This window comes from Crinia signifera, chromosome 1 (genome assembly GCF_055691185.1).
Source record: "Crinia signifera chromosome 1, ASM5569118v1, whole genome shotgun sequence".
NCBI classification, from domain to species: Eukaryota; Metazoa; Chordata; class Amphibia; order Anura; family Myobatrachidae; genus Crinia; species Crinia signifera.
The window spans coordinates 375,674,719-375,736,645 of record NC_139217.1 but is presented as its reverse complement, the minus strand read 5'-3'; the positions used below and the strand labels follow the sequence as shown (position 1 = coordinate 375,736,645).

Genomic DNA, 61,927 nt, shown 5'->3' with positions numbered 1-61,927 from the left:
TAAACTAGGCATAGATAAATTAGTAACAATTTTTTCTTTTGTTAATTATTTATTTACCCCTTGAATAAGAGGCTGGCCAGCAATTAGGTTAATGGTAAGTGTTGGGGATGGAATTCCTCATATTCTTAATTATGTGGGGGGATTGTTCAATAATTAAGTCATCCACATATCCACCAGGAGAACTTCTCTTTAGTACAAACAAAAATAGAAAGTCCCAAGGCGCAATAAAGAAGTCCATGCTGCCTCAAAGTTGATGGAGGGTCACTGGAAACACCTCCTTTGAAGAATACTGTGCTTTTGGAAAACAACAATGATGGCGCTTGACTCCAGTTGTAAGGTGATGATCATTCAATTTTTGATGTGATATGTATAAAATAAAGATGCAAAGAAAATAGGTGTCAGGTGGTTATCAAATTATACCATATCAGTGAGATAGATAGAGGCGGTGACTAGAGTCGTAACGATCTCACAAGGTTAATTGTGAGACCCCGTGTATCAAGGTTTCTTTTATATGGATCACCTTCCGTGCAGAGGTAATCTAGATGGGGAGTATGCCGCGTACCGTACTCACTAGTAAGTGGATCTTTATACTCTCGTAGCGGTTTCTTTTCCCCTCAGACCATAGATTTAGGCTCCATACATGACCATAGACGTGTTCTAGTGATGTAAAAAAGGAAAAATAATATATGTAATTCAAGACCTTATTGAGTAAATGATTACATAGAGGTATTTTAGGGGTCTTTGTGCGTACCAAACTCACACAAAAATTAGTGGTTACGTGCTTGTAAAGGTATCTTTTAAAAGGGCGTCACCATTTGTGTAAGGAACTCCTAAAGAAGTGATGCATACCGTACTTACGGTCACATAATATTCAACAAGTACATCAAGGTTTCTTTTATCCTAGTCCCAGGTCATCAGACTATTGGACGAATTCCGGATCTCAAGTGCAGTGTAAAAAAATATATAGGAACCGTCTCAGGATCACATATATCAATTTATTCACATACAATATAAAGGATATTTAAAACATTAAAATACCTGGGTAAGTGGCTGGGAGTGGGAAATGCCACAACCCAGGTGAAGGTAGGATCAGTCAGTCCAGATTCAAACGCGTTTCGACAGCTACCTGCTGTCTTTGTCAAGGCTTTTGAATATTATGTGACCGTAAGTACGGTACGCATCACTTCTTTAGGAGTTCCTTACACAAATGGTGACGCCCTTTTAAAAGATACCTTTACAAGCACGTAACCACTAATTTTTGTGTGAGTTTGGTACGCACAAAGACCCCTAAAATACCTCTATGTAATCATTTACTCAATAAGGTCTTGAATTACATATTTTTTACATCACTATAACACATCTATGGTCATGTGTGGAGCCTAAATCTATGGTCTGAGGGGAAAAGAAACCGCTACGAGAGTATAAAGATCCACTTACTAGTGAGTACGGTAAGCGGCATACTCCCCATCTATATTACCTCTGCACGGAAGGTGATCCATATAAAAGAAACCTTGATACACGGGGTCTCGCAATTAACCTTGAATGATCATCACCTTACAACTGGAGTCAAGCGCCATCATTGTTGTTTTCCAAAAGCACAGTAAACTTCTCTTTAGTGTTTGGAGCTCACTCGATTAGACTGATTTATTCCTCTTGGAGGCACCTGTTAGAGCTGTCAGTAATTGTTTGTATAGTTTAAATTGTATGTTTAGTGACATATAACTGAAAGTCTTTGTTGCATCCAGCTCTTCCTCCCACCGATTTGTATACCAAGATTATGCTGCTCTCAGAATATTGATGATGTTTTCATGTTCTGTGTTGTATCCTGAATGCATACTGACAAATGGAATATGACACTGATGACTTCCACTTAGCATAACATTCTTTACATTTTTTTAAATAACATATTATAATAAATGTTTTTTTTATAAATGTTATGTATCATGGAATGTTGCCATTAGTTTATAGGTTGTTCTCAGTACACAGGAACAATTTAAAGGCCCTTATTCTGATTCGAGCGGTACGGCCCGCGTGCGGCCGTACCGCCGATGTTTTCCGTCTGCACATGCGCAGAGGTCAATCTGCGCATGTGCAGGCGAATTCGCCGCACATAACGTTACTACGCCGCAAAGGGGGCGTATAGGGGAGTGAGGGGCTTCATGCCCTCATTTCCCTATGTATACGCCCCGCGTTTCATGGGCGTTCCCATGCAAACGCGGGGCGTACGCATGCAAATGAGGGTATGACGCCAGTGATGGGGGCGGAAAGCTGACGTCGCCGGATGTCAGCTCTCAGCCCCCATACAAGCTAGCACACGGACGATTGTCCGTGTGGTCTCAGCTTGCGGGAGCTGCTGGGGCGTGCGGACCTGCCTTCGATGGTCGACGACCATCGAATGCAGGGGGCAGCTCCCACCATGGTGGAGGCGTACGCCTCCACCATTTTTATGCGGATCGCCAGCCGTCCGTGTACGGACGGCCGTGGCGATCCGTCTCGTGGGCGGGGATTGGTTTGTGCGGCCAGAGCACCGTGTGCGGCTCTGGCCGCACCAACCAGAATAAGGGCCAAAGTCTGGCACACAAAAATATATTTCATTTGTTTTTATTTCATTTTAAGTCTTGGAAACAATATAAAATCTATCATATATTAAATCATTTTTTCCCCCAAATAATAATTCCTTCACATAAATATTTGCCAGACGTATCAGTAACTACATACAGTATACTTCATTGTTATGTCATCATACTTTACCCAAATACTGTGTATCGAGTTCATTACAACATCTCATACAGAAACGATTGTTTCCCATTTTTCTACAGAACCTATGGTTTGTTTAATAAAAATCTCCTACTTGAGGTACTTTTACTACTGTATATTTGACAAAATAAGGTTTCACACCAGATACAGGTGACACATGAAAAAAACTCCACAACCTACATTCAAGGAGGAGAAACTGGACAGAAACTTTTTTGACAGGGGTTGCAAAAGTTCTAGTTACGCCTCTTACACCATCATAACATTTATGAATTTGGGCTCTACCAAATAAAGAGTTTTTGGCTGCATTGTACTTTAAACTTAGAAATGAAGTTGTTTTAAAAAGTAAAAGGGCCCCAGTAATAGATTTAATAATACATGCTGAATTGTTTTTGTGCAGTCATTTTTAACATCTCAGTTAGTATGATTTTTAAAGCACATGCATTGGTAGGTGTTCCAAATTAGTGTAGGTTGTATGTATACTCTATTGCAAGTGTTTATTATTGTAATTGTCTTTCCTTTGCAGGTCCTCGTGCTTTCAGAACCGCCTCTCCCCCATCACCAATGCCTCTGGCCTGCCTCTTCTAAGGCTGATGGGAAGAGGAGGATGACACCACCATCATACTCCTACGCCCCATGTGCCACCACCAGAGCAGCCTCAAACACCACTGCCCACCACACTGTTCCCAGTGTAGAGGAACTGGCCTTGTTCTTCCACTATATTTGGAAGCATGTATTTACATACCGAATTATGGGGTTATTCTAGTTCAGTCGCAAAGGCACAATTACTCTCTAATGGACAAAACCATCTGCACTGCAGGTGGAGCTAATGTAACATGGGCAGATAGAGTTAGATTTGGGTGGGGTTTGTACTTCAAACTGATATCTATATTGCAGTGTAAAAATAAAGCAGCCAGTATTTACCCTGCACAGAAACATTAAAACACCCAAATCTAACTCTCTCTGCACATGTTACCTGCAGTGCACATGGTTCTGTCCATTAGAGAGTGATTGTGTCTTTGCGAGTGAACTAGAATAACCCCCTATGTTACAGTGTTTGGCAAGAAAGCACTAGCATAAATTTTCCAATGCACATAGAGTCGAAAGTACACAGAAAATATAGTCATGCTGCATATCATTTTAATAAGCAGAAGCATATGATTAATTTTATGGGGCCAAAATGTTTAACAATGACATGTACAGTAGAGGTCATGAGAGAGGTTATGAAAGATCAAATATTGTGAGTGACATTTAATGAGATGCGAAAATGTGAATTTGCTATTTTTTTCACCAAAACATCCGAAATCGTCAGAATTTGCATATTTAATGAGATGCGAAAAAAACACGCAGATTTTGCTGCAAAATTGCACATTCTGTAGACCAGGTTCTGTCAGGGTTCTGATTGGCCAGAACCCTGCACAGATCATTCAGATGTGATGAGTGGGGACCCCCCCCAATAAAGGGGTTCCCTCCCCCAGGCTTCACCCGTCCAGGGCTGAAGCCCAGGGCTGTCACCGGCATCCATGGCCAGTGGACACTGGCCTGATAGGGTTAATTCACACATTCCTAACATTGCTTTAAGGAGAACTACGTGCCAGCAGACCTCCCCCGCATGCTGGGACTTGGAGAACCACAAGTCACAGCATGCAGGCATCGATGGGCCCGATGGGACTTGTAGTCCACCTGTAAAAAGAATGTTAAAAGAAAAGACACACACACAGAAAAGTATAACTTTTATTTCACACACAAACACACACCTCACTTTTACACCAATATACTTACCAATCCAGGGTCCAGCGCTGGTCTGTCTCCTGCATAGCCAGCTCACCCCGCACTGACAGCAGCGTGAGCCGGCTTTCTCCTGCACAGCTAACACCTTCTGTAGCGCTGTTCCAGCGCTACAGAAGCTGATAGTGTCTCAGGCTTATGCGTCTCCATGGAGACACATAGCTCAGCCAATCATGGCTATCAGCCTCTGTAGCGCTGGAAGTATATTGGTGTAAAAGTGAGGTGTTTGAAGCGTGTGTGTGTAAAATATAAAGTTATACTTCTCTGTGTGTGTCTTTTCTTTTAACGTTCTTTTTACAGGTGGACTACAAGTCCCAGCGGGCCCATTTATGCCCTGCATGCTTGGACTTGTGGTTCTCCAAGTCCCAGCATGCGGGGGAAGTCTGCTGCCACTTGTAGTTCTCCTGCATAAAGCAATGTTAGAAAGTGTGAATTAACCCTATCAGGCCGGTGTCCACTGGCCACGGATGCCGGTGACAGCCCCGGGCTTCAGCCCTGGATGGGTGAAGCCTGGGGAGGGGGTGCTTTATTGGGGGGTCCCCACTCCTCCAGGTACCTCGTCCAAGGCTGACCAGCCACGGTGCTCATGTTTCGGCTGGGGGACCTTATATAAAAAGTGTCCCCCGGCTGTGGCATGACACCGCGGGCTGTTGGAGCCCGGTGCTGGTTTGAAAATACGGGGGGGGACCCCTACGCTTTTTGTCCCCTGTATTTTTGGAACTAGGACAGGTTCAAGAGTCCAGGGCTGGTTATGCTCAGTAGGGGGGACCTCACGCCATTAAAAAAAAAAAAAAAAACACACACACTTTTACACATTTTTTTACACAGGACCATGCACAGATCTCAATGATCTGTGCAGAGTTCTGGCCAATTCGCCTGTCAGAACCTGGTCTACAATAGGGCAACTATTCTCTCCTTATTCTTCTTGACCTCTCTGCTTCTTTTGACACTGTGGACTACCATTCCTCTCCAAATTCTTCACTCCCTTGGTATTTGTGATGTTACTCTCTCCTGGCTATCCATGACCGCACCTTCTCTATCTCCTCTCATGGCTCCACCTCCCCTGCACTTCCGCTGACCGTAGGTTTTCCCCACGGCTCTGTTCTTGGTCCTCTTCTTTTTCTCTTTCTATAGGTCCTCTTTAGGGGGCCATTTAAGAAGAATTGCAAATACAATGCGTTCTGGGCAGAATATGTAATTGTGGGTGTGGTATGTGACTCAGAGAGTCGGGATCCTGACAGTCATTATCCCGACGTCAGGATCCCAACTGTCTGGAGTCAGACAGCATGGCGAGCGCAAAAAAGCCCCTTGCGAGCCACCTATTCTATTCTCCCTCTATGGGGGTCGTGGACCCCCACGAGGGAAAATAGCGGGTGGTCGTCGGGCACCCGGCTTTCGGTGTTTTGACAGTCGGGATCCCGGCGTCGGGTAAATGACTGTCGGGATCCTGACTGTCGGGGACCCGTCCGGCACCCGTAATTGTAATATGTAATCATAACATATGGTTTTACCTTCCTGCAACACAGGGACATGCCTTCAGAAGGAGCCCGACCCTGTGATGCACTCAGCCGGGTGCAAAGGGGTCTGTGCATGCCCATCCCACAGTCCTGTCTGTAGCACATAGGCTACAATGGCCTACTGTCATCTCAGAATGGCGGGATCCCCGGGACCTGATGCGATGCTGCCTGATATTGATGCATTGGGCAGCATCACATCCCCCATAGAAACATATGGGAGGTGCAGGTGCATCAGAATGTACCACAGCAGGTATCGGAGATTTCTGCTGTGGTCTCTCCATGATACATTTGAGGGATACTTAATATTTGCAGCTAACCTGTTTTGTGGGAATTAGCTGCAAATAATAAATGATAAATGTGCCCCTAGGTGAGCTCATTCTAATACCCTATGCTGGTGATACTCATCTCGCCTCTCCTATACTTCCAACTGTTTCTCTGATATTTCCTCTAGGATGTCCCAGCACTTTCTTAAACATGTCTGAGACTGAGCAGCTCGCATAATTTCACTATCTTTAATCAAACAATATATTCCAACCATCAAGTACGCTGCCTTGGCATTATTCTTGATTTCCCCCCTCTCCTTTAAACCACACATTCAACAACTCTCTCCGTCCTACCTCAAAACAATTTCTAGGATCTTACCCACCATGCTACGAAGACCCCCATCCACTGGTCATCTCCAGATTGGCCTACTGTTAACTCCTCCTTTCGGGCCTCCATGACAATGCCTCAATCCACTCCAACCTATCCTCTGTAAAACCCTGAGGGAGCACCGCCAGCCTGCCCCTAACTCTGTTGCCCCAAACTGTGGTCCATGGACACGTGCTATAGCTAGGCTTCACCTATAACAGCCGCGTTCAAAGGAGCTAGTTAAGCCGGCTCCAACCCCGATGTTGCCAGGTCTTTACGGGAGACAATGCGTCCACGGAGGCGAACTGATCGCAAAAGGGGAACTAACTAAAGGGAATGGGGCTGGCTGGGATACCCCCTAGGGGTGCCAAACAGCAGAATGGCAGGCTAAGAATGCAACAATGCACAGTGATGTCATATACTAAAATATGAGCGCAACAATGCGCAGGAATGGAGTAATAAACAATACTAGCGCAACAATGCACAGGGATGTAATAAACAGAGAATACCAAGGCAGATAGAAGGTACTGCAGGGTAACCCCTGACTTATCTGGGAGATGATAGAACCACAGATGACGTCTTCTTAACTGCAGTGGAAGTACAGGAACCAACAGACACAGGTGTTCTGCAGGAAAGACGGTTACACAGATCAGAGCAAACCAGACAGGATACCGGAATGCTGACAGGCAGGCTCTGAGAACCACCCCACCAACTTGCTAGCGCAGGGTCAGGATGCTATAACTGGCGTCTGTTCCCAGAAGACGGTGGCTATTTATTTGAATCTGCCGCCCTCCTGGCTGATGACGTCAGCCGGACGGAGGGAGCCCCGATGCCCGACCACTGGAGATGACGAGTTCGAGGCCTGGGGCGTCGCTTGGCAACGTCCCCGAGGCTTCCTGAGTGCATCACTTCCGCCACCCGTCCCTGGGTTCCTGGTGCGGCGGCTAACACTTACTGACACCAGCCGCCCGTCCCTGGCTTGCCGGCGTGGCGGCTAACATCCTCATTGCTGCTGCCCAACTTATCTTCCTCTCTAAATGTACTACGGGCCTGATTCAGACCTATTTGCACGGACCAAATTCGGCTGCCGTGCAAACAGGTCTATATCTGCTCACTGCCCCGCAACATCCCACCTTGCGAATCGGTTTGCAGAAGCTGTAAATGGATGTGTACAGGTTCCCATCTGGCCGCCTAGAGTGCATATCATCTGATTTTAACTCAACATCAAATTACTTTTCCTCCTTGCTGCTTTGTAGCTGCTGTGAACAAAACAGCCAGTTCCAGCTGGCAGCTGGCATAATTTATCGCCCTAGCAGTCTTCAAAATGTCTGCGTTTTCCTAAACACTCCCAGCATTTCATTGGACACCACCCCCTGTCACTCACCCTTAGATTGGTGAGTGAATAGAAATATTTGCCAAAGCGGATTGTAGCCAGGCTTCGCACATGGCCATTGCGACCAATGCGCATGCCAGTGTCCAAATTCGGACTTGGTTAATCAGGTCTGAGTCTGGCCCTAAGTCCACCTCCCCTCTCTTACAAGCCCTACACTGGCCTCCCTTTCCCTACAGAATCCAATTTAAGCACCTTCCATTCACTTACAAAGTCCTCACCCATTCCTCTCCCACCTATATAGCTGACCTTATCTCTCTTTACAGTCGTACCGCTCTCTCCGCTCCACAAATGCATTCCACCTCTCTAACAATTACTTCAGTGTCCTCTCCCCTGATGCAACTGTCTTTATGTACCATGTATTTGTCCTAAATTGTCTTGTTTTCTTGTTGTTTCTCATTTATGTATTGTTAGGCGTTGCGGAACCCTTGTGGTGCCATATAAATAAATGGTAGTAATAATAATACTTAAATGCATTAATAAATTAACAATGAAGTGATTGGTTTTATACATAACTTGTGTCAATACATAGAATTTTTTTTTATTATTATTCTAGGGGTTGTTTATGAACCATACAGATGAAATATAGATTTTTTCCTGATTATTTGGCTGTCTGTTAATTGAAGCATAATGCAAAAACTACTGGATGTTTTTGATCACGTTTCCACTATTGTATAACTTAGTGACCTACAAATTAACTAAAGTATGTTTATTGGCCCTTAATCTGGTTGACTCGCAAGCCTTGCGAGTCCACCAAATGCCGCTCGCTGCCCACACGGCCGCGATCCCCCGCAGGCATGCGAATAGATGTTTTGCATAAACATCAATTTGTAGCCTTGCAAGTGTGGAAAAAATCATTCGATGATCGCCGACCATCAAATGATTTTGCAAGCGCTCGCAGATCTGAGACACCTCTGTGGTGGCACCCTGTGCAGGATGCGGCGGGCACCGCCTGCCCCCCGCATCATTGGGAAATTACCGTGAGTACACCCAGCATTTTCATGGGAACACCCACTTTTGTGTGCGAGTGCCCAGCAAATAATCTATTCGCCGTGGCCACTCCAACACATCGGCTGCACATGCGCGTAAATGAATATGCACATGCGTAGTCTTGAAAATTAGCTCCCTTGTGCGTACACGCAGGGGAGCGTGTAAATCAGAATAGGGGCAATTACTGTATCTCCATGTGACATCACAGACCAGAGCAATAAAGGAAAAAACAGATGTTTGCAGTGTGCAGGCTCTTTAAGTACCACATATAAGGCCAGATGCACTAAGCTTCAAAAGTGATAAAATGGAGAGTGGTAAACAGCCAACAGCCAGCTGCTACCTGCCATATCACAGACTGTGTGCAAGATGCACTTACATTTGTGCCAAATTATGTTTTTATCACAATGTTTCCGCCTCAGTTACGCGCCGATATTGTCTCCGTTTTCTCTGTAATGTTTTTTATCACCGCCTTCTCTTTGCGTTAAAGCCCCCTTGTGCATTGTTTTTTTGTTTTTACTGCTCATGTACTCCCGACTCTCACTCCGTCCCCCATAATGGCAACAGCACTAGGAAGCGGGTTCATGACTGCAGCCAGCCCGCTGCTGCTCTCTCCTCCCCGGTGATGAGTGCCTGTTCCCCGCAGCAGCACAGCTCCTACTGCTCTGTCCCCACCTCCCCACTGCTAGATGAATCAAATTGACCTAATATTGCGACCATCGGGTGGTGATTAATTAACATGAATAAACACTGCGCCGGGTCTTTGAGCATATCACATGCGTAGAACAGCTGTATGTTCCTATGGAGGCAGGCGCCCCCAACCCAGCCTCACCACGTGAGTCTGGGTAACAAACCCCCTTATTTTTATGTTCCTATGAAGACCTGACACCATCACGAAGGAGAGTGGAATGCAGAACTGCAAAGAGCGCACTTCCGCTAAAGATGCTTACAGCATACGTGATCGGCACCGATAACAGCGGAATAATGCAGCGGTAAGTGATAATGCATCCCGCCCTGTGTTTGAAAAAATGTCAGGCAGGAGCTGATTGGTTGGTTTTTTATCACTCTCCATTTTATCACTTTTTGAAGCTTAGTGCATCTGGCCCATAACCCTTATCCCCGACAACTTTATTTTCAATTCAAGTGCCTGCAGTTTCCTGTAAGCCTTTGTGTCCTATGATGTTCAACAAGTTGCTGAGGCAAATGCTAGGACTGCATACCTTCCAACTGTCCCGATATATTAATTGTGCAGATGTATCAAACCTGGAGAAGTGATAAAGTGGAAGGTGACAAAGCAGCAACCAACCAGCTCATAACCATCATTTTTCATTATCACCTTCCACTGTATCACTTCATACATCTGCCCCTCTTAAACTATATACAGGGCCGGTGCAAGGCACCGGAGCGCCCCAGGCGAGTCGGGCTGGGGCGCTCCGGTGCCGGGGGGGGGGGGGGGGTGGTGTGTGTGAGGTGTGGGGTGGTACCTGTCCTACCGGCGCTGTCTATTTCAATCTGGCGGCGGAGGCAGCGGGGGTCCCTGCAGTCTATTAAAAATCACGAGCGCTATCCGCCGGGCTATGCGGAAGCGCTTCTAGTGTGAAAACTCTGGCAGCGCAGCACGCTGATTGGCTGAGATCAGCGTGCGCCGTGCTGCCAGAGTTTTCACACTAGAAGCGCTTCCGCATAGCCCGGCGGATAGCGCTCGTGATTTTTAATAGACTGCAGGGACCCCCGCTGCCTCCGCCGCCAGATTGAAATAGACAGCGCCGGTAGGACAGGTACCCGGGCGGCATTTTCCGCCCTCCAGTGGCCGGCGCCCTAGGCAAATGCCTAGGTTTGCCTAGTGGTGGCGCCGGCCCTGACTATATATAAAAGCAGTGGCGTAAGTTTGTCCCAGTTGCCCGGAGGCAAGATGAATATTGGTGCCCCCACACACACAACATTATTCAAAATATATATAGTCTGTTTTGAAATATATATTATATACTGTATGTATATACAGAAAGAGAGGGAGAACACACATATATTTCAGAACTCAGCCACAGAAGCGATTTTGATGGCTTTCAATTAATGGATTTAAACTGGCAGTGGTGGAGAGGTGCCCCCTTGTGAGCAGGAGCCCAGCGGCAGATGACTCCATTGCCTCCCAGAGTTCTGCCTCTGTATAAAAGTTGATCCTGCTCTAATGAGTCGGCCGGCATTGCTCTTGTGCAGACCACAGATGACAAGTCATTTTAGTTTCTTTCAAAAACGCGCTTGCTAAGCAGAACCCCTGTAAGCCTAATGCCTAAGGCCAATGCTTCTTCCCCAGTGCAGTATAAGTGGCGGGGATCCCTGTTATAGCCCCGTCCTGCTCGGCCTCAGTGGGCTTGGCCTGTGCTGTGTGACAGCTGGGAGGGCGCTAGCACTGACTGCACCCTGGGCTGGGTGTGTCACTACTAGGCTACTTATACACTAGTTGATCCCCTGCAGGCAGCGGCAGTTCTGGAGAGTTGTAACCAGGTTGTTGCTCCAGACGAGCGCGTTATTGATCCGCACCATGCTCCGAGCTGCGCTGGGGAACCTGTGCTCTAGGGCGCCTTTGGGGACGCAGATCAGCAGATTCTCTGCTGCCGCCATCCCTGCCCCCAACCCTAAGCCAGATGTGCACTATAACCAGGTATGACTTCATTATTCAGGTATCGCGCAGTGGCTGCTGTGCTGCGGGGTTCGGGGCTTCTTGCTGTGGTGCGGGGATCCGGGCTTCCGTGTGTATAGGAAGTGCAGCACACCAATTTGCTGCAAACTTGTTTACTTGGCAGGACTACCTGTCTCCTGCGTGTAACCACAGCTCGGCCTCACGCACACCGTGACGCGGGAGCAGTGCACAGGCTGGTGCTAGCATTGCACAGCGCAGCGCACACTGCAAGATTCTACATGGTGTTTCCTCATCTCATCTGCCTCCTGTGTGGCTGCAGCCATGTTGCTCGCAGGTAAAAACCTACTAGGACAGCTGTCATCAGTGTCCCAGGTCACAACCCAACTCCCCTGTGCTGCTGTCTGATATGTGGTGTGGTAGCACTGTACTCTGTACTGTACAATCAAATCCCATGTTGCTGTGGTCCAGTTAGGTAAACTCCGGAACGCTGGAATGGATTAGTTCCCTCTAGTGAACTCTGCCATTCTGGATCTTGAAGTGCTAGTCCTGTTGGGTGCCTGTTATTACAGTTGTCACTGGAGGGGTGTGGAGGGAGAGATTATGGGGCCCATTAATTATTGGACCATGTATGAAATGTGATCTGGGTAGCATTTACCATCCAGGATCACATTGCAATATTTTGTTTGAATGTTTTAACTTGCAGACTTGTCCTTGCGCTCTGCTTTGCCAGGTGCTGGGGATCTGCGCATGTGCGGTTAGTGCTGCCCGCACTGCCCCACCAGCAGTGTGGTCTTTAGCCCATTGGCTACAATCTTCTTAGAATGGCGGTAGCCCTGGGACCCGCTGCGATGCTGCCCGATGTTGATACATCGGATAGCTTTGTAACCTATGGTGGATGCGGTCGCGAACGGGGCATGAGGATCGCAGCAGGTCTTGAATATTTCTGCTGCAGTCCCTCCTACATACATTCTGGTAATACTATAATAATTATAGTTAACCCCCAAAACTGGTGTTTTGGGGGGAATTAGCTGCAAATATATGATAAATGGGCCCCTAAAGCCTCCTTGTATGCATGGTCTGTACTTTTTCAGGTATTACCTCATCCCTGAACCAAACAAAGAGGCTGTAATCTCTTCCTCCCACATGATGGGCAGGACACCTTTGGATAGGGATGATCACTACAACCTCCAGAATGACAGTGTGCTGCAGGGAGAAGGTCTAATATGGTGCTCCTGGATCCAGACAGTTCCAGTTTTTGTTTACAATGGGCCCGATGCATGAAGCTTCAAAAATGATAGCCAGCCAATCCGCTCCTACTGCCATGTCACCGACTGTGTTTGAAAAATGTCATGCAGGAGCTGATTGGTTGTTTATCACTCTCCATTTGATTACTTTTGAAGCTTAGTGCATCTGCCCCAGATTCTGTTATTTCACACTTTTTATTGTCTATGTACGAACAAACCGTTACATGGACATACACCTAATGATAAAAAAACACTATTTAATTTATTGTACATACAATTACATGTATGTACAATACATGTATGAGCATTGGATTTATGTGAGGAACCACTTTGATTTGTAATGTGTCTAGTAGATTTGCAGAACAATGAGTCTCCTCAGCGGAGATCAAATTATAAATATAGATGAAGAGTAACTGAGTGGTCTCTGGCTACTACTGTCCTTCCGTGTGTCTGGGCAGTAAACGGCTGGTTGAGGGAGCCTTTTGAGTCAGTGGTCGATTATTTCTAGAAAAAATAATAGTTGGTCTGCGGTTGGCACAGGTATTTTCATTATCCTGATGAGTAGAGCCCACCCAGGAATTTGTCAGGGAGTCTCTACCAATAACAGCCTACGAAAAAATAGTTAATGAGATCGGTATAGGAAAAAGATAAGTGAAGGTTTGCTGTTGTCAGGAGCTGACAATCCCACCTGATGGATGATCCAAGCGCATGGAGGAAAGATACAAAGCTGGCCACCAATGAAAGCCCTGGAATTAGTGTTGTGGGTTAGGCTGTGTGTAGTGCAGTGGTAGCCAACCCTAGCCCTCGAGAGCTACCAACAGTTCACATTTTCCAGACAACCTAGCTGCTGCACTCATTAATCACTGACACATTTTAAAAGATACACAGGTGGAGCTAATTACTTCACTTGTGATTCTGTGAGGAGACCTGCAAAACATGCACTGTGTGGGGTCCTGAGGACTGACTTTGAGAACCTGTGTCATATCCTATTATACTCAAATGGTTAAAGGAAACATTTTAATCAACCTGTGTGATGCTGGCCACACATCAGACCAACTTTCCTCCTACCATCCAACTAGTTGCTTGGATGGAATAAAAATATGGTACTGGATGGGAGCAAATGTTATATTTACTTCAGAAATTTTCTCCCGAAATGTGGAAAAGGACAAAAACTGACACTCAAATGGTACTGTAGTTGAACCGGTTTAATTTAAACCATTTGACTGAATGTTTTTGTCCATTTTCCTGTGTTTGGGAGCACATTTCTGATTCAGGTCTGGTGCAGGTGAATGGATTTCTCCCTACTTGCATGGCTGCAAATAACACAGTAGCCTTACACTTGGTTCGGATTTCGTCCTGGCGAGGTGGCATTTACCTGATTGCTGGGCTCCGGATATATGCAGTCCAGCGATCAGTTCTGAATCAGGCCCCAAGAACAGAAATGCACTGAATAAAATGGCCCCTGCTCCCACCCTTAGATTTTAAACCACGGCCATTATGTAAATAGCCTTTTATATTAAAGATTTTCAGCAAAGTCTTCGTCTCCTGAAAATCTCTTTGGGGAAATAGCTCAGTATGGGCCAGATGCACTAAGCTTCAAAGGTGATAAAATGGAGAGTGATAAACAGCCAGCCAATTATCTCCTACCTGCCATGTCACAGACTGTGTTTGAAAAATGTCAGGCAGGAGCTGATTGGCTGGTTGTTTATCAATCTCCATTTTATCACTTTTGAAGCTTAGTGCATCCGGCCCTGTGTATGCACTACTTTGGTATTAGCTTATGTACATTTTATCCTTAAAAACAAATAAACCTAATTTGCACTAGAAACTGAGCAAGATGTCGTCTTCAAGAAGGTGTTTCATTGATTCTCCAAATTTATTTTTGTTCTGTTTGTGGAGAATACACATTACTGGGAAATCGGAAATAAAATCACTGATTTTGTTGCACACGTTTATATGGCATATTTTGGTGTCGAGCTAGGAAACAAGATAAATATTGGGCACTGCATAGGGTCTGCAAACAATGGATAGCATCTGCCTCATGTTGTTGCCTCTTGTATGAATAGAATACTTCGCGATTTTTACATTGGAATCAATGTGAAATGGTCCCTGAGACCCGATTTTTACATTGGGCCCAATGTTAAATGCCCCCCAGACCCCAATTTTCATTGTATACCCATCCTGATGGGTCAAATGCCCCCCATTGTTAACGCCACCCCACGCTGAACGCCAACCCGAAGCGTGGCGATACGCGTCCTCCTACCTTTTCATACCCCCACTATCCACGTCGGCGTGGAGTTGATTTTATATAGTGTGGCGAGCCACCGAGCCCGAAGCGTGGCGAGGGAGCCCCGCGCATTACTTCACAGGTATTACGTGGGTCTCGCAACGCGTATTTCACATGTAAAATACCCATAAGGGTGGGTATACAATGAAAAATCGGGCCCATTTAACATTGTTCCCTATGTAAAATCGCATGGCATGCGGTGGACGCGATTTTTTACTTGTCGGGGAAAAGGCTAAAAATAGCCCTCAAGTCGCGTCCAACGCATACCTTAAGTTAATGTATGCGATCACCTGTGACGGGCGCTGTGCTAGGAAATAAGTACCAAAAATTATATATATATTTTGCACTGTGATCACACTGGTTCACTGAAACTGGGATATTTGCTCAACAACCTGCAATTCAGCAAACATGGCCTCCTTAACACTGTTGATCACAGGATTCTATCCATTTGGTTGTGATTGCACATACTCGGGCTGTTAACAAAATTAATATCTCCATGTCACTGTTTGTTTGTACATAGACATTTTAAAAGTGTGAAATAACGGACTGTAAACAATTTTCTTTCCCCTCATTTTCTTACTTGAACAAATTTTGACTCCTAGGAGCACCGCCAACAATGTTATTGGTCATAACTGACTCAAATTTATTGCGTTGCTGTTTGACTATTGTTTCAGATGTGCTGACTATTTCATGACCTATAAAGTGCGGCAACACAATAACCTTTGACCAGTTCCTGTCTTTACCCAATCACTTAAAGTTGACGTGTCATGTAGTGCATTGCTCATCAATGTAATCTGAGGCTGTATTTGCAGTCATAGGGCAATGTGGTAGGATTAGCACCTTTTTAATTAATTTAAATGATGTACCAACATAAATAGTGAACTTCTGGTTCTATATGTAGTGTGTGGTTGGTGGTGCTCCCATAGTTCCGTAATAACTGAAAAATTGGAAGTTGCAAAGACTCAATTAAAGTCCAAATTGGTTTGTGGGGCGCTCTTGATGATTAATATAAAACTTAAATTGTTTATAATAAAGGAGACAAGGGTTATTGTTAACCATATTCCACATAAACATTCATAGCATATCACATGCCTTGGTACAAATAGTTGCTTCAAGAGAAGCGACATGTGTAGCATAGGAAAGTTATTATCGGGAACCTCTCCCTGAATTGTTTTGTAGAACTGTTTTCACCTTTACAAAGCTGACTCATGCAATCTCTGTGGCATTTAAGGCATGCAGTTGAGCACCTGCTAACAGTTAAGTTGTGTACACACGGGCAAAAATTGCTGGAAATATGATTGCTGAGCTCCTGTTTTGAACCCCCTTATGATCGCTGGTCACAGGAGCTAGCTTATTCCCTCTGCGGCCTCCCCGGCAGAGGTTCCCTTTCATCATCAACCATCTCTGGTCGCTGATGAAAACTGGACACTGAGTGATATATCGCCCCATGTGTACGCACCTTTAGAGAAATGTGCTACTGGGACTAGTACAGAACCTTCAGTAAATAAACCCCTTTAGAGTCAAGAGAAGACTTTTAACAAATTCTTTATAGTTTCTCAGGCTTTTCCACATTGACTACTGCATGCTCATCTCACCGTTCTCCTAATTGCCATGTCAGTGGCATCACATCTGTAATTATGTAATGCTGCTTTCCCACTGCCTACACGGGTAATGACCCGTTTTTTTTTTTTAAACGGGTCTTTAAACGGGTAAGAGCCATAAAGACCCTTTCCCACTGCCGCTTTTAAACAGTAAATTACTGTTTAAAAGCTGTTTTTGTCACATTCACACTTACCCGTTTAAGCAGTGTAAAGATGGGGGGGGGGGGGATTTAAAAAAAAAAAAAAAACGGCGTGGGGTCCCCAGCACCAGGCTGAAAGAGCCTGGGCTGGTAATAAAAAATCAGGAAACCCCGCAAATAGGGGTTCCCTGATTTTTTTTTTTTTTTTTTTTTCTCTAAACCAGCCCCAGGGTCCGGGGCTGGTTCCCAAAATACGGGGGACAAAATGACTAGGGGTCCCCCGTATTTTAAGAACCAGCCCCAGGCCAAACCAGCCAGCAGGGTAATGCCACAGCCGGGGGACACTTATTATATAAGTTCCCGCGGCCAAAGCATTAACCCTACCGACCAGTCAGCCTGGACAGGGGCCCTGGGGCCCCCCCAATGAAGGGGTCTTCCCCCTCCAGGACTTACCTGACCAGGCTGAAGCCTGGTGCTGTCCCCGATGCCCCTGTGCGGTGGGCATCGGGCTGATGGAATGGTGTAAAAAAAATAGAATAAAAACTATTGTCTTTTACTGTGGAACTATGAGTCCCAGCAAGCCTCCCCCACAAGCTGGGACTTGGAGAACCACAAGTCCCAGCCTGCGGGGCATTAAAGGGCCCGCTGGAACTTGTTCCACAGTAAAAGAAATAGTACAGTAAACACACTGACATACGAGAAAAATAAAAGTTTAATACATACATTACACAAACACACTGATACTTACCTATCTTGAGCCCGTAGGTAGCCCTGGTCCTGATGTCCTGGTCTGTGTCGGCGTCTGTATCCCTGTCGGTGATGGCGTCGGCGGTCCGGAGTCCGACGAAATTCATGTGGGAACCTATGGAAGGAAACCATACTCACCTGTCCCAGGGCGACGTAGTCCAGGGAAGGGGTCTTTGCAAAATAACAAACCGACACTCGAAACCAAGCGAACAGCAGAGAGCCGCACGGTGTTTGTTTACATCGTGCGGCTCCGCCTCCCGAATGCCGCTATTGCCTGCCTAGCGGCCAATCAGGCTGTCACTTTGATCACATTCACCCTTCTGTAAACAAGAAGCCACTTTGCAACATTACATCACTTTTGTTGGTAAGCTGCTCAATCAGAGGTGTGTCACTCGGGTGCCAAAAGGGAGGGGTAATTCTGTCTAGGAAAAAACATTTGGTATCCCAATTGCACACTTGAGTGAAACATAACTACATAATAATCAGATAACACAGATTTTGGTTGCGAATATCTGCAGATATATGGCTAAGCCCCCAGGCCGTACGTCAAGGCATCTCTTGTCACTGGGAGTCCCTAATACTGGGTCTGGGGTGTGGGCCCCCAACATGCAGACACAGGCTGGGTACTCCAGGGCAGCACACAAATGAAAATTAGTAGGGGTTAATAAGAAGCACATAGGTGCTATGTAGGGAAGTGAAGGTGTAATTAAAATACAAAATATATACAATGTGATAGGAAAAAATAAGTGTAAATAAAGTGTTAGGGTGTGCTAACCTGGAGCAGACCAGCAATATCAACATGAGGGGGACCACACTCCCAAACCCATCCCATTAGCAGAAACATATATGTCTGGGCTTAGTAGCCCAGTGTAAGGCCACATGATAATGGCGTATAACATCTGAGAGCCAGCTTACCTGGAGATGCCCCTGGCTTCTCCAATGGCACTCAGCACTCGGCAATCCCTCCTAATGCTGACCCTGAACATTACATACATGCTGTCATGAGCAATTGCATTGCCGTTTTTACGTTTTTTGCGTCAGTGACCTATTGGTGAATATTTAAGTAGCAACAGGGCTTTGTGCGCACAAAATGTATTTGCAAAACCTACTGGGCATTGCACATAATATTGGTATTGCTTTATATTTGGCGCTCAAACCCTCCACTTTGTAAATGTATGCGGCCCATTACCTTCTTAATGTTGCATCGTTTTGTCTCTGTACCAACTGAAACTCTGGGTTTTACCACTGCCAAGACTTCAGGATACCAGGGTACAATAGTGTAGCTGTTGAAATATTTATACAGCTTATCTGTAGTTATGAGCAAACTGCCAGTTATATGATGTAAGAAGTGATCTGCAAGGTCGGTGGCAAGAATTGAGTAGAAACTAAAACCCAATGCAAAATAAATTTATATATCATTCTCCCATCACAAGGCCTAATGGGACTCGAAATGGCCAATGATTTTGTGTGTGGGTTTTTATCTTTTAGAATGATTGATTTTATTCTGAACTCCCAAAATGTAAATTGCTAATCTTTATAAATTGGCTATGTGCTTAAACAGTATAATAAAAAATAACAAGATTTATATAGCGGTCTTTCTTCAGTAGGACTCAAGGAGCTTAACAGAATGAATGTAATACAGTACAGGAACAATGAAGTACAGAAAAGCTTTTCATAAACTATTAAAGGAATTTCTGAAATGCTTGGGTCAACAGGGAAGTCTTGAGTTCCATAGTCAGAGTTTATCCCATGCCCGTCACATGATCAGTAAGAGCTCAAAAGGAGGCTGGATATCTGTGTGCCAGTTTATGGGGTTAAGGGGTGCATTTTGGCCTGGACATTGTATTTTTGCTGGTCCGAGGTGATTTTATTTCCAACTCTTTTTGTTGTGATGTTTTTTTTTTTTGTTTTTTTTCTATGAACGGGATACATTTGCTAGCTTGACACCTGAAGTAGGTTGGAAGGTTGACACAAGCATTAGGATGACAGTCAAAAGGTGGACAGTTTTTGTGTGTGTGTGTTTGTTTTTTTTTTTTTCCTATAATAGTGTAACAAGCACAGTGAGGTACCGTACCCAAAGCATGGTGAGTGCAGTGGTACACTGACATGTCCATGTCAACTTACATTAAAATTAAGGACAATAAAATGAACTCTTGTTGTCTTATTGCATGTATCAACCTAAGCCCTTTCAACCGTATGTATGTGTTGACCTTAATAGTGTCAAGCCTATGAACTGCTGCTAAAATTGGGTTATCAATAGTCATGGTGCATCACTGGTCCAGTGACCAGAGATGTACCTTATCAGGTTGGTCCTGAGAAGGACACAAGTCATGGTTCAGTGTAAACAGGCAAGCTGGGTTGATGTAAACATGTACCTGGGTGTTGAGTGAGTATCGCCAAGATTTAGTGGCCCTATTGGGAAAGTATTCAATCCATGCCGCTGTTTCAGATAGTCTGAAAAATCGTCACGTTCATTAAATACGTGGATCGGCATTACTTGCCGATCCATGTGTTTCAGTTGGAACAGCGTCACTTTTTCACTATTTTCTGCGGCTGCAGATTTGACTTTAAGCAGAGTCTAATTTTTAGAATCTTACATAACTGCTGTTTCATTTTTATTTTTTGTTTATAGCATACAATAAATGTTGTTGTGTTCATCTTTACAGCTGTTCATAAACAACGAATGGCATGATGCAGTCAGCAAGAAGACCTTCCCCACTATTAACCCTTCCACTGGAGAGGTAATCTGCCACGTTGCAGAGGGTGATAAGGTAAGTGGTACGCTATTGGGTATTCTAGGTACCAGAGTCTAAGCTGCTTGAAGACAATAAGGTATATTCAATGAGGGCGGCGAGCTATGCGGCAAGTAGTGCCAATAGTTCGCCTTCAGAGTATTCAACGGCCTCGCCTGTTCCCTGAGGCGAGGTGGAAACGGCGAGTGTGGCCATCAAAATGGCAGGGCTCACCACAAAATGCTGCGGGCTTTTGCAAAAACATCAAATACGGTGAGGGGGGTTGGACGACAAGGATTTTTTATTTTTTTTTCCCCCATCGTCAAAAAAGAGCCATCCTCTCCATCCGCATTGTTTATACCTCATTGTGGAAGACCCAGGTAAACTGGTGGCAACACTCGTTTTTTACCTGGTGGTCTGGATCTTCGTCCTAGGCGTCGGTACTTTTGAATGTCTTCAGAAATGTAAGGTGGCGTTGTTCAAAAAATTTGTCTATACAGGGAATTGGCTTAATAAAGACTACATGATTTGTAAAAAGTTAATATTCAGTAGCTGGTTACTTTCACTTGGAAGTCATTTCTTCCACAAGAACTTGCATAAGGAAAATAATAAAAAATTTTTTTTTATTCTGGAACAACGTGTCCTGACATCTTTTGCAGGAATAGTGTAAAATGACTTGTATCTGCTATAGCAATCTACAGTAGAAAGCCTTTAGGCGTGTATGCAAAGGTTTATGCAATGAACTCTTAAAATATGTACGCAAATAACCTCACAGTAATCTTGTTCACTTATGTTAATACCTATTTAACAAGTGTACAATGTGCATAGCAAGTACTATAGTTATGTCATTTAGCCTGTGCACAGGTCAATAACCGGGGTGTGTATATATTTCTCTAGAGATAGGTACAGTATGTGTTGTAGTTCAGTTTCCCCTTGGTTCACAAAGTTTACTTCAAGCCGCAGAGTTCTGCACATTGAAAACGGGGGCTGTGAACCCCCGAAACGTTGGTTTTGTATTTTGCACCCGCTATATGTGATAAAATACTTTTTGCACTTTAATCCAGTCTCCGAGGTGTCGCTTTATTGCACGCGCGACTACCAATATAAACAGAGGGCACCGGGGCAGTTGACCACAGCAGGAGCCACAGATTCACTTTGTTTATTTTTGGGAAGGGTTTCATATTTATAGACCTTGATATACATGCATACAAAAAAAAAAATTACTACACAAGTGCAACACTTGCTTAGCTTAATCTTTATATACATATTACTACAAGTTTTATATAATAATATATATGGGTCGACCCTATTACCTGCAATGAATTTGTGGGTGTAAATCATCGTGGCACCTGCCTCACTTTACGGCGGCCAGAATTGCAGAAAAGTGCTCTGGTCGTAGCGTCTGGTCTGTGGACTGAATATCACTGCGTATGAACCACTTCAAGCGGATTAGCGAGTGAGTCGCTTCTAATCCATTGGTGTGTGTGTGTGAGCTGCTTCCAGCCTTGGCGTGTGGTACTTGCTATATTTTGAAAGATGATTATCTAATACTTTCATATGTGAGCATTATTGCAGTAAAAACTGTTTTATTGTATTTCTTGCTCATTGGTGCGCTTCTTTTTTGTTTCTCACAAGACCAAGTCCATATCGATATAAATATGACCAGATGGATAACAAGTGAAGTGCGCAGTTTATGTACTTTGTCCGTAAACCACTAACCCTTTATTCCTAGCTATGTGCGAACAAAGCGTAACACAGCGTAGCGAACCTTGTACGTGTATGATACACGCTATACCTATACTTATAAAACAGTATACTTTCACAGTACTTAATACCCAACTTGAGTATACCTTTAAAGGACAATGTCTGTATTACACCTTTGTCGCTAAATGCGAATAAAAGCCAAGACTCAAGTATAACTCCAGAAATAAGGAGATAGTCTCCAAATAATGTGTTTAGTCCCTAGCGGACAGCAGGGGGTTACAGAAAGAGAAAAACAGTATAACACAGTGAACAAATTTGTCTAACAATACAAAGTATGTTTTACACTACTAGGGGGGGAAAGAATAGGATATAAAATACAATCAGCCACACTATAGAAAATACATACAGGAATGCAAACTGTTACCGTCTCATCTAAAGCGCTGGCTTTCCCGTGGTCATGAGCTCGCTATTATCTGTCCAGGGAAATGGAGGGGAGAACAACCTGAATTTGGGCTGTGCTCCCACTTGCAGTGTCCAAAGAGGGGGAGGCAGTAAGGGTCCTCATTGGTTAGGAGATCTGATGTCGCATCTTGGATTTGTGCAGGAGAATGCACCTTGGTTTCTTTGTCTTCAGGTATCACCCTAGCTTTCATGGCTTATCCTGAGAAACTTGTTACTTCCGGGTCTTCTGGTTAGACTGTCCTCATGGTGAAATAATCATGAAATATGTAATGGTTCTATAACTTCTGGCCGTTACAAGATATGGACTTCTAGCTCAGACCGGAGCGCTGCGCATGAGAGACGGAACACAGATGCAAAATATGTAAAAGAAAGATAGTGTAATTTTAACTTTGTGCTGCGAATTACCTAAATTAACTATTTTTATTACGGTGTAAGTGTGGGATATGAATTTGTGTATTAGTATGGCAGTGCACTGGGTTCGCCTTATTACAGAACTTGGATATTATACTTTATTTGCGTAACTCGGCGAACCAAAATGGCGGCCATACCATTCTAAAATGGCGTGTATGCAATTCGACTTTGACAACCATTATACAGTTTTCACTGTAGTAGTACAGAGCATAACAACTAAACTAGCAATACAGTAAATTAACTACTTGGGTTTCACTGCTATGAAACTATCTTGTCCTTGCTGCAGATAGACATGTACAGACTATACACTGGAGTATATAAAGCATCTGAATGAAAAAGTTAATAGTGTACTCTGTCAACTGGACTTTGTATGTAGGTCGTAACATTCCTTCAGGGATAAACTCTAGAACTGGTAATGAGGGGTCAGAGGAGCTGGAACCTTTCTAGCAACTGTTCTATTTAAAAAAGCTAATTTAGGGCCCCCATAAACTAGTCCGACTTGTTTTTTTTTTTTTTGTGGCTCCTACTAGACTGAGGCCTCACCAAGCATGGTGGTAATATCACTGTGTGTGTGGCATAGTTGCTTCATTAGGCATCTGCTATTTCAATGGAATAATCCATTCCTGATCAACCATTAAGGTGCCTATACACTAGTAAGATTTATCATCAGATCTGGCTGGTTGGCACAAAAACATGGTTATGGATGAAAGTGTCAGTTTTTTAGCATTTCCAAGAAAATGGTCAACTGTCATTTGCTCTCATCCATAACCATGTTTTTGTTCCAACCAGCCAGATCTGAAGATAAATCTGCGTGTGTGTATAGCCACCTTTTAGGCTCACTAGGATGCCAGCCAATGGGATTGGTGCAATGGGCTTCTCCTATTAGTCTCCTGCGGTGGTACCATAGTTTAACTACTTGGTAACTTCATCCTGTGTCTAGCTGTCTACATCTTTTTAATTGCTTATTTCTTCTGAAGAAACACCACCCAACTGTGACATGGGGCAATATTCTAGTTCACTATTTCTGCCAAAATCTTCCTAGATGGACAAAACCATGTGCACTGCAGGTGGGGCAGATGTTACTTGTGCAGATAATTCAATTTGGGTGGGGTTTTACTGCAGAGAGATCTATATTGCAATGTAAAAATAAAGCAGCCAGTATTTTCCCTGCACAGAAACAAAATAACTCACCCAAATCTAATTCTCGCTGCACATTTTACATCTGCCCCACCTGCAGTGCACATGGTTTTGTCCATCTAAGAAGGAATTTGTCAGTGAACTAGAATATGGCCCATGGTCACAGTGTGCATAGGGGGTGGCTGATTGACCGGGCCTACATAGATTGCTTTATCATAGGCCTTGTAGGAGTTGGCAAAGGGTCGGTGCATTGTGCCTCTATTAAATTCCTCCTACGTAATTAATAAAAATATATAATGGAAAATTTTGTTTTGAAAATCAGAGGGGTGGGGGAATAATACAAACTGGTCTGATCTATAAAATAGAGCAGGGGACTGCAAGTAAACTTAATACTGAATCCTGTAACTTCCACCTTTTTCAATAAAATATCAATGTATAAATATCCTGTGGGGGATATTTGTGATTGTTGCCATCTCACTTTTTTTTTTTTTATCAAATCATATCTCCATCAGCTTTGAGTTCCGCACATTGAGAAACCTTGGTAACTATTGATTTAATTAGTTTATGTTTTTTTTAAAAACTTCTACAGCTTGTTTTCCAGCTTGATCCCAAGATCTAGTGCAGAGTCATGCTGACATTTGCACAAAACCTTGCCCTGACCTTTTCTGGGAGTGTCAGGGAAATGCAGGCATGTCCTGGTTTTTCGAGGGGGGGTGTGTGACATTGGCTAGGGCCACGATCAGCCTGATTCTATCGCAGCTGCACTATCCCTGCACACTGGGATGGGGATGGGGATGGTGATGGTGAGCGGCTTGCAAATTTGCAGGCGACCGATCCAGCTACTTTTCGCAAGCCGTGCATTTCACTCTGGTTGGGGGTGTATACTGTAAAGCTGGGCTCAGAAAATTAGCTGCCCAGCAATCAAATCTGAATCGGGCCATTCATCTTCAGTGCAAAATGTGAGATTATTTGTCTTAGTTTGACACACACACACACACACACACACACACACACACACACACACACACACACTTTTGCAATGCCTTGGCAGCAATTCCTAGCTATGAAATGTAAACTGGTGTTACAGCATTCTGTGTTTGTTGTGTTTGTGTCATCCAAGGTCCTTGTAATGTAGACTGTTTTTACTGAGACAGTAGGAATGCTTCACATTTACAGAATTATTCACTTCTTTTTGGACACAGGCTTTATAATGTTAATATAAACATTAATCTAATTATAAAACATGCAATAAAAATATGGTATTCCAGTGTGAGACGTGTCCGTTTAGTGCACTGGCAATACTCTGGTACGGACTATGATACACCAAACTAGCATATAAGCATGCACTTTTATATTCAGCAAATTACCTGCTTTTTCATCTTTTTGGACTCGCAACAATTATATGAACTTTATACACTAGTAATTTTTATAGCATCCCATTAATGTGGATATCATCATCCATTTATATTTATTTTATTTTGTTCTATACCCCCAGGGGGTTGTTCCATTATTTACGGCAGGGCTTGACAAATTTTTCTAAAATCTAGGAGCCAGGACAAAAGTGTAGGAGCCAGACAAACTAAATCGCCCCCAAAAAATAAAAAGACTGAAAACTAGGCCCTTAGTCATAACCCACACTGATATTGTACAGAATGGCATTGTATTATTGTACAGAATGGCATTGTATTATGCACAGTAATACATGATAAAATAATGCATAGTCACATTTACCACAGGTATGAATGTTACATCATGTGTACTGTATCTGTATTATATGTAACACATGAGGGCTGACCGTGACAGTGCAGAGTTGTAGCATACAGCAAGGAGATTACCTCACAGCTCATGGAGGCAGAATACAGGGCTATGTGACACATTGCAGGACAGTTATCTTCCTTCAGATTGGGCCACACAAGTTCAACCTACCCTGCATTCCCAGGGCCGTATACACTACAGGGAGCTGGGGGGGTTGGGTTGTCACGGATGGTGTACCACAGACAGCACACAATGCAGGAGCTTACCATCACAGCTCATGGAGGCAGAGTACAGGGCTATGTGACACATAGCAGGACAGGCACCGGACAGAACCTGGGCTGCAGACAGGATGGGAACACATGCACACAGAGCACAAGATAGACTCCTGCATGCACACTGACTGTGAGCTGTCAGCTGATTGGAGCAGTGCAGGAGCTGGAGCAGTGACAGTATTACTGACACCAGCTCCTGCGCCGACACCCGCGGCGCTCCGCTATACGGACGGGGGGAGCGGGATTCAAATAGCTGACGCAGACGGTGTGCTGTGCTGCCCCAGCCAGTAATACTTGCAATTAACAGGAGGGCAGAAGGAGCTGCTCGGACACCAGCTCCTGCGCTCTGACACCCGCAGGACTAGCTAGCAGCTATGCGGGCAGGGGAGCGGGATTCAACTAGGTGGCCACAGCACACAATGCAGGAGCTGGAGCAGTGACTATTACTGACACCAGCTCCTGCGCCGACACCCGCGGCGCTCCGCTATACGGACGGGGGGAGCGGGATTCAAATAGCTGCCCACTGCACTCAGCGCTGGAGCAGCTCCTGCGCTAACACCCCTGTGAGTGTGAGGGACGGAGGTATGTGGGCGGGTTGGTTGGGGGGGAGACACAGAGCTGATCACCAGGGAGAGAAGGTGCGTGTGACATGGACACTGCTATCCGCGGGTATGTCATGTGGCTTAGGCAGGAGCAGGGACACATTGCCGCTGCGTCCTATGACCTCAATAGGCGGCAGGCCTCACCTCTCAGAATCTAGTCGCCAGACAACAAAATCTGGTCGCCGTGGCGACCTGGCCCCCCGGGGTTTGTCGAGCCCTGATTTACGGTGTATAATTTATTGCGTTATACTTGTATTTTTTATTACGGATTGTTTCTCATGTATATCCTTAAGCGCCACACGATTGAAATATTCCTGTCTGTGTCCTTTTGGAGGTTGGCATTCCTCTCTTGTAGTGACTGCTGAGGTATATATCACACAATCTCTTACCCTAGCGCTTTAAGATCTTTTTGCTATTGTGTCCATTCTGTAGCCCTACCGAGTTGTATCATGTTGGAAGGGATGAACTTCTACTATTGAAGGAGACATGGAGCTGGTCAGTTTTGCTGTAAACTTTGTATGCGACCTCCTGTGTACGGTTTTAGTGTTCTGCGAGAGCTTGTTTACATGTTCCTGTTTAGCCATTGGAAATTCTTGTTCTGGAGTGGTTTCCAAATGTTTTTAAATTGCGACTCCTAGAGTACCAGAAGTTTTGTTTTGCGGCATCCCCTAGGCCAAAAGTATTGACAAATTTTAGAAATATTATTATATTCCGTAAACTGTTTGTCATCCTTAGGTGTAATAGGGTAAAGAACAACGGTTCTGGATGGCTCTCTAAGCAGTGAAAATTAGCTGCTTAGCGAGCCTTCTAATGTCGCCTGCTGGGTGTGCGAATTCCCCTTCCACCGCCACTTTGCAATGGATGTTTTGCTTAAACATCCATTCGCAGGGTAGCATTCATTTGATGGTCGCCAACCGTTGAATGATTTCGCGCACACACCCCCCCCTTAGACTTGTGCCGTCCAGTCCGAGAACTGGACGGGAGGCTGACGGCAGGCAGCTGCCCACCTGCATTCACATAGGGACGCCCAGCACTTTTGACCCAGCATTTTCATGGGTACACCCAGGAAACACTGGGCATCCCCATGCAAATGCTCCAGCCACCCCCCCCCCCCCTCCTGTGCAAGCACCCGAAGGCACCGACGCCTTGCACAGTGCTAAAACATCGGTCCCTGGTGCGAACACGTTTGGGACCAAATTAATTAGCATCGGCCCGAGATTTCCTTCTGCTTTTCAACAGATTTTATGATTGGTAGCCAATAGCACTGGTTGTGCCTATGACCTTGATGGCTAACCTTGGCATGCTGGAATGTGTAGTTCAACAGCTGGAGTGTCAAGGGCCTATGACATTGACCATAAATAATTTGAATTGGTTCTTGACCACCAAGCAAAGTCACCCCTGCAAATCTCTCAAGGCACACTGTTTTGGAATCACTGGTATAGTGTCATTAGGGTGACGTGCAGCCATTCATTTATCTACTGAAAAAGGCAGGTTTAGTGGGGGCTAGCAATTGGGTGTGTGCCTTTGGGGTTGTGGTTTTTTTTTTTTTTTTAAACCTCAAACCTATTCCATTAACGTGTCGATTTCCTTCCCTTGGCTGTATTGCAGCCTGACAACTGATCATTGCTTGGTTAATACTTATCATGCTTCTACAAAACAGCTATTCAGTGCTCAGGCTTGGTTCCAAGATCATGAGGCACACCAGATGTTATCCACACAAACATACTCCTGTTTAACTGTTTAAGCTATCAGTCTTCAGCATTTGTTCTATCTGTAAAAACACACTGAACAAGGAGCAGAACAGGGATGGCTGGTGGCGGATCTTTGCTCCCAAGGTCTTGTTAGTTTTTTTATTTTTCATTGCACAGATGCTCTATCTTCACTCTGCTAGCCTGCCTTAAGTTCCATACACACTGGGTGACTTGTGTGGCTGAGCGATCTAGTTAGCAGAGCTCTCGGCACACCTCTAGACCGCCCACACATAGCGATGTGTGCTGACTGATCTGTGCTAACCACTGCTTTCTTTAGCACATGCAGGTGATTTGTCTAGATCTTAAATGCATTTGCGAAAGATCTGAATGGGAATGGCATCACCATCGATATAGGGCAGTGATCTCCAACCTTTTTTGGGGCGGGAGCTACTCGAGACAAAATACCGCCTGAAGAGCTACTAAAAATTTTTAAAAACAAGAAATCTGCATAATAATCAAAAATGCCCTTTACACATTATGCCACACACTGTAATGGCCCTGACACATTATGCCGCATACCACAATGCCCCAGACACAATATGCCACACACTGCAATGTCCAATATGTCGCAAACATACCTCCCAACACTGGAGACAGAGGAAAAGGGACACCTGCGTGTGTCGAAGGCACGCGCCCGAAATTAGGGGGTATGACCTACTATCATGGCACTCCTGCAAGGCCCCATTCCACATTGTATCTGCTATGGGGGCATGGCCGGCGCTCCGAGAGCTGCTGGCCCTGCCCCCGGCCTCTCTAAATAGATGCTGTGCCATATATACACATGCCATCAACCATACCAGTTACACAATGCCCCCCAGCACTGCCAGCTAAACAATGCCCACCCGATTGTGGTGCCATTCTGCATAAATATTCTGGCGGTACTGTGAGCGGGTGTAGCCACATGGGGTGCAGCCAATGAAAATGGGGATGTGATACACATTCCCACAATAGTGCCAGGTATGCCCCCACAGTGCCAGGAACAAGTATGCCCCCACAGTGCCAGTTTCCCAGCACCAGCAGACTCACCATTGTTGCTGCTGCCGGGGAGAGGACAGTCCGCTGTCCCCCTGCAGTGCCGCTGCGGTCTGTGTCCGGTGTCATCGTCGTCGCCGATGATGATTTCCTTCTGAGGAGAGGAGAGCACCGAGCGTCTCTCCTTCCCCTCACTTCCTTGTGACTGGGCCGTCCGTCAATCAAAACTCGTGGGCCGGCTCCTGATTGGCTGCTGGCCCGCGAGTTCTGCTTCGCAGACGGCACAGTCAAAGGAATGCACAGTGAGGGGTAGGAGAGACGCAGGATGCGCTCTCCTCCCCCTCAGAGCAGACAGGGAGAAGGGAGGCCGAGCTTCGGGTAACGGAGGGGCGGGAGGGAGGCTGGATAATGGAGTGGCGGCTGGCAGGGGCAGAGTGGTCGAGCCACCCGGATCGCTGCCGCGAGCGACGGGTTGGCGACCACTGATATAGGGCATACACATGGAGCAATCCCTGCTTCATTTTCTGCACTAGTCCAATTATTTAGAAAACAGACCAAAATCTCCCAGTGTGTATGACCTCTAAAGCAGTGACCCCTTTAAGGTGTCCACACACTAGAAAGATCTGCGATCTTAAGATTTGAGCATAAATTAACCGTAATCTTTTGTCCGTCCTTGACCAAAGATTTTGGGCAAGCGCACATCTTCACCAAAAATATCACTTCAGATCCCATGTGCATTCCTATGGATCTCTTGCTAAATCGTCTGCTCTTTCATGCAGGATGTAAGATCAAAAGATCGGCGGGAGCACGCATCGGAACCGATATCTGCCTATTTGTCAGAAATCGGCAATAAAAGTGTGGCCATGTATACTAGGAATCTTTTTGTGGATACAGTGCAGCTTCAAGCATGGTACAAGAGGGATAACAGGAAATATATACTATGTATGTATGTCCTGTTATCCATGTATGGTCTGCTGAAAGATCAATCACAGCCATGCTGGGACTCCTCTGCTTTGCAGCAAAACTGTGATATCCAACTGTTGCTGTATCAGCAACTTCTTCTGCTGCCATCGCTTTCAATCAGTGTGATGGATTTTTTTATTTTTCTTTCTCTCCAGTTCTAGAGTTTAGAATCAACATGAAGAAATATAAATTGGGCTTCACTAGATCAGACAAATGTTTTCAAACTCCTTCGCTGTTGTGACACTGTCCTAAATAAGGTGGTGGGGGGGGGGGGGGGTGGTATAGTATAGTATAGTGCAGGCCTGGCCAACGTGTGGCTCTCCATATGTTGTGAAACTGCAAATCCCAGCATGCCTTGCCACAGTTTTGCTATAAGGGAGTGTTAAAACTGTGGCAAGGCATGCTGGGATTTGTAGTTATACAACATATGGAGAGCCACACGTTGGCCTGTCCTGTTATAGCGGATCGAAGCGGTCTAGATCCACATTGTTTTGGTCGACCATCCTTTGTCGAACACCGAAAGATAGTCGACCGCATCTAACAGAAGTCTAACACCAGCGTTAGAGCGTGGGGGACATGAGTTTTTCACTTATTTTGTGAGCCAAATGGCACAGGGGTCCCTGTGGACACTGTATATGTGCAGTGTCCCCTCGCATGGTCGCTGCACTCTGAATGCTTTGGGCACTATTTATAGTCTTACTCTGTCCACTCGGATAGTATAGCATGAACCAAGTCGACCTGTAGTATTTAAAACCCCAAAAAAAGTGAAACTCATGTCGGCCATGCTCCTATTGCTCGAACGCTGGCGTCTAACTTCCGTTACGGTCCATCTAGACGCGGTTGACTGTCTTTAGGCACCTAACTGGATGGGTTCGACCCAAGCATTGTCGATCTAGGCATCGTAGTCCGGATCCTAATAGAGGAACTTACTGGGGTTGCTCATGCTTAATAGGATACATCAATTGTTTTAGATTTAAGTAGGCCTTTAATAGCAAGGCAGTAGGCACTAGTGTAAGATTTTGGGTATTTCTCAAAGCATTTAGGGATACATTTACAAAAATTGAGTTTTATTGAAGATGGCCCATAGCAACCAATAAGTTCCACTTGTTTATTTTAGTACCTTCCAGACAATAATATAATCTAATTAGATGCTATGGGCAACATCCCATCTTCAATAGAACTTCCATCTTTGTAAATCTACCCCTTAAAAGAGAAGTTGGGAGAGGATAACCAGCAACCTGCAGCATGAGAATTCAGAGCGGATTTGGTTATAGGGGGGTTATTCAGTAAGTTTCTTAAAAGCAAAATATTTCTCTTGGGTGGAACCTTGTGCACTACAGGTTAGGCAAATCTAACATATGTAGAGTTGGATTTGGGTGGGTTGTGGTCAATCTAAATTGCAGTGTAAAAATAAAGCAGTCGGTATTTACCTTGAACAGAAACAAAACAACTTGGCCAAATATATAAAAGGCCCCTGCAAACTAGTTAGATTTTGGCCACTTTTCACCTGGTTCCGATGCATCAGGCTGAGAAGTCAGATGAAAAGTGTCCAAATCAGATATGTTTGACATCCGATGCGCGGTCCCGTGCACACCGGGGTCGGACCTGCTGCATGTCGGACCTCCGACTCAATCCCCCTCCTGGCAGTGGGGAATGGGGACGCGTGCAATATTTGCCATGTAAAAGCACGGCATGCGAACCTACCGCCGGGAAGTTTCTGGGTAGCTCAAGGGGGGTCGGATGGCTCTGCACTAGAAGTCACAGCAGTGTATGGCCACCTTAACTCTGCATGTGTTACAATGCACATGGTTTTACCCATTAGAGAAAGATTCTTTTATTTTTTTTTTACAATTTTGTTTGCTTTGCATGCTTTGATAAATACTATCTTTAAATTACTAAAATAGTATGTATGTATGTACATTATGAAAGGGATAGTAATCTGATATTTATATAGCACCCTTCTCCCAATAGGACTCAAAGTGATTTACCATTGTCTTTACAGCTCAAAATACACAACAAGCTTAAGAGTAGATATCAGTAAAATACTTGAGTAAATAAGTAAGTCTATTTTTTAAAGGATTCTACAGTGGGGGCTTCCGTAGAGTTGGAGCAACCAAGTTGAAAGCTCGAACCCCCCCAACAGATGAATTCAGGGAATTTCTAGGTACTGTTGATATTCCTCCTTCAACGGATCGTAGTAATCGAGTAGGACAGTAAGGAATCAAAAGCTGCTGCAGGTACCTTGGGCCTTGAAAGTGAGTATGCCAGTCTTGGAAACTATTCACCATTTTACAGGTAGCCAGTGAAGGGAGTAGATAATGGGAGTTATGTGGCAGGCGCGGGGCTGGTTAGTTAAGTCTGGCGGCTGCATTTTGTACCAGCTGCAAGCAGTGCAATTCTTTTGATGGGAGACCCAGGTAGAGAGCATTGCGGTAGTCTAGGCGTGATGATATAAATGCATGTATGACTTTAGGCAGGTCTTCTGAGGGAATTAGTTGCTTGATTTCTGGCTATATTCCTTAGATAATAGAATGAGGATTTGATTTTGGCTGACACCTGATGTTTAAGTGTCAGGCCACTATCCAGGACAACACCAAGATTCCGCACATAATCAGGTTTTTTTTCAGTGCTGTGCCCCCCACCCCCCCCCCAGCGTAAGAGCTGTCAGTTGGCTATGCTGCCAACTTGTATTATGATTTATTATCAGGACTTCTGTTTTATCTGGGTTCAGTCTCCGCCAACTGGCACTCATCCACTCCTGGAGCTCAGCTAGGCAGCCATTTAAGGTTGTTGTGTTATCAGTGCCTGGAGCAAAGGACAGGCACAGTTGTGTATCATCTGCATAGCAGTGGTAGACCAGGCCATGATGGCCTGTAGTTGGCCATGCAGACGGTATAAATTCGATTCAATATTTATTTTTTAAGTGGTCTGACTATTGCTTCCTTTTAGTGGTTCAGGAAAAACACCCATCTGCAAAGAGCATTGAACTATTTTTGCGAATGCAGGGCAGATTATTTCCATACACCCTAAAGGAAGCTTGGATGGGGCAGGGTCCAGATCACAGCAGGAGGGACGCAACAGTCAGGAAATTCCAGCAATGTATTGTACATCCACTTGGTCAAAGATGTCCCATGAAGGCAGGTGTCTTACACTGGCAGGCTTGGTATGTTGGTTCTCCTTTGGTGTCACTGTGGGGATTCTAGCCCAGATGATAGATACTTTATTTGCAAAGAATTTAGCAAACTCATTGCAAATTGACTGGGAGAGGGTCTCATTAGGCTGCAGACATGCTGGTTTACAAAGCCTCTCCACTGGACGGAAAAGCTGAGCGGGCCTATTTTTTGCTGCCATGATCTCATTTGAAAGAAACTGTTTTCTTGCGGGTGATTGATTGGTATTTTTCAATGTGTTTTGATTTTAGATTTAATTTATCCTCTGCCAGGTTTGTCTTCCTCCATAGTCTTTCAAGTGTACTACCCCTTTTCTTGATCATGAATACTGTTGTCAAACCAGGGAGCTTGATAGTGTGATTTGCAGGGTCGTATACGCACAGGGGCGATGGTATCCAGTGCTGCTGTCACAGCCAGTTATAATAATGGACTAAGAAACGGATCCTTACAGGTCCCCATTACTGCAGAGAGGTCCGAGTTAGCTGCCATGGCCTGTAAACAAATTTGAGACTGGAGCTTCGTGTTCAGGGAAAGCAGATGTATTCCACTGTATTACAAAAGTCTCATTAGTAATGTACAGTATAAGCACAATGGGCAAAATGTAATGGGGTGTTAAGGGTCCTACACACAGGGCGATGTGGCAGAGTTCTGAGCGATGCTAGATCACTCAGAATGCATCAGCAAAATTGCTCAGCACACATCGATGTGTCAGCGATCTGTTAGGGCCAGTGTTCTCTGGTGAGAACACTGGCCCTGACACCGGGTATCCGATTTATCCAGCATGGTGTGTGTGTGTGTGTGTGTGTGTGTGTGTGTGTGTGTGTGTGTGTGTGTGTGTGTTTCCTCCCCAAGCCAAGCATTAAAATCTGTGATTGCCTCTCCTAACTCATAGCTGCAATGCATAATGCACACATCCTTGTCATTTATGTGGAGGGGTCTGATGGCATTAAACGGCCATGTGCAAAGGTGTGAGTGCATAAAAGGAGCACATGGAAAACTAATAAATGACCACACACAGATTACCCCTGGGCTATCGGTTACTACATTACCTGTTCATATAGTTTTACCTCCAGCTAATCCTTGATTAGTAGTTCTTTGAATAGACCATAAAATGTCGTTAGCTGACGAGATGCTTTGGTGATCTGTTCAACTAGAGCAGATGGAAGTCACAGACAAAGCAGATTATGGGTAATCTGACACATCTGCCTGTGAAGTATGTACTTAAAATCCCCATCCTTCAGTGCCAGGATGGGATACAGCAGAGTGCTACCTGCAAATCCCACAGTAATAGCATTAGAAAGGTAAACATTGCAATATATCCAATTACATTAATCCATGTTTCTGTCCCAGAGAGTGGACAGTAAAGGTTATTGGATTTCAAAGATTCTGGGTGTCAGAATTTATTTACTTCTGCCACTGCAACAAAACCATAAACTAAGACCCCCCCACCGGTGTGTGGAAGCAAGCAACATACAGTACACAACACTGAGTGTACACACTAGTGCAGCAGTACTCAAACTGTGGGTCCCGACCTGCTCAGTACGGGGTCGCGACTCCATGTTGCTGACCATCGAGTTTTCTAATCTCAGTCACTGATTCAAGGAAAATCTGTTGAATTGTCTGTTACTTCAGACTTCTCCCATCATTTTGTGCCACCACAATGCTGCCATGTATGTGCTGTCTGCTGACTACATGACATGTGGTGATGACCTTCTACAGTAACGTGCTGGGGTCCTGTCATTATTTTATTGTCTTATGGGGTCCCAGAGCAAAATAGTTTGAGGACCCGTGCACTAGTGTATTTAGTATGTACGGGGCTTAACATTTACTTACACCGCAATTTTGACCTGGGTTCAGTGGGGTTGTGTGAATATAAATAGAGAAATACTGTAAGTAAAGTTGAGGTCAATGTATGTATATGGGAGGAGGTATCCATAATCTATGGAGGCTATGTGGTTGGCTCTGGGATTTTTTTTTTCTGAAGAGGTGAAGTAGTTAAGGGACAACTGAAGGCTTGGGGGCTAGAGAAGTAGTCTTGTGCGACGGAGGACTCAAAATCATAACTGAATGGGAGCAGATAATAAGTATGGATGATAGAGGATCTTCAGTAAAGTAGAGTGTTTGAGTCGGGAGATTGATATACAGGGGGAAGATGTATGAAGTGAGAAGTTGCCCATAGCAACCAATCTGCCTACCATTTTATAGACAGAACTTGATAAATGTTTCCTCAAAGCTGTTTGGACTGGGGGAGAAGTTGCCCACAGAAACCACTCTTCTACTGTTTTCACTGCTTGATGCATGAGCCACCAGTAAGTGGAGAGATGTATATTGGTGTAGTTTGGTCTGTAGCTTTAGTACAACTATTTGTTATTGAACTCTATAAAATACAGATCAATAATGCAGGGACAATGAGAGCAGCAGGAAGACCAGTCCAGCCACAAGTTTGGTTTTGTTATGGGTAGAGGTGACACTGTCTGGGGTACATCTGTGATGGGTGTAGAGTAAGCTGCTGGGTCATTCACTTTATGTGTTGTGACTGGGGGTGGAAGTTGAATACCTTGTCCACAACATTGTTTCCGCTAAATTAAAAGGTGTTTTTTTTTTTTTTGTTTTTTTTTTTTAGTATAGCAAAAAAATGTGCAGTTTCCTTGAATGTTTAATATGCAAAATTATTGACTAGAATAATATACTGCTCTATTAGTTTGAGTGTATACTATGGTTCTCCTTTTTTATTTTTGAAACTCCTAATTTTATCACCCTTAAAGAATATTGCTGTTCTATTACAGTTGGATAGATAATAGTACATTTGTCCTCCACTGATTACTAAACAATTAATATCCTGCAGCATGACTGGTTGGCATGACTGCCTAGAGTAAATAGTGTTACAAGAAGTGTCCCTTTGGAAACCATGAATTGTTTTGTATCTGAAATGTATAATTATCAGTATTGCCTGCTCATCTGACTGACCCTGTAAATGATCTACATTCAGGTTTGCATTGTTCTAGGGTTAATCTATAACTTATTTGTTTTATAGGCTGATGTTGACAAGGCGGTGAAAGCGGCACGAGATGCGTTTAAGCTGGGATCACCATGGAGGAGAATTGATGCCTCTCAGAGGGGAGTCCTGCTTAATAGACTGGCTGACCTTATTGAGCGGGACAGGGCTATTCTAGCTGTAAGTAGATCATATACATGGACTAATCATTCTTGGCCATCATGCTATGGTTTGTATATTTGAGACCTCATGTGCTGATTGGTGCAGTTGATCGGTCAGCATAACAATGCCAGATTTACTCCTTACAAACTCACTGCCCCTTTTCATTTAGGGGTTAACAGGTGCTCAGCCACCCAAGGGGAAGTTCAGTTGTTCTCCTCCCCCCCCCCCCCCCCACACACATGCTTATTTTGACTCTAAAACACGCACAAAATGAAACTAATGTAGACCTTTTCCTTGTGTTGACCTTTTTAGGGTCAGACTATTTACTATTGACCTGGACATTGCTTTCAGGAAGAATCAGAAACCTTGGGTGTTTGTATAGCTCACAGACTCTGAGCTTCCAGGAACATAAGACACACAGTGATGAGTACAGAGACAGCAGTGACATATTGCACACCATCTCAATGTATTCTGTCTAGCCCAGGCTTTCCCAACCACGGCCCTCAAGGCACACCAACAGTGCAGGTTTTGTAGATATCCAGGCTTGAGCACAGGTGACTTAATTAGTATCTGAGTGATTCTGATTAAACCATCTGTGCTGAAGCCTGGATATCACTAAAACGTGCACTGTTGGTGTGCCTTGAGGACCGTGGTTGGGAATGCCTGGTCTAGCCATTCGGAGTGCTGGGTTCGGGGTCTAACAGGCAAATACTTTTACTTAAAAAAATAAAAAAAAATCTCCCTGGTCTGTTCTTTTCTTAGAATCTGGAAACCCTGGACAATGGAAAGCCCTATGCAATTTCCTATGCAGTGGATCTGGAACTTGTATTAAAATGTTTGAGGTAAGACTGGTCTAGGAATAACTGTTGCTGGGACACTTTCCCAGCCATTATTCTGTACATTCCAGAACTTGTATTACGGTTTGAGTAGAAGGACTCATGAGTAGCTTGGTGGCCTCCTTCTATTTGCTACTACTTTTATATAATGAACAGATGCAGTTATATTTACATCAGATCAGTTGATACATGGTTAATATCTGGATATATTACTCAAATCCTTTCATGTTCTATACTTGGAGCTGCTGCAGTGTGTGATTTGCACTTGTGGCCACATGAGATACGGGTGGAGATGTATTACATACGTTTTTCTTTTTATATTACGGGTCCTGCTCTTCAGCAAGATTGCGGAGAAGCAGGCACCCATAACCTCCAAATATATGAATGTGGAGGCTAGCAAAATGTGAAATCTGTAATGTACCCACTTGACAAAAGCTGTGTTATTTTATTTTTCATCTGCGCTGCTGTTGTATGTGTATGTGCCTGCTTGTACTCCCAGCTTTTCCAGCGTTGTTTCCACCCCCATCCCCAGCGGGCTCACTGACCATGCGCAAGATCTCCTGCACAGCCCGAAGCTGACAGTCTCCACCAGCAGGGGTGGCTGTGTCATCCTGCAGCTATTGATGTCAATAGCTACAGGAGGTGGAATGGTTAGCGCTCCTGACATTTTGCCCTGCATATCCGCCTGCTATCTGTATAGAACCCCCTATCCTTTAACAAATGCTGTCCCATTCATACATTGGGGTGAAGAGATATCAGCACACATGATACCACTTATTCCCCATAATGACACTACACACACACACGCACACGCGCACACACACACGCACGCACGTGCTTTCAAAAGTATATCTTGGACAGACCGTGTGTATGCTGTAAATTACTTTTCCCATCCTCCAGGACATTCCTATTTTATCGCCTGTATACATAATGTAGGAACTGCAAGATGCTATGTAAACTTGCATGTAGCCAGCAGTACATGAACACCGTTCATGACACGCCAGGAAAGTGAGCACAATATTGAGACTCTTCTCCCTTCTCGCATATGGGTTGTTCAGGGATGGACGCTACTGTCTGCATTAGTGCCTGTGGGTGGAGTCACAGGTTTGATATTTTGCGACTGTAGGATGTAACCTTTATATTGCATGCTGCTTTATAAAAAAAAAAAAAAAAAAATCATGTAGGAGGAATTATTATGTGAAAGTAAATCTCTAACTTTATTTAAAAGTGAAGCCACTCTGTATTACCACTGTTTTACTACTGGCAAACAGGAGGTAAGAGCCTACTTAGGTTTTTTTTATATTTTGGGTTGGTGGGAGAGGGGGGAATCAGTATACCTCCACTTATTCCTGCTCAAAGTGTGATCTCTTAAATGTCTGATTCCGATTAAGTTAATTCTTTTTGTACTGTGCTCCAGATATTATGCTGGATGGGCGGATAAGTGGAGTGGAAAAACCATCCCAATCGATGGAGATTACTTTACCTACACAAGGCATGAACCAGTTGGTGTCTGTGCACAGATTATTCCGGTAGGTCTTGACAAGACAAATGGTTCTAGGCTGTGTGGTTATAATGGAGATCACATCCAGAGTCCAGCCGGAGATATTATGGGGGTATTCAATCTTTGTCGTGCTCCCGCAGCCATCTCCCGACGGGGGACATGGCTGCGGGGCCCTATTCAATGCTGTCTTCCCTGACAGCATTGAACAGGGGTTCTCGGCAGAACGAGCCCGACATCACAAGGTGTCGGGCTCGTTCTGCCGAGAAAAGCCGGAAATAGGCGAGCTCCCGGCCGGAGCTCGTCTATTTCCATCCTCAGCTCGCAGCCACGCCCCCTTCTCGCCGGCCGGGACATTGAATCCCGACTGCCGAGCTCCAGGCGAACAAAACGAGAACGGGAGAGGGGCACGGCTGTCGCGCTAGCTCGACAGCCATGCCCCTGACATTGAATACCCCCCTATATCTGTCGGATCTGGTTCCGACAGTTCGAGTGCCTACAATCATCCTGCATTCAAATGCGGCTAAATCACGTTTTTTGCCCATTTCTTTGCAAGCAACACAGTGCAACTGATGTTTCACTTGATCTCGTCCATCTGCATAAAAGTGTCAAGTGGTCATAATAATTTGGCCACTCAGCTGTCACAGCTCGCATGGTCCGTATTCAACTGACCCCCTGTGCACCCCGTTTCCACCTCGCTGGGATTTTGCAGCGACATGGAAACTGCATGTGCGGCTGCTAAAACAGCGAGGCTCATGGCTAAATGCAGCAGGCACCCTGTAGTAGCCACAAGCCTCGCTATTTGGGGGAAGCCTCGCTGTAGATTGACAGCGAGGGTTCCCCCGGAACATTGAATAGGGTGAGCGGCTGGCTCGATGGTTAAACATTGAACACGGCCCTATATGTAGTGTTGCAGCCGAATGTTAATTAATTCTATGACTCAGAATGGATTATTCTTTTTATATTGCACTGAAAAAATTCCTTCTAAAGCCCCATACACACGGGGAGATATATTGCTCAGCCATATATTGCTAGCAATATATGGCTGAGTTATATATTGCTCAGTTTCTCCTTTTCATCAGCGACCAGAGATGGTCGCTGATGAAAGGGAACCTCTGCCGGTAGTGCCGCAGAGGTAATCAGCTGGTCGCAGAAGCAAGCTCCTGCGACCAGCGAATAGAATGGGGCTGAAAACGGGAGTGCGCACCCGGCGATTTATCGCTGGGGCACACTCCCATCACTGGCAATATGGTCGCCTGCGACCACATTTCCAGCAATTTCAGCCCCTATCGCCCCCCAGTGTACACAGCTTTAGTCAGTCTCTCGATATTATTATGCTGCAAATTTTTTTTTTTTTTTTTTTTTATCTGGATCACCATACAATTAAATCATCCAGAAATTTCTGTATTGTAAGAAATGTAATCGAAGAGCTACTCTTCCAGTGCACCATACATATGCATCTCATCTCTTGCTTGTTTTCATGGAAAGCTACTTTGTTGAATCCATATTCTGGTTATTTATAGTGGAACTTCCCTCTTCTGATGTTGGCATGGAAGTTTGGTCCTGCCCTGGCTACTGGGAATGTGATTGTTATGAAGGTGGCTGAGCAGACTCCTCTCACTGCCCTGCATGTCGCCAGCTTGGTAAAAGAGGTACTGTTCATTTCCCCTTACATTTATGTTTATGTGACTTGTTTTATTTTATTATTGCATCTCATTCAGGTTTTGTATGTCCTGTGTTCTTCAGATTCTATGGTCTTCATGGGATGGTTAAGTAAAGAATTATCATACTTAGGGGCAGATTTATTACGCTCGGTGACGTGATAGTGTCTGATTTTTATCACCAGCCAATCGGCTCGTAACTGAAGTTACAGGCTTGGTTTGAAAAATAACAGGTAGGAGCTGATTGGCCGGTGATAAAAACCAGACACTTTATCACTTCACCGAGCTTAATAAATCAACCCCACTGTTTGATAAGCTTCAGTTGGTGTATAAATGTTTCTTTACTTTCTAAATGATAAGGGCAGGCATAACCAACTGTGGTGCTGGAACAAGTGCATAAAGGTTTCTTTATTGTCCTCAGATTTCAATCACTATACCAAAGGGTAAACTGGATGATGAAAATTGATATTTATGGGATTAAATCACATTAAAAACATAGATCCCACAAAATGTAATCCCTAAAAATACAGGGGAACCTTGAAGAAAAAACACAACTCTGATCTAGAAGAGTCCGTTCCTCTTTTCATCAGACTTCTAAGGGTCAAAAACATTCCTGAAGTGGTGCATGTCACAGGTGTAGGCTAACCCCTACTACCAATGCAATTCTGTCCTACTGGATCAAGGCCTGTTTTGCAGAGCCACTATACTCGAAAACTTAATTTCTGGGCCTAAGGAACTCACCCAAGAGAAGGAAAGCATGCACACTCCAGACCTATATCAGTGTTTTGTGTTTTTTTGTGTTTTTTTCCTTGTAGTCCCCTCTTTGTTGGGGTGTGTGTGTGTATGTGTGTGTATATGTGTATATATATATATATATATATATATATATATATATATATATATATATAATATATAAAGCATACTTGCCTACCTGACCCTCTCCTTCAGGTAGAAAGAGTTCTGTTCCTGGACTTCCCTGGTAATGTATGATTGCCACCACCTGTGGTGAGCTAGGTAATTGAGAAAAGTTTCACCACAGGTGATGGCAATCATACATTACCAGGGAAGTCCAGGAACCGAACATTTTCTCCCGCATGGAGAAGTTCAGGTAGGTAAGTAGGATATGAAGTGCACCCTGCAATTTTATTCCAGATCTCTTAATATCTTAATCCAATAGATATTTTCTTCTTTTGTATGATAGTTAGTTTTTAAGACCAATAAAGAAATCCTTATACACTTGTTGTAGCACCTCTGGCTGAGTTGGGTACACCTGCCCTGATCATTTAGAAAGTAAAGAAACCAAGACTCCTTCATATGCCAGCTGACACCTAATGCATCGTGTGAGTAGTAGGGTATACTCTTATACTATATACTCTTATACTATATACTCTTCAGAGGCACTTTACATATACCTTTTCTTATACTTGCCCATTTAAGGTATGCCCAACTTTACACCTTCACTATTCGAGGAACATAACCAGTATGCCTCATCTATTTTTTGTGTGGTTTTATTTTTTTTCATGCTTTCATTCACATGAGTACAATCATTAAGGATAAACAGACTTGTGAACAGCAATTTGGTTCAGTCTGCCTGAAGTATCAGGGCTTATAGGATAACCCCATTGGCGGTAATTAGCCAAGGAAAAGTGGCGAGGCTAATAGGATACTGCTTAAATAGCCTACTGCCAGAATGCACCAGCTGTCTGTATTGCAGGAAGTGGGAGTGCTGGTGTCCTAATGACCACTGACTTCCAAACTTTCTGCTCAGTGTAAAGCTGTGTACACACGGGGGCGAGAGGGGCTGAAATCGCTGGAAATATGGTTGCTGGCGACCATATTGCCAGTGATGGGAGTGTGCCCCGGCGATAAATCGCCGGGTGCGCGCTCCCGTTTTCAGCCCTGTTCCAATCGCTCCTGCGACCAGCTGATTACCTCTGCGGCGCTGCCGGCAGAGGTTCCCTTTCATCAGCGACCATCTCTGGTCGCTGATGAAAAGGAGAAAATGAGCAATATATTGCTCAGCAATATATCTCCCCAGTGTGTACGCACCTTAACATCAATTCTGCAGAAACATAATAAGGGAAAGTGCCCAATATTTAAAGATGGTTCACTATAGTTTGAGAAGTATCTCCAATAATAGCACCACCTATTGTTGCTAGGTCTGACCAGCTGTAGGTGATGTACCAGATTGCTTGTAGTTACAGCATGGAACTGTTGCTATTCCTTGAGAAAGGAACAAGTAGCAAATGTATGCATCTGATACAGGTTGTGCAGTCTTTGGTTTCTAGCTGTTATTTTCTTCATAGAACGGTGCAATGCCATAATCAGCCCAGTAACCTAATCTTCATCTTCTAGGCTGGCTTCCCACCCGGTGTTGTGAATATCATTGCTGGAATGGGTGCCACAGCAGGGGGTGCCCTCTCCTCTCACATGGACGTGGATAAAGTTGCTTTCACTGGTTCTACAGAGGTAAGAATTCTCATGTAATATTTATAGCATATATGCCAATGTGTGGCATTTACAGGTATCTGGTTGCCATGAACATCTCCTTTTATACAATCTGGTGCTGAGTTAAGAGCTGGTGCCAGGTAACAAGGGCCCCCCACTGGTCCCCTTTACCAGAGCTAAGCCTGTGTAATTGGAACCTCCTCCCCCTCCTTTCTCAGCGCCACTGACTGGTACAGACACTTATAGCTGCTATGGGCAACTTAAGGACAACAGGGAACATTTAGGAAAACTGTTCCATGGTTACCTGAATGTCATGCAGCCCTGTAGCTGCTTTGGAACTACATGTCCCAGCATGCCTTTCTAGGGTTGGCATTTTTTTTTTTTTTTTGATTATCAAAAGTTTGGATGGTTATGCTGGTTTGTGTAGTTCTACAGCAAATGGAGGGCCGCATGTTAAATACCCCTGCAGTACAGCATAGAACACATCAGGTGAATCATTTAACCAAATAAACAAGTCAAGGGTACATGCCCACTGGCTTTTGCATCTTTAATCCATGTAAACACGTGACACAAGTAACTCCATGCTGGTTTGGACATTTATACCCCTTTCACACCGCACTTTTAAAACGGTATATTGCCGTTTTTTTTTTTTTCCATTTTAATACTTTTAAGGCTGCACGCACCCTGCAATTTATCACCTGTACACACTCGCAACACTTGAAATGGTCGCCAGGAACCATCACAACACATGCAGTTCCTGTTGCCTGGCTGGCGAGTCACTGTGTGCTGTTCAGTTTCTGCCAGAGGTCTTTGTTGCATACCATTGCACAGCACATATACAGACCACACTGTGCTAGATCCAGTACAGCAGACCGTGACACTTGAAGCTAGGGAAGAGGACCTTCATGTGTTTTCCAAGTTGAATCCATGTTGAAATTCCTGCATGTTGACCTGTACCATACACGTCAGGATAATGGGCGGTATTCAATGAGGCTGATTCGCCAGGATTTTATGGCGATTTTGTGCTGTAAGGCGAATTTCTGACTAAAACGGTGAATCACCCTATTCAATGACCAGATGGCGAATACATTTCAAGGTTTTTTTCGCCATGATTCACCGAGTAGCAATCGCTATCTTTTTATGGTGAAGTGGAAGGTGAACTTTTAAAATCAAGTGTTTTGTTTTTTACAATTGGTGTTAAAAAATCTGGCATATTATTCTGAGGAGGGGCATGCTATTTTTATTCATGTGCTGTAAAGCACATGAATATATATTTAATAAAAAAAAAAAATATATCTATCTATCTAATCTCCCCAGTATTCCACCTCGCGCTAGAGCCTATTTCACAAATAAATATTTTGCAGAATGATATACTTTTTATAATTTGTACAAGTAAGGCAGCCTCACCACTAAGTTCCCTGAGGGATAGGGAACGTACAAAGCCCAATGTTTTTACCCAATAGTGGTGTGGCGCCTAAAACAGAATTTAAATACAAATTTGCAAAAATCCAATGAAGTAATAGAGGAGATTTTTTCCAATAGTTTGTTTGTTTATTTTCTTCACAGGATAATCGGTAAAAAATGCTTGTAGACAATCCCGACGCGTTTCGTCTCACAGAGACTTCATCAGGGGAAATACAATAATCTTGTGGTCGTGATATTTGTGAAATCTATGGGATACTCTCTCCGCTTACACAAATATTTTCAGAATAGATTAATAGTATAAGGTATGATGTCCTTAAGACCTATATTAGGAATATAAATTCATATCCGCAAAAAGATTTTTTCCTAAAATCAAGGATGATGAATCTTCATCCAAAATAAAATAGATATATCTCCTATGGGACTCCTGTGTGCTAGCCTCTCTGAAGCACACAGGAGTCCCATAGGAGATATATCTATTTTATTTTGGATGAAGATTCATCATCCTTGATTTTAGGAAAAAATCTTTTTAATCACGTTCTAAAGGAGGCTAACAGGAATTCAAATACCTGCTGCTCTATAGGCAAATTCACCCACTCCAATTTAAAGGAGACAGACAGGAATTCTAAGACCTGTATTCATATTGGGCCACACTAATTGGCTCTAATCAGACCTTTCAGCGGATATGAATTTATATTCCTAATATAGGTCTTAAGGACATCATACCTTATACTATTAATCTATTCTGAAAATATTTGTGTAAGCGGAGAGAGTATCCCATAGATTTCACAAATATCACGACCACAAGATTATTGTATTTCCCCTGATGAAGTCTCTGTGAGACGAAACGCGTCGGGATTGTCTACAAGCATTTTTTACCGATTATCCTGTGAAGAAAATAAACAAACAAACTATTGGAAAAAATCTCCTCTATTACTTCATTGGATTTTTGCAAATTTGTATTTAAATTCTGTTTTAGGCGCCACACCACTATTGGGTAAAAATATATATATATATATATATATATATATATATATATATATATATATATATATATATATATATATATATATATATATATATATATATATATATATATATATATATATATATATATATATATATATATATATATATATATATATATATATATATATATATATATATATATATATATTATTTTTTTTTTTTTTTTTTTTTACACAGACCAGCCAGCAGGGGGCCGGAGCCGAGCAGCTCATTAGATATTCATATATTCACTTCACCCGATCATTACATATTCATGATCGGGTGTAGTGAATATACCCGGTCCCCTGCTCGCACCCCCGGGGGGCAGCCACAAACGTTCTGGGGCGGGCAGGGAGACTTCAATCTCCCTGCCTGCCACCGTCCTCAGGCTCCCTGCGGCGTTCGCCGCAGGAGCTCAAATTCGCCGGTCAGGGGCAGCGAGCCCCTGACTCGTTGAATACCGGAGCCGGCGAGGCTCCGGAACGCGGCGACCAGTGGCGAATGTGCAGCGAATCCTAAACAGGATTCGCTGCACATCGCCAAAATTTACATTGAATACCGCCCAATGTATGTCAACCTAAACACTGTCAACCACCTTGCTGGTGACTTCAATGATCCACACTTAATGCACTGCATGATTGACATTACATGTGTGTAAGTACACTTCTCATCAATAAGTACAAACACACAGGTGAGGGCAATAATGAGGTGCTGCTTCAAGGAGAAAATATGTTCAGACTAGGCAAGACTTTGCATTTTTTTTTTTTAGGAATTGTTGAAGTTTACATACCTCTCTAGGAAAAAGCCATCCACCTTGCCTATCCTCTGCAACTCGTGCACCTTCAGGTAGTCTAATATAACGAGCATACAGGATGTCCAGCAAAGCGCGGGTCACTTCATGAACAATAATGCACACTGTAGATATCCCAACTCCGAATAAACACGATATTGACCTGTATTCGCCAGGGGTGGCGTACCACCACAATGCTATTGCTAGCCTCCTGCTTGTATCGGTCTATGGAAATTGGTTGCAGCACGAGTCAGTGCTGGTGTCAGCAGTTCCAGAAGATAAATAAATGTGCCGCGAGACATACGGAAGTGCGCCTTCCACTGGACATCCTGAAAGTTCATGACACTGTGCATGAAAATCTCACCACTGGGACGTTGATGCATCCACAAACTCCTTTCTGTCGACACACTGATCCCTATGATGGTGTTCATCATCGCAGATATATAGGACCTCCACCTGCGGTGGTATACTCGCTGGGACTGGTTGGTATCACGCAAAAAACGATGCAAGTTCCTATGACTCTGTTAAATAAAGCGGTCTTCTACTCCTCCTCAACCTGCTGTTAAGCAAGCAGCACAATGTCAGGGCCTGCAAAAGCCTCTCACAGGCGGAATCTATCAGCAGTACAGCACATGTAAGCACAAACTCACCAGAGACATGTGCTCTGTCTGCCATGATTGCTGCACTGATCAGAGGAGCCCACCCCTTTATAGGTTGAAAACGTCATAGGTGTGGTCTGAAGAAAGGGCCATTAATAATGACAGCCACTATTTTCTCTGGCTTTAAACTTGTTCAGGGATTAAACTGTTTCAATGGTGATGTGAATGGTAATTAAACGGTAATCTGCTGCAATGTGAAGACTAGACCCGTTTTAAAATACCGTTTTCTTAAACGTTTAGGCAATGTGAAAGCGGTATCATATTGCAATAGGTATTGTGTTTTTGTCATACTTTATATAATTAAATGCTTTTGCCCTGAAGGTCAATATGCGGGTAGGTTGACATGAGCTAGGACAAAAGGTGGACATGGGTTTTTTTTTTTTTTTTTGCTGACCTGTGCCGACAGGCGGTATTTCATGCCCTACCAACCACTAGGGCAGGGTGGGAGACTAAAATAGTGTGCCGAGCGTAGCGAGCACACACAGTGCACTTTTATAGTGTCCATGTCGACATTCAGGATAACAAAACCGTTTAAAACCAATGTCGCCCTTTTGATTGTCAACCTAGCGCAGGTCGACCTAAGGACTGGTCGACCTTCAGTGGTTGACCTTGGTGCTATCGACCCTATGACCCATACCCTCTAGCACTTGTGATCTATACCATGATATACATGCATATTCATTTTTAATTGCTTTGGCATAAGTTTCCTGAAAGGGCACATGCATGGAAGTCGGACATGTATCAAACATTAGAGTTAAACTGTAGTGAGAGTGCCAACCACTAAGCATTTTACAGGCATGTTGCAGGCTATGGGACAGATGTGTTAATCCTTGAGGTTATAAAGTGGAAGGTGATGATGCAGCAGTCAGCCAGCTCTTAACAGTCATTTTTCAAACCCAGTCTAATGCTAATGTCTTCCACTGTATAACTTCTCCATGCTTAATACATGTGCTCAAAGTATCTCTGCGCGTTATCACTTTCCAAGCTGATCAAGCACTCCCCTAGTAAGACATAACCAATGTTTTTGACATTCTGCTTCTAGAACTCAAAGTCCATCGTAGAAGGGATCATTCAATTAAATGGTGATAATGGCCTCCAAATGAGATCTTATTCTGTGTAGGTATTCGATTTATCCAGAAGGGTAGATACAGTTCCCCACTCCAAAAGTAAAATGGATAGGGTGCCTCACTCACAATTACTGTGGTTTCTTTTAGCCTGCAATATTTAAATACGTACCAACTTCTAAAGAATTTTTCACCATAACCAGATGACTTCTCAGATCAATGGTCATACTATACGGTCAGATAATGGATCATAAATATAGCAGGTTCTATGTAAGAGGAGATACGTATTAGGAAAAGGTGGACACTCTTCTCCCAAAGGGGTAGTAGCAAGTAAGTGACGAATAACCATCTCAGTGCAGTTTGGAGGACAGTGGGCCAGATGCACAAAGCTTCAAAAGTGATAAAATAGAGCGTTAGAAACCACCAACCATTTAGCTCATGTCTGACATTTTTCAAACAGTCTGTGACATGGAAGTAAGGAGCTGATTGGCTGGCTGTTCGTCACACTCCATTTCACTTTTGAAGCTTGGTGCATCTGGCCCATTATCACTATTAAATTGACCTTATACCAAGGACTTTGGCATTCACTCTATAGAATACTGAACTCCATTACAAAGGTCCCTAGTGCATATGGTTTGTTCAGTCCGTCAGCAGACACTATTCAGGAAATGTGCATTTCTTGGAGGTATCTGGGTGGCAACCATGCATCCTGTCTGGTGGGTGTTTAAGCCAACTTTGTGCTTGGAGGTGGGATGTCTGTTTCAGGTGGCTCAATTGCACCCAGCATGAAGCAGGAGTAATTCAAGACACAATTGAGGACAGTTTTGACACCAGATGTAAGAACAATGGTCAGGATAGCCTTCCACATCAGTCAGTTGTCCCTGGCCTCGGTGACACCTGGCGCCCAAAAAATACAGCCTCATGTGCATGTGACTGGAAAGAGCATACTGTGGGGTTGTAGATCAGCAATTCTAAGGAACCTTTCTCTGCTATAGGTGGGCAGATTAATCCAACAGGCAGCTGGCAAAAGTAACCTGAAGAAAGTAACTCTGGAACTTGGTGGAAAGAGCCCGAACATCATATTTTCTGATGCTGACTGTAAGTAGTGAACACGTGTCCATTACTATAGAAGTCAATACACAATTCTGGAAAGAGGAACACAGTGTTCCCTCGATTAGGCTTTCAGGTATAGTTTTGATCAGTCCAACAGGTTTACGGGGATATTTTCTATTTTGGGAAATATCATTGTTCTATAATATTTGCTTTGCAATCATTTGGGGGTATTCATTAAACCCTGCAGCAGAGGGAAGCCAATTAGTGGGGATTGGTGAGTGAATTCCTGCAGGCAGACTGACACTCACACAGGGTAGACTTCATGGCTAATTGAATACCCCCCATTTTGTTAGCATTAATTGCCTTTTTTTGTTGGTATAGTAAATGAAATCTTACACCTTAAGTAAAAGCTGAAGTGGTATAGTTAACTCTGCAGTAAATGTAAAAGGTGTGTTTAGAAGTTTAGTCATATATTAGAAGTACAGGGAAGATGTTTGGGATTTCCTAACTGCCAGTACTGCATATATAAATTATCACATTTCAGGATCGTGCATAGTTTCTGGTGTCTTATGGGGCCTACACACCGAGCAATGTGCACCAGCGACCTCAGTGATGCTAGATCGCTCAGCATGCACCGCATCACCAGCAACGTGTGCTGAGGGATCTGACATGGCCAGTGTTCTCCGGTGAGAACACTGCCGATCTGACTAGATTTATACTGCATGCAGTATAAATCTAGACGGGCTATAGTGATGCGGGCTGTGCATTGCTATCACTATGGCCCCTACACACAGAGCGATTTTGGTTTATAAGTGATCTGGTCAGATCACTTAGACCCAAAATCACTCCGTGTAGGCCCCTCTAGACTGAAATAGACCTATGCTCACCATACATCAACCATCCAACTGATCAACGGTCCAACAGACAAGTAAAGCTCTGAACCACACATATATCAAACCAGCCAACTTGTGTCCAACTTATGATGTCCCAGAAATATGCCTACTTTTGGCATGATTTTGTAATTTATTTGAATAAAAATGGAGTAAAAGTACATAATGCTCTAATTCCAGGTCTATGTAGTACACCGCAAGCGAGAAGTGAAAGTAAATTAAATTCTCTGCCTCGCACACCAGACTATTTCATCAAAGCTACATGCACCTGTTGTAATTGTTTAATGCAGATAATTTAACATCCCAGCCCTCAGTGTTGCAACTTAAAGTGAGTTAGTTGTCCAGATCATGGAAATGTATATATGAAGGTATAATTCTGATTATGAGGATTATACCTTCGTAAACTATTTTTATTGCTGGATATTTCTGTACTGTATAGAAGCACATTTATGTCATAAATATTATTGGTTTCACAAATCATGAGGTCACTGTAAATGGATAATGAGCCAAGCAGTCCCCATATCACCGTAAAAATTCCAACCCTGACATATGCGGTTGGATATGGTATGCTGGCAGTCAGAAGAATGACATCGGCATCCCTATGCAATCCCAACTGCCTAGAAAGTTCTTTCTCCTCCTAACCCTCCATACCTTCAGCCTAATCATCACACCCACCCCACAGACTAACCCGAACTTCTGATATGCAATGCCTAAACCAAATTCAACCACAACCCATATTGGTCCCGACATGCGTTCGGGATTAAGGAAGAGCTAATGCTGATGTTCAATCACCACAAACAGGTCAGCCATAATCTGCTATGGCATCTTCATCTCTTTGACCGGCATGTCTGGAAATTATCGCTCTTAGCTGATATGCACAGACCGTGAGCCACACCCAAACCTCCGCAACCCCCCCTCCCAGCACATCATCTCCTCTCCCTACCCTGGTTCCTGCACACCAAGCAGCCTGGCATCTTCTCTCTGCCCGCCTTGTAGCCTGGCAGCCACTCCCTTCCCCTGACGGCCAGTGTCTGTCTACTTATTGTCCACTTGTTAGAAACACCGGAATGATTAGTTGAGGAAAAATCAACATTTATTTTAAATTACCATTTTGGCAATACATTTTAGGTGTAATTTATATGCAAATTATTTTATTGTACATCAATATAAGAAAATAAACCATACTTGCCACGTATTTGCTAGATAACACAGGGATGTAATATTGCACTTAAGATGGCTTTTTAACTAGGTGTGAATAAGGTTTGTTCTTTAGGTGACACAAGTCTGTGTTGTCTTTGATTTGTGACTGTAGCTTGTTTTACAATGTGTTGCTTCTTGTGTGCAGTGGATGTGGCAGTGGAGCAGGCCCATTTTGGTCTCTTCTTTAACCAAGGACAGTGCTGCTGTGCTGCCTCTCGCACTTATGTTCAAGAGGATATCTACAACCAGTTTGTTGAGAAAAGTGTTCTCCGAGCCAAGAGCAGAGTTGTTGGAGACCCATTTGATTTCAAAACGGAGCATGGACCTCAGGTGAGGTATAGCCAAGTGAGATGTGTTAGGTCTTGGCAATTAAATTAAAACCAGGATTTATTGATAACTTGCACATTGAACATTATAAATAATATCTCAATATGACACTATAGAGCCAGTAGACTTCAACTCCCATTTGATTTTGTAATGAAAACTAAAATCAACTCTTTCAGGTGGATGAGGATCAGTTTAAAAAGGTGCTGGGCTACATCAAATCTGGCAAACAAGAGGGTGCCAAGTTGTTGTGTGGAGGAAATCCTGCCGCTGACCGCGGGTACTTTATTCAGCCCACTGTGTTTGGAGATGTGACTGACAACATGACCATTGCTAGAGAAGAGGTACAGTATGTATGACTGGAAATGACGTGCTGCAGGGCGTGTCAACACAGGGCACTGTTTTTCTCCATTTCAATTGGCTATTAAACCTTTTTATTATAACATGTCTTTTATCGCGCTTTAAATGCACCTCTTCAATATATGTAACACTATGTACAGAATAGCATGTAGCACTGTAAAATACGTATTAAGGGGCAGATTCAATGGCCACAGCTAGGGTTGCACATTTATCCCCCTTTTAGAGTAGGCAGACTTTGCTCATACCGCCCATAGGCTGTTCCTACGATCTGCTTTTTGTAACAAATGCACAGAAGTCACCATAACATGTTTTAGTGGCTTCCATGGCTAATTGACTGGGCCCGATTTCAGGTTTGATTGCAGCGACAATCTTATAACCAGATTGGCATATGTGATTCTTGGCAAAAAAATGCCAGAGGTGCATACCACCTCCATTATGCATTTGAGATTGGTAAAACTGCCAGACTAACTCCATCAATTGCTATGTTCATCTGTGACTGCAAGTGTGAATATAGGTCCGTCAATACTCAGTCACTATGGGCCTTGTGAGGCCAAGGAATCTATGAATGCAACGATCCTTGGCCTCTCCACTCCTGGGAAATAGGGATCACTTCCCCATATTCCCGGCCACCCTGTATCTCACCACATCACATGAGCAGCACAATCTGAATCGGGCCCTGTGTCCAAAAGGGATTAAGGGGCCCATTTAGGAAAGATCACTTTTAAAATGCAATCGTATTGTAATATGCAGTCCTTTTGCGGTGATGTATGTCCATGCATACAGGGACAGGTCCCAGCGATGCTCTCGGCTGTGTACTGGGAGGGGGTTACTCTATCCCAGAATGGATTAAGCCCTGAGGCCTGACGCTGCCAAATATTGATACATCGGGCAACATTGCATCCCCATAGAAACCTATGAGCAATGCTGGTAGAGCCGGAGGGTTTGCAGCAGGTACCGGAGATTCCTGATGCTGTCCCTCCTGATACATTTTGGGGATAAATAATATTTGTGGCTAACCCCGGTGTTTTCTGCATGAACCCCTTCCCTCCTCCACAGATCTTTGGACCAGTTATGCAGATTTTGAAATTCAAGACAATTGAGGATGTTACTGAGAGAGCGAATAACTCAATGTATGGTCTGGCAGCGGCTGTTTTTACAAAGGATATCGACAAAGCAAACTACGTGTCCCAAGCACTGCGGGCTGGAACAGTTTGGTAAGACTGTCCACACTGAGACTCCTTTTCACTCCTTCTTTGTTACTGACATTCTGTTGAGAAATGTTGTCATATGTTGCCTGGTCAAACTTCTACCATACAGCTATGATGTGTAGAAAACCTGTTTCTGCTCTGGTTTCTAAAGCAGGATAGGGAGAGAAGTGATGTGCTGTGGATGTTACTGGCCTCTCACAGCATTCTGATCCAACCCCACAACATAGGAGGTTATTCTGGTTGGTGCGTAAATTTCCCAATTATTTCGGAGCGGTCCGCACGCCACGCTGTGCGGACATGGTATGAAGAAACGCCCACCGGTCCTCCGCATTCGGACGGACTCACACTTTAAGAAGAGGGCGTGTTTACGGACGACATCCAAACCATGAGTGTGCGGTGTACACACACATATTCTGCACGGTCTTACAGCGTCAGAACGGACGGGAACGTGCCCGTACGCACCGATGCGGTGTATTTCCGAAAGTATATTTATATTAGTGATAGGAAGTTCTGTCCATTGCTTGCAGTGTAAATGTGTGTCAAAAATGCAGCATATATTTGTGTGTTTAGTAATGGTCCATTTAAGCTGCAATGGTTCCAAATGAAGCAATGACAAGAGTGTAAGTAATGAGTAAAGGAGTGGATTGTATTGTGTTCAGCTGACATTGGTTCAGGTGCGCCCGTACTAATTGGGCGTTCCGAATGCCTAGCGCATGACCGAGTGGTGTCCGCAAAGCAATACTTGCTTATGAAGACCGCATATTTCCTGCCTTTTTGTTCGTGTGCATTCGGTGTGCTGTCCGAATGTACGCGTACCAGAATTAGTGCACTCCCTCGTGTACGCCCATGTTTACGCCCAGTTTAGCCCACTTTGAAACTACGCCCCTGTGTACTTCCGAATGACGCCCATAATACGCCCATATCTCCAGAGTGAATGCGGAGCACATTTCTGTACGGTATTAGTGAGAACAAGTACGGAGACCTTGCATGGCACATGCGCATAGCGTTGCCCACGCATGCGCAGATGGCAAAAAAACGCCATCCGAAAGAGTTTGGGAAAGTACGCATCGACCAGAATAAGGCCCATAGTTATTCCTACCATGCACGTGAATTGTAATATATTAAAACTCTAATTCACCCCATAAAGGTGAGGAGCAAAGTGTCGTGTACCCCGACGGAGCAATTCAAGTGTTGCTCTGTTTGGGCAGGCACAGCCGATGTTACCGACATTACTGTTGTGTTTGCCATCATTTTTTGACAGGCTTGTGACTAGTATAACTATTTCCAAATTGCAACATTACATTAGGGTGTTTTTTTAAATGTTCATGCACAAAAAATGTAATACCCCTTTCACATAGTAAACCCCTGGCCGCAGTGGGATTTGGACACTGGAGCGAATCTGCATTTGCGAGGTGCTGCTCCCACAAGTCTAAAGGCCCATACACACTTGACGATTTTCACCTGAAAATCGGTGAAAAAAGGCGTTTTCACCGATTTTCACCTGAAAATCGCCCAGTGTGTATGCACAAGAGATTGCCGACTAGCGATGATGCGCGCTCCCGCATCCCCGCATCATCGCTAGCAAAGTCTCTTGTCGGCTGGTTTTACCAGAATGTCTAGAGATGATGGATGGGTTTCCATCCATCATCGCTAGGTGTGTACGCTGCCACGGCCGCCGGGCTGAAAGATTAGCCACTTTCAGCCCGGCGGACCGCCCCGCTGCCTCCCCTTCTACCTCCCTCTGCTCTGTCCCCCTGCTGTATAGTTACGTTTAATGGTGCAGGGAGTCGGGACTGGAGTCTGCCTGACGCAGGTTGTCTGTCCGCCGCCGCCACATGGGGGAATGTGGAGATCGCCGGGCGCAGGGTGTCAGTGTCACACAGAGTAGGGAGCCGGCTTTTCCGTTCAGCAGCCTGTCCAGCTCCCCCGCAGCAGCACCCAAATATATAACACTGCCACCAATGTCTATATTAGCCAGTAATATATACATTGCTGGCCCATGCCAGCAATGTATATATTACTGGTACCCCTGCCCACCAATGTTTATTTATATTAGCCAGTAATATATACATTGCTAGCCCATGCCAGCAATGTATATATTACTGGTACCCCTGCCCACCAATGTTTATTTATATTAGCCAGTAATATATACATTGCTGGCCCATGCCAGCAATGTATATATTACTGGTACAACTACCCACCAATGTTTATTTTTATTACTGGTACCCACAGGGCCGGTGCAAGCAGGTTTGTGATGCTCCACGGGGTGGTGGTGATGCTGCTTCCGCATCGCTCCATGGGGGATGGCGGTTGATGCAGCGAGGGCCGTTGCGTCGGTCTATGGGGGTGGCGGGTTATGCGGGGAGGGTCACCGAGTCACTCCACAGGGAGGGGGGGGCAGCCACCGAGTCGCTCCACGGGGGTGGGGGAAGAGTTGCGTCTGGCACCACTCACCTCGATTGAGGGGGGGGGGGGGGGGGTTGCTCCCAAGTGCTGCCCTTCAGTGGCCGGTGCCCCAGGCAAATACCTTATGCTGCCTAGTGGTGGCACCGGCCCTGGGTACCCCTGCCCACCAATGTTTATTTTTTAGCCAGTAATAATTGGCTACTGACAAACGTCTGATTGACAGCCGTTGTCCATTTTGGGGCAGGCTACTGCCATTTTCTGGGAGTTTGCCAGAAAATATAGGTGTTCCTCAGCCATTAGGGAGTCATCAGTGCCCTTTTTCCGCCCCACGGCCATCACAGTGCTAATCAGTCCTGGCTTTCTCGGCGCTGCAAACAGGGGGAAAAATCATTTGATGGTGAATGGTTTCTACCTACGTGCATGGCTGCAAATGAAATTGCAGCTGTGCACATGGGTGGTATTTTGCCCCGGGTGGGGCGGTGTTTATCTGATCGCTGGGCTTCAAATATATGCAGCTCAGCAATCAATTCTGAATCAGGCCCCAAGAACAGAAATGCTCTGAATAAAATGGGCCCTGCTCCCACCCTTGGAATTCAAACCCAGCCCATTATGTAAATAGCCATAATGAAAGATTTTAGCAAAGTCTTTCGCCTCCTGAAAATCTCTTGCTCTTAGGGGAAAATAGCTCAGTGTGTACGCACTACTTTGGTGACAGATATATCTTTCACAGATTTTGGCAAAGTCTTTTGAAATTAAAATCTTCTAGTGTGTATGGGCCTTAACTCCCTCTGCACATGTTATATTTGCCCCACCTGTAGTGCTCATGGTTTTGCCCATTTTGAGAACAAATCTGTACTTCGATCAGATCTGAATAAGGCCCATAGCGCTAAGTGGCTGCTGCATCTCCTGGCAACAGGCTGATTAAGTAAAAACCATCAATGTCACTGCTACACTGAAACCCTGAGTCTGCCCTGTACTGTATGTGCTCAGGAATCTGGAACTGTGTACATGTGAAATACTGAGCCCTCTGCATGCGCATTCATCAGCACAGACAAACATTGTGGAACTCTTATTTAACAACACTTACAAAATAAAACCACCACAGAGAGTGGAAACTCGAAATAACAAGAATAAAACTCGAAGCCTGTAGTACCATAAGATCATGTTGAAACATTTCTAATTTGACCGCCAGTGTACTCGAAGATTATTTAGAAATTTGGTGGTTGGATTTATGAAAATTGGCTAGAACTATTTGACCCCTAACCCATTAAACTGTCTTTCTGGTACTTTTCAGGGTCAATTGTTATAATGTCTTTGGAGCACAAGCACCATTTGGGGGTTACAAAGCCTCCGGCACAGGGAGAGAACTGGGAGAATATGGATTGGAGGCGTATACCGAAGTGAAAAATGTGAGTCCAGTAAATGTCTAATAAATATAATAGAGATCTTGGCGTATTAACTGTAAGTGACCAGCTTTTTATTGTGTTGTTTTGCTTTTGGGTGTTTCAGCTGTTGAGAGCCCCACATTTATTAATTTTAAAAGGAGTCCAGAATGCTACATGAAAAATACAGAACAACCAAATTGCAACAAGGTTGCGCTAGTGTTTCCTTCCAAAGATAAAGCAAAGGCTGCATAGTGTGACCGGATATAAAGGGCCTGATGCCGAGGCTTCCTGAAATTAGAATGCAGACAAATCTGGGGTGTTTTTTTAGCAAGCTGTACACGAGTCGCCGCATTAGCTGGGCACACACTATTATACACTGTCATTCATTTTGGCTTTTATAAAGCCATGTACACACGGCTGCGATAGGGGCTGATATCGCTGGGAATATGGTCGCTGGCAAACATATTGCCAGTGATTGAAGTGTGCCCCGGCGATAAATCTTCGGGTGCGCGCTCCCGTTTTCAGCCCCGTTCTAATCGCTGGTCGCAGGAGCTTGCTCCTGCGACCAGCTGATTACCTCTGCGGCATCGCCCGGCAGAGGTTCCCTTTCATCAGCGACCATCTCTGGTCGCTGATGAAAAGGAGACACTGAGCAATATATTGCTCAGCAATAGATCTCCCCCGTGTGTATGCACCTTTAATATGTAGTATGTGGTATCGTCCAGTGTGTACGCTCAATGTGGTGTATTCAATGCTCCTATGTCGCCGTAAATAACGGTGAGTGTGCATGTTTTTTGGAGAGTGGTGAACTTTTCTCTCCTATTTTGTGCTTCCCTCTATTCAGCACTGTTGCTTCTCCAAAAATATTTTGCGAAGCTAACTCAGTTCACCCTGCACTTCTCCCCATTTCTGTTCAATGGGGATTTTAGTGTCTCTCTCCAAAAGTGTATTCAATGCACAAATTGTGAGTTCTGCTGGTTTCTTTTTTTAGAGCAGTTCTCCATTTTTCCCTCGGCATCTTTTTTAGGTGAACTGTAAGGTTATCTTTGTTAAAGTTGTTATTTTTTTTGTTTTTTATGGCTTATAAATTAAAAAAAAAGTACTCTAATGTATTTATTGCAAGTGCCATAATGCTGTACTTCTATATTAATTTATTTGGAATTAATAAGTTATTTTAATGGTAACCAATAAGAAATCATTTTGGAATGCTCCTAGTAATTTCCCATGCTTCCTCTCTTCTTCCTCACCTAACCCCCAAACAGGCTTTTAAACACACTAACAATTATAAAATAAATTAAATAAAAACACAGGGCAAAGAAACAATGCTAAAAGCACAACACAAGGATAAAGGCCAAACAGAACAAAATACATCCGTCTGCACAAACCCAATTAAAATAGTCACACAGCCATTTGTTGTAAAATAAATACTGAACAAAACATTTACCTTTCTAAACCTTTGTAAAAAAATACAAGTCCACAAATGTGAGGAACACGCTGCTGAGAATATCCCAGTCTGACCAGCTCACGTGGAGAGCAGGAGATAACTGATTCAGTATTGAATCCCGGCGGTCGGGATCCCGACGTTCAGAATCCCGACAGCCGAAATGCCGACAAGGGGGGGACGTGGATCGCCCCCCCTTGCGGGCTCTCTGCGCTCGCCACGCAGCGGGCCCGGTGCCTCACTACGCTCGGCACACTAATTTATTCTCCCTCCAGGGGTGTCGTGGACACCCCAGGAGGGAGAATGTGTCGGCATTTCGGCGGTCGGGATTCTGAACGCCGGGATCCCGACCGCCGGGATATTAACTGCATCCCGAGATAACATGTCTCCAGTTACAGCGCTCCCATTTGAACTTGCATAATTATGCTAAGTTCGCAAAAGGGGTCAGTGAGCTGGCCACACGTTGAATACTGAGGAAGTCAGAAATGAGGAGATAAGAAAAAGTGGTGAGCACTTCAGCGAGATCACAGGGACACAGAACGGTGAGCGGTGAGCCAGACTCTCAAAAAACATTGAATACTCCTCAATATCGTTAACAAGGTCCTCTGACTATATAGTTAAAATTGAGCTGCATGTACAGATAACAATGACTCCGTGTATGGAGTTGGGACTGGATGATGTTGCAATACAGTGGAGGTGAGCCTTGGGTCCCGGGGTGGGGCATATTTCCAGCACTGCTAAACAGGTTGAATTTTTTATATTGCATTGGATGCAGCCCATAGAAATGCTTTCCCTGCTAAAAAGAGGCAGATTGACCCCTCCCCCTGGGACTACCAATCTGCCTGTGATTATCAGGGAGCGCTTCCTATGGGAAGTCACTGCACTGATAGATATTGCTGGTAGAGACTGCCTAACGTGTGTTGTTTTTACAGGTGACTATTAAAATTCCACAGAAGAATTCGTAAGACTACAGGATTCAGAAGGTTCACATTGATTTTCTAGCAGAACTTAGAGCTGAAAGAAGTCTGTGTCACATTGCTGTCTTTTAATAAAGTTAAGCACTTTGGTGTATTTGCTCACTTTTCTAGAACCGTTTTTATTTCTTTAAGCTGGGATATGTTACTGAACACATACTTTGCAGGGGGGGGAGCTCATTAACGTCTGGAAAGCAGGTTGGCATGCAAGTTAATTTACTGTCCATAGTTTGTGCTTTCTTTAGGTGCCCTTTTATCCAGCTCATGGCAATTTACCGAAAAACCGACTTTGTACTTTTCTCTTGCAATAAAGTAAATTTCATATCACTGGCTGAGAAATTTTCTGCATATATGGTATATCCTAAAAGCATTATAAACAGTATCTAGTATGTAAAAAATATAAAACCTGTTTAAAAAAAAATGGGGTGTGATTAGGTAGATGCTGCTACAGAAGACTGTTGTATTGAAGGCTTGAAAGGGAATTGGGTCTGTGGACCTGTAAAATGAGAAGGACTTCTTAAGCCCCGTACACACGTGCAATATATTGCTCAGTTTCTCCTTTTCATCAGCGGCCAGAGATGGTCGCTGATGAAAGGGAACCTCTGCCGGGGGAGCAGCAGAGGTAATCAGCTGGTCGCAGGAGCAAGCTCCTGCGACCAGCGATTAGAATGGGGCTGAAAATGGGAGCGCACACCCGGAAATAACGCTGGGGCACACTTCCATCACTGGCAATATGGTCGCCAGCGACCATATTCCCAGAGATTTCAGCCCCTATCTCCCCCGTGTGTACACAGCTTATCAGTAGAAAGCTCATGTGTCTGTTTCATGGTCTAATTAAGACTAATAATCCCTCAATGAAGTATAACATTAGCAATATAAACTAGATTTAGGTAAAAATATTATTCTCCTAGGAGTACATATTTCATTATATTGCCACTGAAGGGCCCCAAACACTACAACGATATATCTGACCCTGAAGTCTGCTGCGATACCTACATGGGAGTGATTCCATCTGATTTTGGTGTCCTTTTTCCATAAGATCAATCTCATGCAATTGATCAAGCCATTCGACATATCTTAAATTGTACCATAAAATATATCTGATGGGCTGGATTAGGGGGTTAGAGGGACTGGAAACGTCAGTCAAACTTCCTTGCTTTCCTTGCATGCACAAAAATCACTCCTTTTTTTTTTTTTTCCCATCTGATTCCGATTAAATCACTGGTGCAGTACGAACGATCTAGGGTCTCCTATCCAACACTCAAGGGGCTGAGGATCAGATGGAAAACACAAGCTATTTGATACTTTTCAAACAGCCCAAAACATTGAAATTTGGAGAAATCATGCAAAGTCGTTCTAGTGTATGGGGCCTGTTACATATCCGTTGGATGTGAACATTGTATTGCCACCAAGGTAAAATAACTATCTTTTGTTCCAAAGGTGTCTTCTTCCTATCCATCGCCTTAGGTCCTGCTAAATTTAGGGTAAAATGTTCCTCCCTAGCTTTGTCCCATAGGGTTTGGTTTCCAGCAGAGTGGCGACCTTGAGCTTGGAGCACAAAACAGTGTGGTGTGTTTTGGTTTGTTTTTTTCTTATTTAATTGCCTGAAGATCGCGCTACACCCCCAAGTACAGTGTCCCACAATGCATCCAAAGTAAAGGATACATTTTAATACAAAATAAAAACAGAACTGCATTCATTAGCACTTATCCATTTAAAATAAATCGGCATCTGTGCCACATGAGAAGCAGATTTAATCAAATTCTATAGAAGAAGCGGTGCAAAGTTTTCTAAACTAGAATCTGTCATTAAAAATATTCAAAATGTGGATCTCTGGATGCAGACATAACCCATTGCCTTTGGTCTTGCCCGAGGGCACAAAATATGTTAACAGGGACTAACTTCAAAATTGACAAGACCTGGGCCTTTTGGGGCATATACTGTTCAAATATTTCCCCCTAATTTACCCAAAGGTGCCAGTCTTTTACTTAACAAGCTAGCTGCGGCCACTAAAAAAACATTCTCTCCCCAGTGGATAACTCCTGACCCCATCCCAATAGATACGCTACTCTAGGGTGTAATAAAGCTATTTTCCATGGACTGGACCAACACCACACTACAGAAAGACAAACTAACTGAACTGTTTTTTTTTTTTTTAAACATGGCTCCATACATTCGTACCTTATGAGAGTCAATTAAGGAAGCACTCTGTAAATGTTTTCAATTTACTACATGGAAATTCTAACCACAGGCAACTCTTTTTAGATTAGTGGGCCGATCATTTTCTATATTTATACGCATGGTATCAAGCTTATATTTACCCTTGATCAACCCGAATATTAGACAAAGATAATTATGTTATATGAGATAACTCTACATGTTTATTTGTACACACTCTGTAGGTTGTTTAAGCAGGCTTTGTGTCTGGAATGTGAATTGATGTATTGTTAGTTGTCAATAAAAATCTTTTGGAAAAAAAAAATATTCAC

The 61,927-nt window shown here is 44.1% G+C and overlaps 1 protein-coding gene across 1 annotated transcript; it reads left to right on the top strand.

Annotated features, from left to right (window-relative positions):
* Positions 1 to 11,512: 11,512 nt before the first annotated feature.
* Positions 11,513 to 59,765, top strand: ALDH2 (aldehyde dehydrogenase 2 family member). Its single transcript, XM_083151404.1, has 13 exons — positions 11,513 to 11,725; positions 20,390 to 20,494; positions 36,689 to 36,829; positions 37,574 to 37,653; positions 39,065 to 39,176; positions 40,669 to 40,797; positions 43,162 to 43,275; positions 49,193 to 49,295; positions 51,486 to 51,670; positions 51,844 to 52,008; positions 53,081 to 53,238; positions 56,933 to 57,047; positions 59,397 to 59,765. The coding sequence occupies exons 1-13, from the start codon at positions 11,606 to 11,608 to the stop codon at positions 59,427 to 59,429; spliced, it is 1,560 nt and encodes a 519-aa protein (XP_083007530.1). The 5' UTR covers positions 11,513 to 11,605; the 3' UTR covers positions 59,430 to 59,765.
* Positions 59,766 to 61,927: the final 2,162 nt, after the last annotated feature.

Excerpts from the sequence above, each read along its gene's own strand:
- ALDH2 (XM_083151404.1), top strand. The coding sequence starts at position 11,606 with ATGCTCCGAGCTGCGCTGGGGAACCTGTGCTCTAGGGCGCCTTTGGGG. Across the intron at positions 43,276-49,192 it reads CTTTCACTGGTTCTACAGAG|GTGGGCAGATTAATCCAACA; the intron begins GTAAGAATTCTC and ends TCTCTGCTATAG. Across the intron at positions 52,009-53,080 it reads TGACCATTGCTAGAGAAGAG|ATCTTTGGACCAGTTATGCA; the intron begins GTACAGTATGTA and ends CCTCCTCCACAG.